A 59,523-nucleotide genomic window follows, 5' to 3' on the forward strand; every position below is an offset into this window, starting at 1 on the left:
CTCCTCTTTGCTTTCTTCGAGGTGCCGGTGACGGGAGCGTTCTGGGGCGGTGTTGTGTCATCTCGGTTAAAAAATTAAATTTAATTTAATAGGTTAAAATGAATAGGTTTGCTTTGGGGTCTGCGACTTGGGTCCCTGGCGCGGCATGGAGGAGGTGGGGGGAGGAACGGCCACACGAGGGGAAAATGCAGCCCAGGAGTAAATAGCTGCGAGTCCTGCGGCCTCTTCTGGCTTCCCCGTAAGACCTCTGGAGGCAGGACGGCAAAACCGGGAGCTCTCTTCCTGCCTTCTGGCACTTGTACGAGTCAAGCCACCTGCACTGATGTAGAAGGAGATTTAAAAATTATCCTCCTGGCCCTTGCCAAGCCTTGCCCTACCAACGGGTTGCCACGTTATCACATTATTTTTACCTCGCGCTCTGCACATCCCAGGCCGCATTGGTGAACAGGCGATGACTGTGTGGCTCAACAATTCCAATGGCCTCAGGCTTAAAAAGCTGGGGGGTGAAACTAGTTATGAAGTGGAAAATGAGGTGACTGGGGGCAGAGAGCTGATTAATAGTAGGGGGTTTCCACACTGGGTTTTGACCATCACCTGTACTGCTGACCTTGGTGTTGGTGCAGTGATACGGCAGGAAAACTCTCTTCATCTGTTACATTTATCACATTTCTACTAATTCGTTTTGCAGTAAGATGGCAGCTGAAAGTTAAAGCAGTAACCAGCTGGTGTTCAGGCAGGGTCTGGTACATTTTACTGGTAGGTGCTAAGAACTGCTCAACTTCAGCGCTAATTGAAACCCCTGTAACAGCTTTGGCAGAAATGATTCCTGAGCTGAGGAGACACTCACATTTGAAGTAAGGAAATACTGTTTCACTTTTCCACATTGTTTGTACTGGATGAACAAAGCTGCAAACACTTTACTTGCATGTATATCTGCACCTAAAAGTCTTCATGTTGATTAATGGCTTTTTATTATCAGAAGGCTTTTCAGATGGGAATTTAGAAAGTCTCTGAAGTGTTTTGAATTCTAGTCTGGATCCACCAACGTCTGGGACATAAGCTGAATCTGGTCTTGAAAACAAATAAAAAACCTCTATGACATTCTGGTATAAATTTTAGCTTCATCAGAATTACAGCTGGACATAGATGCCCCAAATAAATATATCCATATTTATTTTCGGTATAGCATTTGGTGTCAGAACTGTCTCTGATGTTGATCAAAATTTACAGATATAGTCAAAATTAGAAGTCTCATGTCTTCATTTAGCAGTTGGTTCAGTTGTTTTTTTTCCTTCACTGAGCTCTTAAGTACCTTGTAGTTCCCATTATCTTCACTGGAAGTTGTTTGATACTTAAGACTGAAAATGAAACTGCCCTTTAAGAAGTGTCTGTATGCATTTAAGAATGAAATTTTGAAAAATGTCAGCTTATTTGAACAAAGTTCCTGCCTCCTGTTTTCCAAGTTCCTAAAGAATACTGTACCTGAAAGTATCTGATTCCTAGCTTCTTCATATGCCAAAGGGAAAAAAGAACCACATTTGTATAACCATAAAAATTCTTTATCTGATATGAAAATGACTAATATCTGTGGGGCGGGGGGGAAATCAAAGAACTTAGTGGCTTGAGATGGCTGAGAATTACAAAAAAAGGCACGTGAAATGGCAGCTCCAGGAGCAAGGATTGAAAGTCAGTCTGTCAAAATACAGTTGATACTGTAACTCCTGAAGTACAGATGAACTGCTTATGTTTGGAAGAATGGGGGAGAAGGAATGATGCATTTAACAGTAAATGAGAATTCAGAATAAATTTGAAGTTGTAAAGTAGGGGTGAGTGAGAGACACTGTGATACAGTATCTTTCTCTAAAAAAGGGTAAGGTTTTGGCTGGAGAGAGGAAAAGCTGTAATTCTAATCTCTGGCCTTCAGAAATCATTTCATATGATGACACATGGGGAAGTTATGAGCCTAAGTGGAGGAGACGGGGATTAATAGAAGAAAGATAAGACAAAGAAATGACAAGAGAGAATGTGACACCACTGTGCTGAAGGGGGGGCAGTTAGAAAGAGGTATTTTACTGGAAGAATTAGCTGACCCAGGGGATTAGTAAGTATGGGATAAACTCTAATTACACAAAGTAAAATTGCATTTTAGAATTAGTAATAAAGTGGTTATAAAATCTGGCAGAGGAGTGTTTAGAAACGGAGGATGAAACTATCTGGATGTGCTTATTGATCGCTGGGTAATCACAGGCCTGTTACACTTTGCAGTGGCCTATAGTACAGAGATGCTGATCTTGTGGAGATCTGGCAGAGACCAGTGCTTTACCCGTATCATTGTAATGGACCCACCACTCCAAGGTCTGGCATTTGCAAAGGCAAAGCCAGCTGAGATTCCTCTGCCTCGGTTGTGTTGGCTTGTCTTTGAATCACAGAATCATAGCATGGTTTGGGTTGGAAGGGAGCTTTGAAAGTCTTCTAGCACAACCCCCCTGCAGTGAGCAGGGACATCTTTCACTAGGTCAGGTTGCTCAGAGCCCCTTCCAACCCAACCTGGAATGTTTCCAGGGATGAGGCATCTACCACTTCTCTGGGCAATGTGTGCCAGTGTTTCACCACCCTCACTGTGAAAAAATTCTTTCTTATATCTGGTCTAAATCTCCCTTCTTTTAGTTTAAAACCATTGCCTCTTGTCCTGTCACAACAGGTCCTGCTATCCCCATCTTGATTATCCTCATTTTTCTTATAAGCCTCCTTTAAGTACTGAAAGGCCCCCATAAGGTCTCCGTGGAGCCTTCTCTTCTCCAGGCTGAACAACCCCAACCCCAACTCTCTCAGCCTTCCTTCGCAGCAGAGGCGTTCCAGCCCTCGGATCATTTTTGTGGCCCTCCTCTGGATCTGCTCCAACAGGTCCATGTCTGTCTTGTGTAATGTGGTTGTGAAAAAAAAAAAAAAAAGGCAAATGCAACCAGGTGAGGCATTCCCTGGGAGAGTGGAAAGTCCTAAACACCTTTACACAAGGCTTTGGTGAGCCTGCGGGCTGCCTTTCAGATGCAGTTGGGGTCACCCATGTCTACGAAGGGTAGTGAGAAAAATAAACCCCAGCTCTTTTATATGGTGTGCACTGAAGCTGGAGCAGGTGCAGAGCGAGAGTGGTGAGCTTTTCTTAGGAGACTAAAAGAGCCCCTTATCTCCAAACTTGCAAAACGAGGTCTTTTAGGAGAAGCTTTTGATATCTATAAATATACTAAGGGGTAGATGTGAGAGAGAGAAAAAATTAGCTAAGCTGAAGGGCAATAATATACAAGCATGAACAGATGCAAACTGGTTATGATCATATTTATGCTGGTAATTAGAAGGCAGCTCATTAGTGGGGTGAGGTTCTAGAACAACAGGAATAGTGGAAACAAAACTGCCTGCACAGTTTTAGGGAAGGGCTGTGTTCATTTCTGGAAGGGAATATGTGATGTGGTTTTCTACAGTAAGAAGGAACAAGACTTACTGGTTCAGGACATCTATGCCAGTTGTAGATTTCCTATTTACAATGAGGTATTTTAGTTCAACCTGCAATGATGGACAGCTGGTCCAGGGAGGTGATTCTTCCCTTCTGCTCTGCTTTCGTGAGACCCCACCTGGAGTACGGTGTCCAACTCTGGAGCCCCCAGCACAAGAAGGGCATGGACCTGTTTGAGCAGGTCCAGAAGAGGGCCACAAAAATAATCTGAGGGCTGGAACACTTCTGCTGTGAGGACAGGCTGAAAGAGTTGGTGTGGTTCAGCCTGGAGAAGAGAAGGCCATGGAAAGACTTTCATGAGGTCTTCTAGTATCTGAAGGGAGCTTACAAGAAAGGCGGGGAGTGACTTTTTACAAGGGCTTGTAGTGACAGGGTGAGGGGTAATGGGTTCAGACTGGAAGAGGGGAGATTTAGGTTAGATGTAAGGAAGCAGTTCTCACTATGAGGGTGGCGAGACACTGGAACAGGTTGCCCAGGGAAATTGTGGATGGTCCAGCAGTGGAGAGGTTCAAGGCCAGGTTGGATGGGTCTGTGAGCAACCTGGTCTAGTGGGAGGTGTCTCCATCCATGGCAGGGGAGTTGGAACTAGATCAACTTTAAGGTCCCTTCCAACACAAACCTTCCTATGGCTCTCTGACTCTGTGAGGAAGTTACTTTTGCTCTGGCATAAGCTGTGTGGTAAATCAGATTCATTTTACTTTGTGCTATTAGAGTTTAGTCTGTTCATATGTATGTCCTCTTTGGATTTAAACTTTATAAATAAAGACTAAAACCGTTTTTTATGTCTATGAAATAAAACAGAATTTTGCTTGAATTGTTGTGTCCAGAGCAGAGTTAGCTGTAAACAAATCTATAGCTTTGTAGGATCTGTCCATGACTTAGTGCACTCTTTTGGCTTGAGAAGGACTGATAGCACTGCCTTGGAGAGAAACCTGACAGTGTTGTGAAGTGTGCCAAAGGTAACCTGGCAAGGAGCTAGGGCTAGAGATCAAGTCGATGTGCTGGACTGGGCTGTGGAAAAGGATGGCCTCTGTATTTCTGGAAAGCTGGAGGTGTGCTGCTTGTAGAATACCTGTTTTCCTTCCTATCACCGAGTGTTTTCAGTTATGCAGTACCAGGCATGAGTGTCCCTTTTCCTTGCTCTACTTAAACTTGCTTTCTGACCTAGAACAGCATTTCACAAACCACAGGAAAGGCAGACAGCTTACTGCCTGGAAAACTTACTGTTAGTGAATGAATCAACCTGTATATAAAATAACTCTCAGGTTCTGTTTGTGGCTAAAGGGTATAAAACGTGTCTTCCTTAGCTCAGAAGAGCAGGGATATACATAACACAGCAAGCCACTCTATCCAGCTGTGTTTACATTATTATATATACCTAGGGTAATGTGAATCTCAGGTCTCTTACAAGCAAGCTTTCAGCCAGGTGTCCTGGAAAGTGGGTACAACTAGGAGAACATCTTAAGCTTTCCCACCCTGCAAAGGCAGATGTAAGACAATGAGGCCGAGTGACTTCATTGCTCTTTCGCAAGTCTTGGTCTGTTAGGTTGGTGCCAGTTCAGGAAAGCCCCAAGTTTCCCTGTGAGCCGGTGAGAAGTTCCTTTAATAAGTATGGATCTCAGTGTCCTGATGAAGCTGATGGACCAATAACTGTTCTGGCTTTGTAGAGGTTTGTTGTTGTCGGGTAACAGAGCTGGCTGCTGGACTGCACACACTGGGATGACATTATAAACCTTTTTGTGAGCATTCATAAACGCCTGAATTTGGTTAAAGACACACTACCTACATTTTACTTTTTTATTTTTTTTCCATATCTTTTGCAGTGAGCACAAAATATTTGAAATGTCTAAACTGTTACTGAGTAAGAAAATAAAATAACTCCAACCTCCACAGCTTTTTCGACTTTGAGGAGTTCCATGTGTCTCTTGATGTCTGTGAGGACTTCGGGAGACTTGCGTGTTTTGTCTTCAGCCCTGGCATATTTCTGGATGGGATCTCCTTATGTTTTAGCAGAGTGGTTGTTTAGATGCTGTGGTACACCTACCCTTCCACTCTTACTGTGGACTGGCTGTAGCAAATAGTTAGGGATTGGGAACACTGCTTCACACATCACATCCCTGTAACACACTCTGTATGAGGTAAGGCACTGCTGCCCCAAGTTAATGAGGGCTGTGTGACCTGAGTTGTGTTTAAGAGCTTTTAATGACTTGAGAGTTTACAGCCACACTGGTACAAAAGAGGCAGGAGTAAAAATACTAGTCTATAGGCAGATGCTGCACAAGGCTGTAAGGATGGCAATAAGGCTGCTTTGGGAACATACAGCATGATGCACAAGTAAATTATTTACTTACTCTAAAGGTGAATGTTTATTTGATTATTTATCTGTTATCCATTAAAAGAGTGACTTCTGGCAGAGGGTGATATGGGTTTGCCCATCTAAAATATGTGTTTATATTTTTTCCCTTTCTCTTCTGTAGGATTTGTAGAGCACCTCAGACGACATCCCAAATGGATGATTAACCTCACAATGGCAGAGCTCACAGTGGAGAAGAGCAGCTGTATGGACTGGCAAAAGCGATGCCTTGCGTTGGAGTCCCAGCTCTTCAAATTCCGCTTGCAGGCAAGCAAGATCCGAGAGCTGTTAGCTGAGAAGGTGAGGCAGCAGTGGCTTCTTCGACTTCCTGCTAAATTGTGAAAGGAAAAAATCTCTAAATGCTGAGATATCCAATAAAACTGTTAACTTGCAGTGAGGATCTCTTCCTCAATTACAGTATGTCATTGCACTCTGCGTGAGATGTAGAGATGGGCCTGTCACAGTGCTGTGAAGTTGCATTAGAGAAAACAGAAATTTGGCCATCTTTATTGGAAAATCACCAGGTATTTGGAATGTACTGGGAAACACTGTACCAGGGAGATTCTGGGTATCTAAAGTGACTGAAGCAGCTGCAGAGCAAAGGTGGATATTTTGAATATGAACAGCAGGATCAAAGCTTGGCTGGCCATAGAAAAGGGTGCAAGAGTGCAAATCATGCTGTTGTAAGGCTAAAAGACTGAACAGGGGCACATGCCCTGGTAGTGTTAGAATAACATCGTATAACCAGTCAAAACATTCTGGGGTTGCTGAAGAGCAGGACTGAGATGCTTTGAGATCTGGATGTTAGAAGCTTGCATGGCATCTGTGGTTTTAGAGGCATGGCCTACTAATCTCTTTCAAGTGCACTAAGTGAACTTGTTTGCAATCCTAGGGGAGAGGAGTGGCAAAGATTTGAGGGTTTTGTTGTTTTGGGTTTTTTTTGTTTCTATCATGGTGTGGACTTCTGGTGTTTTTTCTTTACCTTGAGTTATTTTCCAATTTGAATTAAAGCTTTTTGACTAACATCTAGTTTGCATAAAATCCAGGTTTGTAGTAACTGTGAGGTTCTTTCTTTGTTTCAAATTGTGGCTTATGTTATCACAGTCCAGTCCAAGATTTCTCAGATAGTCAGTTACTATTGGAAAGTGAGAACAGCTTCTTTCAGTCAGTTTGCTGATGAAGTTGAAGTCTTTACAGCAGACTGCACCAAATGCTTTTAAGCTGTACCTGATGACATATATGTTCTAAACTCGCTTTGGCTCTCTTTTGTATTATGTAACTTCTATGTGTATGTTCTTGTTTGTTGGTTTTGGATGTAAAAGCATCCAAATGACATCTGCTTCACAGTGGAACAGTTTTCATCCTTGCTTTCACTGTAATTACATTTCCACTAATGCCATGTTCTGCTTGAGACTTTCATTCTACTCTTCACGTTTTAAGCAATTGTGCAATTCTGAGCACCCATTTCATCTTTCCAAGGTTGCTTCTTAGATGGACCTTAGTGATTACTTACCTTGGAAAACATTGAAAATGTTTGTGAAGTCCATTTAGATAAAGGTGCATTAAAAAAAAAAGATGTATAGATGTGGCACGTGTCTGGTGACAGCAGCCAGTGCTCATGTGCAATACACTGTTTGCTGCATTATAGAGCCAGTGGCCTCGTGCTCTACTAATTTCTGCTTTGAGAAACTTCCCGGCTACCTCCACACAAACCAAAGAAACCCATCTACCAAACTTTCTTTTGGAGAGCAGACTTGCAGAGATCTTTCTACTGTCTCTTTAGGGAGGTTTGTGGGCCATGGCAGGGAATGAATTTTTCATCTGCTTCAGGGAGCTCCTCGAGACAGGGGCCTGACTGCCATTAATCCAGCCTTTCAGTCAAAGCCACATTCCCTTTGTTAGGATGAAGGAGCAGCTTGGTTCAGTGATCAGGTTACTCTGTAACTACTTGTGCAGCGCTGTTGTAGTTTTACTTGAAGGGTCAGAGAGCTAGCAGGTTTGAAATTCCCTGCTCTCAATGTCATGTGGGAAGAGGAGAGCCTCAGGGACTGTGGGGCAGCTCTGGCAGGCTCTCCTGGTGCAGGTGGACTCGAGGCACCAGGGCAGGTGTTCAGCACGCCAGGCTCATGCTGAACACTGCTGCTGGGAAGTGTCCTGTGCCTCAGGTTCCTGACTGCTCTGCAGCGACTTGCATGGGGATCCTCCTTTGCTCCTCCCCAGTCGCCCCAGGGCTCCCCATCAGTCACAGCAACTGGGGCTCCAGTCCACACTGCATCCTTCTGCCCCTCCGATGGGCAGTGGTGCAGAACTGCAGGAGGTGCATGCTTTATGCACAGTGATGCCAGCTCAAGGAGTTTTTGTCATAGATTTCATAGCAACTGTGTTTTAATTCTTTTTTCTTATAGTCTATCTGAGAATGAAGAGATTCAGACTAATTTGAAAAAATACTGCATTTTCAGAAAAGCTTTTTGGGACGGTGAGGATCCTGAAAAGTGTGAAATGGGCACAGTTTGAAGCCATGTTGCCAACCTGTGGTGAACATTGCCCCTGAGATCCCCTGATATGGTTTGCAGCCACAGGAAAATTGTTTTTAAAAGGTTTGGCCAGTGAAAGTGAAGAATGATGTAAGCAGTGATGTGATACTGGCTCACCAGCTAGGTTGTTTCAGGGGTCTAGAAGCTGCTGATTGAAAGGCTTGCAAACCTGATCCCCCACATTTTAAATTAGTCTTCATAACCAGTGTTATGATTTTTAAGGCTGATTTTACTATTTTAACTCACAAAAAAATCCCCAACCACTCATGCCTGGCATTGGTAGTACAACGTGCACTAACAGTTTAAATACTTCAGATCTTAAAAATCCGCTTAGATTGAATAATCTAGATGGTGGTTCAGAACATGAGGAATTTAAAACCCAGTGGTTTAACTGCCAGTGCCCTAGTTCACATGGTGTGAACGTCCACATTGGTAGCCCGGTCTGAGCTATAGAGCCTGGCTGCAGGGCAGTGTGGTAGAAGGACCTCAGCCCCTGGCCTCCAGGACAAAACTCTGCCATCCTGCTGGACCTTCACAGTTCACAAGACCCCTGGGTCCTGCCTTGTTGTGGACATCAGCAGGGATCTGGTCTCTTTGGAAACCAGCTGTTGTTTCTACTCTGAATTTCTTGAACACACACAAAGAAAGGGATCCTCCTCTGTTGGTGAGTGACATAGCAAGCTGTTGCCTTGGCAGCAAGATGACCTGGTTAGGAGGGAGCTCTGGAAGAGAACAACAGGAGGAAAATAAGGCTGAGACATGCAGGAATTTTTCACTCAATTTTATTTAGCATGTTCTGAGCCATCAGAAGAGGGAAAACCTGGGTGAATGGTTGGTAGGAGGATCTTTTGCAGCTTTTAGAAGGGCCATCTGGGTAGCTTTTAACCTGATTGTGTCTTACTTCAATAAACAATGAACATTTGGAAAAAGCCTCTTTATCTCATGCAAGCACGGCTATACAACTGGGCCTGTTTCTCTCCATACAAGCTGTCTGAGCTAATGTTTGGGGGAAGGGTTACTTGAATTTGGCTTGGTCACTAAGTTTTTTATGTGACCTGGGTCAAGTTGCTTAGTAGAATTTGTCAAATTATAAAGCATTTTGAATGAAAGAACCCATGTAAATACCAAGAATTATTAATTCATTGAGGGATTTTAAAGAGCCTTACAAGCATGGATATATGAAATCTGAATGCAGTCAGGTGAGACCACTGACACTGGGGATGGGTGAAGCAATCATTTTGTGTACATGAGAAACACAGCAGTTATTTAACAGTTCATAATAGGACAACCCAGCAATGTTGTACAGGAAGCTAAGAAAAGTACAAGTTCATTTAAGGCTATGGAGGGAATTAGGGTGACAAGAGTAATTGATCTGACTGGAACTTAGCCAGGTCACCCTTGCTTGCAGAAGTTTCATAACTCTTTAGTGATCAGAAATGGTCCCAACATACAACCTCTTCCCTGATCAGGATCCAGGACTGCTAGCATTGCAAAGCAAACTGTCATGAGGCTGTGGTGACAAGGAGTTTTTCAGTGCTACCTGTCTGTGGTGATGACTATCCAGAGACTGATAAATGCATGGGTAGATCACTGTTCCTAATGGGTGTAGACTCGTGTCATAACCCAGAGCACTCTTGTTGGTGTTAGATAGCTGTGAGCTCAGTATCTAACAAGACTCTGAGACTGGATCTTTGATCAGAGCAGCTTTGGCTCTCTGTGCAATCTTCTGTGGCATCTCTCTGTTACTCTGCAAAAGAAGAGTCCTTGATTTGGATATTAAGCTCCACGGACTGTGATGTCCTTGATTGCTCTATGGAAAAAGCAAACCTGAGAGGTAGCATGCTAAATGTGGCACTTTCTGATCTTCATGGCTTTGTCATGGCATGGCTTTTGTAGCAATATGAGCATTGAAATGTCTACAGATGTGTCCCTTTCTGATGTGTTTGTCAATTGGTGTCAGTTTTCTCTTAAGATCAATGTGTATGTATGAAAAGGAGAGTTGTCATGTTGCCATCTGGAGGAAGGGAAATGGAAACAATGCTGTCATCTCCATTCTGGGTAATCAACCCAAGAGGATTAAGGCTCTTTTTCAGAAGTATTGGTTTGGTCCTCATAGTGACCAACCTGAACATTTGGCTTCAGTGCTTTATCAAGAGTCATAAAATGCACTGGAGAGAAAAGGAGCTCAGTTCCCCTTACAGTTTGCTTTTGGCTTTTATTCTTCTGAATCTGCTTCTGTGTTACTCCTTCATTAGTAAAACATTAGTAAATGCTGGAAACTCTGTGAAGCATTCGTCCAGTTTTGCAGGTTAGTGGATGAAACTTCATATTACTGCGCTTAAATCTGAGACCCATCAAAACAGGGCAGATGGTGAAAGATGACCTTGCAAGCACTGAATGAGATCCCTAGTTGCTACTAAAGAAAAAAAATTAAAAAGACTAGGCTCTCATGTTAAGTGGTTAGAGGAAGTCCAGGTGCATCTGCATTTCACTGAGAATGAAGTGATGTATATACCTTTAGAATAAAATTCTATTTAGTGTCCTTTGACTTCAATAGCAGCAATGGTCTGGTAAAGAACCACAGAATAGTCCATTTGCGAAGCTCTTTAAAATGGAAAGAAGCACAGGAAAATTAGTGTTGTTGTTAATCTTGTCAGTTACCAGCCTGTGTTGCTTTTGAAACAGAAGCAAAATATTCCTTGGTTATAATGTGGCATTGTAGAGAACCAGCTGTGAGCTTTCCAAGATGTATTCTTTTTTATTTACCATTGTGAATGAATCCTAGCTGCAGTAAAACCAGGCAAGAATGGTGTGCTGTAGACAGGCTTCCCACAGGGGCAGCCCGTGGTGTGTAAATTGGAGAGACGGGGTCAGGACTTTGGGACTATTCCTCTGACCCGTGTAATGAAGGATGAAGCTCACTAATGAGAAAACAGTTCCGGTAAATTCAAAGTAGGGCAGGAGACTGGAAAAGGTCAAAGGCTTTTTTTTTTTTTTTTACCCCCTTGGTCAAAGCCATAAAGTTAACCCAAAAGATGCCAAAGATCTGTAGACTTGCACAAGAAATGGATGATTCATGAGTAAAACAGGTGAATTTCCATCTGATATTAATTTATTTTTTTCTATCCCTCTCTCCCTTCCTTCTCTTCTGGCTCTGAAGATGCAGGAATTGGAACAGAGAGTGATTGAAGCAGAGCAAAGAGCTGAGGATGCAGAGAAACAGGTAAGAGATTCTCTGATGGTTACTCTGGTACAAGTCAGCAGTAATTTACTCTAATTCCCTGTAGTGTAGCATACACACAGTGCTCTACAGTGCTGTGCTCTGCTAGGGAAACACTGATTTACAGTGGTGAATGGATTTTTCTGGCCTACTTCCCACGCATTGAGCCTGAGCAATGAACAGGTGCCTAAATAGTTTCAAGCCTAGGTGAAAGCCATCACCTTCTATCTGTCTCTGAGCTCAACAGCCCTTACCCCCTCATCCATGATAGGCAGGCTTGGTCATGGAAAAGGACGGGGGTGTTGTACTTCAGGATGAAAGTGCAGAGATAGAGCTGCCTGGCAGGCCCACAGAAAACAAACACTTAAGAGTACTGGTGAGGACTTGTCTACAAGTAGGGAAGGTTCTGAAAAAGAAGTAAGGGTGTGTCTGCAAAACCTACCAGTTGTTTTGGACTTTCTTTTTAATAATGACTGCTCTGGCTTGGGATCCCACAGAGAAAAGCAGGAAGAGCTGGATCCATTGTGTATTACTGTAACCATCTAAAAAATAGGCATATTATCTAAGCTAGTCCTTCTGTGCTTCTTGGATAAAGGAGAAGGGAAGAGAGAGAGACTTCAGCTTGAGAACAAGCTGTAAAGAATAGTGGACCTTTGAGAAGCAGACTGTTGTACAGACTGTTGTAAGGAGTGCTATGAAACCAAAAGAACCCAGAAGGGCCAGATGGTCCGAGCTCCTGCATTGCTGCAGCCCGCTGCTGAAGGGAAGGTTTGTAATGAACCATCTCTCCAGCTGGATAAGAGTCGCAGGACTAAGCACTGAGCTGGAGATTAAAGTGCAGAACTAAAGCCATGCAAGATGGCCAAGAATGGCTGTCAAAGTTGACTTCAGTAGCAAAGGACTGAATAGTCAGTGTTGTAAGTACTGTGAAACATATTGCCTAGGAATCAAGAACTTGAAACGCCTGGTAAGGTATTCCCTATAGAATGTACTGTTTCACACCAACTTGATACTGACATGAAGTTTTTTTTCTGACCAGAGTAAATATAGGAAAGATGCTATGTCTGGTCACCGTGCTGTTGGTTTCTGTGCTAGATCAGCAATTGCCGACCAAGTTGTTCTTGAGAGTGATGTCGGTGAACCCACACCAAAGCAAGACAGACAAAAGTAACATTGTCACTGTGGCAGCACCAGCAGGAAAGAGTCATTCCTGCCAGGCAGTGAAGGAGCTTTTACACTAGCAGACACCACAATAAAGACAGGAGTGTCCATGATACAGTTAAGATGCAAATGACAGCAAGAGAGCAGATGAAGAACAAGTCATATCTAGGTCAGAGAATCGGCAAGAAAGGGTGAATTTGGTTGGGAAGGTGTAGGAGAAATGAGGGTTGCCTTCAATAATGTGCCACCAACAGTTTTGCAGCCTCGCATTGGCAGGTGCTAGAGACTGGCAACTCTCAAAGTTTGACTTTCCAGCAGCCTTATCCACATCTAGATATAAGCGTTCCTAGAGAAATACTTCATTGCTACCTGACAGCCTGAAGAAGTGACAGCACAGGAGTAGGACCATTCCCTTCCATTAATAAGTATATTCACCATGAATGAAAAGCAGCTGACAAATGAGAGGGCTCTGCCTCAAGTGCAAAATCCCCTGTTATCTTTCTCTCCAGGAGTCTAGGGGGCTGGATTTGTTAATTCAATGGGCTCCCTGTAGCTGCCAACCTCAATTAAGGAAATCACATGTTTGCAGTTCCCTCTCTGAGCCTCTAGTACAGAGTCAGCATTTGGGCATCAGACAGAAAGGAGGGGCCATTTCTTTTTACTATAATCACCCTAAACTCTAATGAAAACACAACCAACTCAGCAAGCTTAGCTTTCTGGCTTGGATATTGGGTGCCTACCTTTCTGGTTCAGCATGAGGAAGAGTCAGTTTGCTTCTCTGCCTAATGCAATCAGACAGGAGGACAAAACACAGCTTCTGTAAGTATGAAGTGTAGGCTGCTCAACAGAGCGTGAGTAACCTTTTCGCACAGACTCTGTACTCAGATCACTGCCTACATTCTGCCTTCATGGTTCCAAACTCATGCCAAATTAATGGTATCTGGAGTTGGTTTCTTTGCAGATTAGTCTCTCAGGGATGTGTTGGAACCAGATATTTTCCCATCATAAAATGCTGCAATTAGCAGATTTGAGTTAAGTTGATGGAAATCCATTAATCTTTAGAAATGAAGTCTTATAATCCATTGCAACAGAGTGAGTTTAGCAGTAAAACAGACTGGCAGATGGAGAGACTTCGGTTTAGAAGAAGGCAAAGAGATTTTGAAAATTTGCTAAAAACTTGAAAGGCTTCAGCAGAAGATAGATTTGTAGTGCACTGAAACTTTGTCTGTAGTGAAGGAGCATTACACTGGTGCTTCTCATGCTGAGATGAGGATGTGTTGGCACTGAGAGGACCTCAAAGATAGGCAAAGTTTTGGAAATATCTAGCATAGTAACTCCTGAGCAGGCCTGGAGAAAATATTTGTCAAGAAGCCAGACGCTGCCAAAACACTGACTAAGCTGTGGATAGGAGGAGGAAGGAACTCCATAGTATGTTTCCCTATAGAAATATTGATCTGAAGCAAGTGGCCAGGGTTTTGTGGTGTGGACCTTGGTAGTGAATGAGGTAAAAAGCTGATCGTGGTAGTGCAAAGGAGGAAAATGTGGTGCACCTTGCCCATATGTCTATGTAGACTATAGTGTCTGTATGGTCTCTTTGACTAATTGTGTGCAAATATTTCACAATCCATAATGTATTTATCTGTTCATGGCTCAGTTTGCACCTGTTACTGCTTGGGCTTTGCAAACGAATGGACAATGTTCTCTTCACAAACATGGATATAGCTAAGTATGACCTGAAGGGTTTTGGTTTCTATTTTTTTCCTTTCCTGACTTGAAAAATATGAAACCCACAGATATTTTAAATTAGGGTCTTAGCACTGAACAAACAGCTCTTTTGTTTACATTGCTTTTTTTTTTTTTTTTTAATCTCTCTCTGGTTGTCATTAAGGTCAGAGTAATGGAAGAGAAGATAAAATTAGCCAATGTGAAGACCAGTGAATCGGACAGCACTCTGCACAGGAAATACCAGGAGCTGATGGGCACAGTGCAAGGAAAAGAAGATCTGATCAACAGATTGGAGACACAGCTAGCAAAACAGGTAAAGATATTCTCTTCAGAGAGACCTGTAGCTTTCAGGAGTTGGAGGGACTCTGTAATGTATGTTTCAAAGGTACAGATTTTGCTCCCACTACATATTAGCCTCTCAGCTGCCTTCTGATCAGCTGTAAAATTATGCCCTGCTCAGTGCAAGGTCCTCTCTTTCTTTTCTCTGTTCAGACAAAACCATCCATTCAGCCTCAGTAGCCCTTGTCTCTTCACTATAGGAGATTGGCCAGTGTCCCTAAAGGACTTCCTTATGTCACCGTTGAGACACTAAACTGTAATGCTAGAGTCTGGTGACAGTGTTTCTCTGGCTTCCTAGCAAATAGACTGTTTGGCAAAATCATTGTGTAGCCCGTGTCTGACTTGGCATATGCTGCTGCTTAGAAAGGGACTTTTCTCAGTCTTCAGCAGTCCTTTAGCATAGTTCATCTCTTGTCAGATGTCCTCATTGTAAAAGAGCAGCTGTTTCCCAGTAGGGATAGTTCTTAGTTGCTTCCATTCTCATTTGGTGGAAGGAAGGAGCAACATCTACAGCAGGGCTTGTATTTTGGCTCTGATGAAGCAATTGCTCTGCAGTCTGTATTACATGAGGAATGAAGTATTCTGTCTTGCTAAGCAAATGACTTTTAAAAGGAAATAACTCGTTAGAACTTTACACAAAACATACTTTGCCCTTTGAGTTACACTTTGCATTTAACTACTTGTCACCTATTTCGGGGGCAAAATCAGTGAGTAAGGTCTCTGACCTTACTCAGACCAAGTGTCTGGTGGTCAGGCATCAAGTGTGGAGGTCAGCCATTAGGTCTTTGTAGTATTTGGGGTTTCAGGTCACTTCCCCAGGCCAGCTTGCTCAGGCACAATGGAGATGAAGTTTCTGCATTTTGGAGGAGAAGGGTGTTCAGAAGGAGCTACAGTAATGATCGAGCAGCTCTTGTAGTCAAAGATGGAAGAAATTTACCCAAAAAAGGCCAGGTGCAATTTGATTAAAATCAGCAAACACAAGTGGGAAAAATGTTGTTAATATAAAACTTTTTATTCTAGCAACAAGAGGCAAGATGAGATTGTAGAAATGAAAGCCAAAGCTTGACAATATCAGCCAAGAAACACTCTTTGTCAGAGTCAGTGGTTTAGTTTCAGAATGGTGTGGAACAGCAGCAGCACTGGAAGGTCACTAAGGATTCCTGTAAGGCATCCTACTTGTTTTCACTAGGATGGGGAGAGCTGTGTAGTTGAGAGCATCAGTGAGAGAATACTGAGGTCATGCCTGGACCACACAATAGCACAGGACACAAAGAATCTCTAACTGCTTCTGGATCTTAAAGCACAATAACTGTATCTGCGGGTGCCATGCCCGAGTGGATTGGTTCTGCTTAGGGGCATGGCTTACTAAGCCCTGTGACAGTCCTGTGGCCATGTCACTACTCTTCTTTAGGACCTTATATAAAATGTTGGCATTGTACTTCACTGTGTAGCAGAGAAATATGCTGAATCTCTTGCCTCTTTCTCCCTGATATGAGGCAAGACCAAGTCACTAGGGGTTGAAAGGTGCTACCCATGTGATGGATATTCAGAGGACTGAGACAGATATTTCAGACCAGTAGGCATGCCTAATATTCTGACTCCAGCAAAGGCTGGTACCTGATGATCAGGAACACATAGAGCCATATTCAAGAAGGAAAACTCCTGAAGCATCAGATTTAATTACTTGTATTTCATTATGCCCAACTACAAACGTTACTGCTGCCCATAATGTTGGCAAGGTCTATTTTAAAGTCACCCAACCCATCTGAGTAAGAGCTTTTCATGTGCAGTTGTTGCGATGAATAGCATGCAGTAATTAAAAGCAATGTGAAGACGTGGGGAATTTCCTACAGTCTGCTGTGAATTTGTGTGCTGTTCATTAAGTGAATTTACACTCTTCAGTGTGAAGAACTTAAAAAGGGAGTGAGGGGGAAGCACTGACATTTTTATTATTGCAATTACTGGTATTTGTTCACATCAGAAAAAAAAAATCTATCAGAGAAACCAGCACCTGCTACCAGAAGTTATTACCTTTGTCCATTTGATTAGGGAAACAGGGCTGAGTGAGCCATACAGAGTATATTCACCTCCCTCCCCTGCTACTGGAACTGATTTCTCCTTGTAGCTGTTTAAATCATTACATAGATAGGAGACCTTTCAGTGATGTTGCTTCAATGAAGCCACGCAGGAGATGAACAGAAAGCTTCAGGTGACCATCCAGCATCTTTCAAAGAAAATTCCCAGAAGAGGAAAAAACCACAGCTGAGAAAACACAGCTGCAAAAATGATGTTGTAGTAATACTGTCCAAGTAGACACTTAGGGAAGAATGTTCATTGTGCAAATCAACAGTATTCCCATAACACCTGTATGTGGACTAGAACCTATTCTTAATGGATATATAAACATACAACCACTTACCCCATCTTAGAACCTCCAGGCAGGTGTTAGTGTTTCAAGGTCAAGTTGGAGTTTTTTTTATCCTGTCTGCTCTCTCTCTCTTTTTTTTTTTTTTTTTAATTCCTCAGTGAGAATATTGTGTGTGTTAAATATGTTGTTGGTCTTAGTTTTGAGCTCAAACGCCTTTAAAGTCTCTACACCTGCACTTAGCGATTGAATATCTCTTGCTTGGTATTATTGCAGTGTTTTATAAATCTCTGTGTATATATATATACATATACAGGCACTGCTTAATTCTTACTAACTTCAGCCAACAACGTGTATGTAGGCTGGGGGAACACTACAAATGCTCAACAGCAAAATAGCAATATTGCAAAACCATCTAAAACAGGAAAAGTTGCAGACTGTACTCAAAAGAAACTGGCAAGTGGTCAGTCATCCCCTGAGCTGAATTTTGCTATTCCATGATAAACTCTTGAAGAACCCTCTGAATTTGACTCCAGGGGCTCTGTAAGACAATTAGAGCTTGATTTTTTTGGAGGCCAGCTAAATAATAATATCCAAAAAGCTATCTTAAATCTTAGGTCTGGAATGGGAGCTTCAGTGTTTCAGTCACTCCTGCTGCAGTAACTTACTGAGAACAAATGGTTGGTTGTACTCTCCTAACGCGGCTAATCTTTTTTTTTGGCACAGAAACAGTTGAGGGCTGAGGAAGCCAAAATTGTTCAAGAGAAAGCTGCCAAGATCAAAGAATGGGTAACATTTAAGCTAAGAGAGGTGAGTCCTTAGCTTGCTGCCAGTTTTCAAGGCCTATAAGTAGGTACAGTGGCTGCACTGCCAGTGGGCTCCTGTGTGTGTCCTCCTGTCTGAGGACAGCTGGTCTACCACAAAGGCTTTCTGCTTGTTTGGCCCTACACACATTCATTTGCAGAACTAGGGTTGTCCCTCTTACTGAAGCCTATCTACTGCTTTGGGCAAACTAGAAATGACTGTGAAGTCACTAACGCCTGAAAGCAGACTCTAAAGAAGATTTACTAGTCGTGGGTGGCTTTCCCCTAGCTTTCCTCTGCCTCTCTCCTTTTACTCTGGGTGCACTTTCTCTTTTTCTGACAAACCAACTGTGACACAAACACATATCCTTTGCTCTTCCTTAATTTGTCATCTCTCTTGCTGTTTTCTTACTGCCCAGCACTTTCTCATGTCTAACCTGTCCCTTCTATCCATCTTGTGGACGTATGCATCTATATGAGCCTAATTCAGTACCCTCTAGAAAGACTGAAGGGTAGCAATGGGTCAGCACGCAGTTTTAGATGCAGTAATAGTTTACAACTGGGAGTGGGCCTATCTGGTCTTTCCCTTTTATTCCAAGTTTTAAAGCCATAGATTTCCCAGTTTATGCCAGAAGGGCATTTGTGTGAGTTGGAATAAGCAGTCTTCGTTGGCATTAATTGTGTTACAATGTGGTTTTGCAATCTCAGTAGATTGCCTAGATAATTCGCCAAGCTGCTGTGCTTCTTCTCTTACATTTTCCTATATGAGGTAACTTTAGGGTACATCTAGGGTACTGAGGTGTGCAGCCCAAAGGAGGAAGCACAGGGATTGAGTTGGTGTGACCTGCTGTGAATCCAGGACCATTCATTCTCAGTGTGTCTTTATTGGCAGCGAAGTTCAAAGAAGTTTATGCCAGATGGTGATCCTAGGTACATACCATGCACAAGTGGACCACTGCCAACTGAAGGACTTTACATCTGTGTTGCAAACTAGTTGCTCTAGGCAGCACCACAGGTGCAACTTCAACTTTGATTCCATCAAGAGGGAAGCCTCTTTTGGTGCTTTGTTTAAGAATGTATACTGAGACTCTTCAGGCAGAGATGCAAATCACTCATGCACTAATTGGAAATGTAAATGCACCATTAATGTTAGTTGTTTTCCTTTTTTTTTAATTTGGTTTCCTGCTTCCAGGGGATCACCTTTTACCATATACAGGGCAAAAGGGAAAACAAGTTCTCCTGGGTGATAGTTTTTGATTGTCTCTTTCACGACAGTTATTAGAGAACAGGAGTAAATGATAAATAATATCAGGGAAAAAAATTAAAAGACCTCTTTGAGAAGTGTGAGTGGTAGATACAGAGGCCATTTGAGAAAGCACAAACAAGTTTTTGAAGTACAGCAAAGTGTTTAAGTGGGTTGTCCAGCAGAGCTGCTGAGTAGAGGTGACGGGTAAACTCACCTATCCTTTTTTCCTTTTCCTGTTAAGAAACTTGAATGTAATAAAGATGAAGACATGTTCTGTATAGTGGAACACATGTACACACAGTTTTGCATTATTTTTCAGTTTTTATTATTGTTGTTTCATAGCTTGAGCTAGAAAATTACCACCTGAAAAACTATAATCAGAGACTGACGGAGCAAATTGAAGCCCTTCAGGATACATTGCAAGGTAAATGAACTCACCTGGCATTGTAGCCTAGTAACCAGCAAAAAAAATAGAAGTCAGCATTTCTGGGTTGTATTCTTAACTGTGTCAAAAATTAGCCTTTGTGACAGTGGGCAAGCAGTAGAATTGCTCTGTTCCTCAGTGGGTCCATTATTAAGATGGGAATAACAATTAATTAATTAATTAATAACTCTTAATTAGCCTCTCACCAAATATTGAACATAGACCTTTTGTTTTCAGTCTGCTTTTGCCGTTAAAATAAGCCACTGAGTCTTGAATTAGAAGCAGTCATTGAAATGCACACCAGCACTCTCCATTCGCTTCAGTGCTGCAGGGGAAAGTCCCTGAGGTACTTCACTTTACTTCACCATGAGTTGTCCTCATAACCACAGAACCTTTGCTGGCATGTGAGTTGAGAACTGAGGACTGAATAGGCCAAGGCAGCAGCTGTCTGCTCTGCCTTTAGAAGCTGGGTTCCTCTCTGCTATCAGGATGGTGCTTGTGCAGGTCTTGTTGGTGGATAGATGGAGAACTTTGGTCTCCAGGGCTTGAAACCAGCACCTTTCATTGCAACATGTTTTGAAGAGAAAATTACCTCTTAAACATTTTCTCGCTTTTTAAATTTTTTTTTTTTTCTAAATGAGCTTGGCTTGATCACAGTAAGATGAGCTAGTTTTCAGAACTTCACGGGGCATGCAGACAGGGGGCATTTCTTTCCTGCAGAAGTCTTTCTGGCATTCCTATCACTCCACAGCAAGGGAATAGGGCAAAATTCCTTCTAAATCCCACCACATTTCTAGCTAAATGCTTTATGACTAGGTTTTTCTCATCCCCTCTGGCTCTGGCTGTTTACAAAGAGAGAATGGTTGGTAAGCTGCGTTAATAATCTGGTATTAAGTGTTCCCTGGATCCCCACTCTGGGCAGAAAACAGCTCTGCCCTCTCCTCTTATCCCCCACTAGCCCCACTGTGCCAGGCTGAATTCAGAGGCTTCTGCAGAGAGACAAATCTCTTCTTGCTTGCCATACTAATAGTAACAGCTTCCTCTGCTTCACCTCCTGTCAGGTCTAGGAAGCTGCAAAAATACCAATAATATTTAAAATGAATGACCTCTTTTCAGTCTACATTAATGCCTTACCTCAGGGGCAGGAGAAAGCCTGTGCCAGGATTAGTGGGTGCCAGCGCTGTGCATTAGGAATGGTTTTGTTAGCATTCAGTTCCTTGTGACTAAAGTGCCCAGGTCAGGCTCTCATGGTTGTGTCTTAACTGTATTTCCAAGAGCATGTTTCATGCTCTCCAGAAGCAACAGTGATTTATTCTGCTGTTTGCCCTTCCCTTTGTTACTTTCTGCCTTGAGTTTATTTCTACTTCCTTGCAAATCCCATTAGTGGTTAAGCAATGCCTGTAGAGTTTGATCTTCAGGCAGCTTTTTCAGTGACATCTGTACAGAGTCACACTCACCCATCTTTATGGAATTTCCAAAGCATCTTATCACTTGGTTCTTTTCATTCAGGCAATATATAAATGCCAAGATCAGTCAAAATCATAATGTGACATAACATCCTCTGCCACACGAAATTTTATCCACACTTTCTCATACTCTAAAGCTGCTGTTCAGCAGAACTTGTAGGACCAAGATAGCCTTTAAGTATGGTATTTATGGAAAGGCAGAAAGTAAAGAATTATGAAGTATAGGGACTAAACAGATGAAGAGCAATGGAGGCAATCTAGGATCTATTTTTTATGTCATCTAATATAGCAAATGAAGGGACAGAGAAAAAATAAACAAGAAGAAAGTTTTTACGGCAAAACCATGTAAGTAACTGTTATAAAACTTTGACTGCTTGGATCATACAGCACAAAAGGCTAGCAAGAAGCTCTCCCGAAATTCTTGAAAAGAGAGTAACCTCACTGACTGGTGTGACTGTTAAGAAGGTCTTGATGCTGGAAGTCTTGTCTAGCCCCTGGGAATGGGAGGAATTGTAGCAGCTTATTTGGTGACTTAAATCACTGTAGGTCCACTGAAATAATGCACTAAGTAGTGTTCTGGGCACTTTGTTTTTGACAAAGTATTGTATGCATAGGAGCACTTCCTTCTCATGGCTGTTTTAAGAGAAGAGACATAATTGTGGGTAGTTAAGAGTAAAAATTGCTTTACAGAGAGTGGCTATACTGAAAGGTTGCCTAGGCCATTCTCCTGTCTCCTGGTTGGCTGTGGATGTTTCAGGAAAGAACATAGAAAATATTGCAAGCAGAGCTGTCCTTCTCTCCATGTACCCTTCCAGCTTCTGCTGTCAGTGTTTTAGGAAGTTCACAGGCCAGAACTTCTGTCTAAACTGTTATTTGCACCACTGATAAATTACTTTTTCTGGCCTGTCTTTTGGACACTGCAGCATTGTATTTCTTTTTTTCTTTTCTGGGAAAAAAAACCCTTCCTTCAGTGAATTGCAGATGCACTGCCTGATAATTTCATTAGGCACCCCCTAATTCCACTTTTGTGAGAAATGACAATTAATCATTTCCTATTAATCTTTTTAGTACTACTCCCCATTAGAAATATGTAGCACTTCTGTTATAGCTGTGCCAAGCCATCTGCTTTCCATTCTGCATAGTCCAGGCCAGGGTGCTGTTGAAATACAACTGACATGAACAACTTAAACTATCAAGTAACATTTTTGACAGTTAAACATTTGAATGCCCTAACCATGTGCTTTCTTGCATTGTAGATATGACCAGCATTCCTCCCTTTGAATCTCTTTGGAGCTGTAATTCTCTGAAGCCCAGAGCATCACAGGCCTCTTTTGCTGAGAAGATGGACCAGAAATCTGTGCTCCTTGCACCTGGTCTTAGACAGATGTGTCAGACAGGACCTGCTAAACGTGTCCTCTCTACAGCAAACATAGTCCTTGCCAGTGACACCTTTATGGAGCATGGAAAAGATAAATCTCTGCTTTCCCAGAGCACACTGAAGCTCATGTGTGACCCGTCAAGCTGGAATCTCAACACAGAGAAAGATGTTTTCCCAGCTGTAAGTTCTGAACACAGGTTACAGTGCTGTGATCCCACATCACTGGACTCTTCAGCTGAGGCCACAAGAATCCTTGAGGCTTTGACTTTCCAGTCATCTCTGGAAGGAAAACGTAGCACTGTGAGCACCTTGCAACAAGTGGCTTTGGACAGCCCCCGTTTCTCTGGTGATCTAAGTGCCAGGTTCCATTCCCACCACCTGGACTCCTCTTCTTCAGGAGGAATAATGAGCATGCTTGAGGGCTGTCTCCAGACTGCTGAGCCACCCCTGGTTGTGTCAGCACCAGCTGTTACAGCACGTTCCTTCTGTCCAGGGAGGGAATGCCTTGGCAGTAGTATGACCTTTCCAAAAACACGAACTCCCAATACACCAAGAGACAGTATCCAGCTAGCCAAGAGACATTACAGCCAACCACAGCCAGGGGCTAATTCTTTCCATCGCATCATGAGCTTGGAGGCTAGCACCTTCCAGCCCATTACAGACTCTTCAGCCTGCTATGGGCAAGTGAAGGAGACAGACATTGATGAGGATGGGGCACTGGAGAAGATGGAGACAGAACGTGGCCCAGTGAGGGAAGAAGGTGGAATGTGTGAGGAAATCAACCACTTATCTGCAGGGCAGAGAGAAGCTCTGATTTGTGAGGCTGATGTACTTGACCCAGGAGGTAAACCTCCCACACCACCGCTGCACAGATTGCCATCATGGGTAAGAAGTGCAAGGACAACAATCTGAGAAGTGCTTCTTGTCTTTGAGTGGTGCCCAGTAGCTAGGCTACAAAAGCTCTTGGTCTCAAGCAATAGTTTCCTGTGGATGTCCATTAAATTTTTGAACCACCCAGTCTGACAGTACTCAAGAAACATAGGAATAAAAATTGAGGTCAAGAAGTGCTGCATTGTGGTTTATCCTTATGGGTCATAAAAGTTAATCCTTACCTCTGTTGTCACGTGTTTAAGATAGAAAAGTAAATTAAAAATGCAAGTGAGTGGACCAAATCAGATAGTTTCAGAGTCAGAAAAAGCTGTTAATACTAGAATAGATACATGCATTAGATCTCAGCATTCCCATCTCATGGTATACTTCTGATATCTGGAGAATTTCGTAAAAACCATTGGTAAAGTGAATATATATGTCCTATTGCTTACTTCATGTGAGAGAGAAGTTTGTTATCATCACTTTCAGTTGCTCGTTAGTTCAGATGGTTGCATGTTTGTTAACATGTCAGTCTAACTGATAAACTTGGTGGAAATCAGTGTAGTATCAAAAGAGAGAAGTCCATTATTTTCAATTTGCTTTTTTAAAGGCATAGGCAAACAAATGGTTTATTGAAGTCACAAAGTCAAACACTCATTATTAATCCTTATGTTTTACAATTTTTTTTTTCCTATGGAAACTTAACATTATTTGTTATCTTTGGCTGTCCTGTGTGATGTTAATTCATACCCCAGTATAATCACAGCTATTTTTTCAAAGGAATCTCTTCATTCAGTCCATAATATAAAACTGTGCTGGAGATGAAGCTGGGTAGTGTTGTGAAAGAAACTGCAGTTTTCAAGATATCTGTTTTATTTTCTGGAGAAGTTGCAAGGGTGTCATGAACAGTGTACTCGCTTGGAAGAAGGGTAATACATCTCAGAGGCTGGCTACTATTCCTTTCTGTGGTCTAGAGTTCCCATGTGAAGTTCTTCTGGTCCCTTAAGCTCAATTTTTTACAGGTGACAATCAGCTCCACACACCTTCTGAATGCCTAACTTGAATTTGACACGTGAGTTTTATTAGAGATGCACTGAGTGCTTCTCTGCTGCAACTGTAGTCAGTTGTTTTCATTACAAACAACGTTATATGATGCTAAATTCTCAAAAAGTCAGAAAAAAAGTTGCAATATCTTGAAATGGGTACTCCAAAGATATTGGATGCTTCAAAGAAGCTATATCTGAGTTCCTCATCTAGAAAATAGATAGCACCTATCAATCAATGGTCCTCCCGGGGTTTTTTGCAGAAGTTGTTATTAATGTTTATGAAGCACTGCAGTATTATGTTCAGGAACACCACATGAAAAATCCGTTATTTTGTCTTCAGACCAGAGTCAAGTAAATGTATTCAGGTAGGGCAAATTTAAGTATATCAAACACTAAAGCAAGAATAAAATACTAAATAGCAGCTTAATCATTAAGATATGTCTATCATGTGCCATGAATAAGAAGTGTCTGGGGGGAAAAAAATTCCTTAGAGAGTAAATCACAATGAATATATGTACAGAAAATACTAATTCTGTCTTTTCTCTTCTTGGTGTACTTGACCTTGCAGTCTTAGGTACTTCCATCTACATGTATTAATGTGTGCTATCTGCTAGTGACTGGTTGTGTGCTAAGGAGCAGCAAAAGGATTCCTAGCTCTGATTTTTGTCTGGTTTGGACTGGTAGATGTCTTAGTCGTAACATTGCATTTAGTTACAGCTTGGGGTTCCCCTCTTGGAATTTTTATCAATTTGTGAAGCACTTGGAGATCCTTTGAACTGAAAACTCCATATATTGTTATAATAGAGACGTAGGCTTATTGAGGTCATTCCAGGCATTTCTTTCATTCCCTTATCAGAGAATGGGAATTCTTTGCTGGTGGTGACTCAATAAATTGTTGTGTTCTAGGGCTCTTCTTGATTCATTTTAATGTATTGTTCACCAAGTGAAAGAAACAGGTTTTTCCAAGCTATGATAGAGTAATTTATTGGTAATTGCACATAGGTGTTGCAGTCTGTGGGTATCATCTCTGTAGCATTTGTAAGCCATGTCTGTTGTGACTGAGGGAACCTCACACAGATGCCCATTTCCACTAATGGTCATTGAGGCACATCTGGTAGAACAGAGTAATCTTGCTTAGAGGTCTCCTCCTTCCTGCCCAAAGGTGTGATTGTGATGTGATTCTGCAATGTGAGCATTTCTTCTTGCAGGAATCTTGTGATTTTTGTCTGACGATTGTTGTTCGTGGTATTGTTGTTCCAGGAAAGTCGAATCTATGCTGTGGCCAAGTCTGGCATGAGGTTGTCTGAAGTGGCCATGGTGAATGATACTTCCAGCTGCTGTAAGTTCTAGACGAGACCCACCTGGAGAGGGAGTTTAGAGTGACGGTGTGGGACCTGAGCTTCTGCTGTTCACATTCTTCATTTCCTTGCCTCTTCTCAAAGTAAATCTGATTTTGCAGATAGCCACGATAAAGAAAGGAAGGAAGGAGGACACATCTGGTCTTAGGGATGGTTAGTGCTGGGCTGTTTGAGACCCTATATTCAGTGACATCTTTAGGGACTCCATTATCTCCTTCATCACTTTTGCTGACACTGTTCTGCTTCTGCATGTCTGTGTCCTTCTTTTAGTCCTGTGATTCACCACGACCTTCCCTTGTTATGGCTTTTACCTGTTTGGACATGGCACACCAGATTGCCATTATACCATGGGGAGCACAGGGTGGGTAAGAGTTCTTACAGGCTAAATGGAGGGAGCATCACGTCTCTGGAAATCGTATGTACTTAATAATGTGTCCCCTGGACTTTCTGAGGCCAAACTGTCCAGGATAGCAGTCCTCCATTATTTGATGTTCCAAGAGGCTACATAAGTTCTTAAACATGTACATCTACCTCTCCATTAAAATCTCCTCCTCTTCACCAATTTGTATTCTTTGCTTTCTTTTCCCAGTTTCCAGTTTCTCTTGTTCAACTCCTGGGCCATTTACCTGTCTTATCTACAGAAATGTCACAGTGCCAGTCTACACTACGCTGAAGGGGGTAAGGAGTTGCCTCACTTTTCCTGTTATGAAAAGCATGGTCCAGGGCCGCTAGTCATTTGAGAGAATGGAATGAAGCTGTGCAGTGAAGGAAAGAAAATTGGAGATCGCCAGGAATTATGGGACACCAAAAGAATGCAGAAGGAGCAGCAGATGATACATGTATTTAGGAATACAGAACATTGCAGCAAGTTTTGGTCTAGGAAGCTGCAGCGTGCACTATGAGGCTGTGGAAACCCAGGGGTGATAGTGCCTAGAGAATGAAATGAAAGAGGGCTCTTGAGAGCATATGGGGAAGCACAGGGCTTTGGAACCAGTAGGAGGGTGTAACCAGAGGAGAACCAAACAGATTAGACTAGAGAGTCCAGCTTGGAAGTTCTCAGCTAGAAAGGGAGGAAATGAGGAACCCTGGGACAGTTGTGGGCAAGACCGAGTGAAAATGAAGAGCCTGCTTTGATTGCTGTTTCAAGCAGGGCTTGTCTTGAAGAAACTCTTCCTTCACATGCTGACCATACAGGTCTGTTTTCCAGAAAGCCACACAGATTAGCAACGTGCCTTTTTTAGATGAGTCTTCAGGCTCTGATGATGACTGTGGCTCCCATGCCAGCTTCAGGACTTCTACTGCTGGATCCGAGACCAGGAAAGCTAGCACGCCAGGCAGCCCTCGGGCAGTGAAGAGAGGTAAAGTGGGATATGGCTACTGAGTAGCATGAACTCTTGGGTGAGGCAAGATGTCCTGAATAGCATCATCAGTGGCAGGCAAATGCTCAGCTGTGGTGGTGCTATAAGGAGTTCTCCCAAAATGTGTACACACATCAAAAGCTTACTCAGCAGAAACTTAGCCCCTTGGATGTCTATTTAGTGCTGGTAGATTTCCATCCAGGCAATTGCTAAGCTAAGACTGTGGGAAGTATTGGTGTCCCAGTTTCATCACATATCCAGTGAAGCCACCCACACCTTTTCTGTGGCTTCTCCTTGTAAGGAAGCTAGTACCTACACATCATCAGCCAGTGACAGACACAAAAAATATTTTCTCTCATTTCTCAACCAGTAAGCAAATCTTTTCCATATTTAGGAGGCATCAGGTAATTTGGGTCCTGGGTAGGACAATTTTTCTTGACTGCTGGGAAGGTTAAACTAGATCCTTGAGTGGAATTTTCATTACAATTGGTAGTCAGTAAAATAGAATCCCATTTCATGTAGTCTTAACTTCTGTTGTGGTGCACTGGCTGATGTGCCTGTACATTGCCATGGACCAGTGGTGGAAGAAAGCAAAACCCCATTGCTGGTGAGGGAGCCTTTTCTTTAGTTTGAATGAGGTGAGCTTGTGGCTTTATAATAGATGTTTTGAGGCTTTAAAAAGCTTGCCTATGCTTTAGATAACAAGTCTGTTGATTTTTGTTTTTTTGCATTTTTTTAATCTCTGTTTACTCAGCACAAATTTGTTTCACTGTCAATATCCAAAACTCACTCTCACTATTTATCTTCCTAGCAAATAAAACCAAAAAAATGTCAGAAGCTTCGTTAGTGGGGTTTGAGTTTCCAAAGTCTGTTCTGATTTGTTATTGAACAAAAAAGCCTTCATGGTGAACTGAAAACTTTTTCAGAGTGTGCAGTATTCAGTGCATGCTTCTGTCTAGCCATGATTCTTGTTCTTTGTTTTGAGCAGGTGCATCTATGTCCTCACTGAGCTCTGAGAGTGACTATGCCATCCCTCCTGATGCCTACTCCCTGGATGGTGACTATTCAGAGCCAGAACATAAGCTACAGCGAACGTCTTCCTATTCCACTGATGGTGGAATCTGCACTGTAAGTCTTGCTGCCTCACAGATGTGAAGGGATGCAAACAGAGCCTTGGCCTTGAAAGAGAAAAAACTGTGATAGATTGAATTATCCCTTGCAGAGTGATGCTGTAACAAACCATGCTGTTGATCCAGCTGGTTTGTATCAAAAGACACTATCTGCTGCTTCAGAACGTGTAGTTTCTGTTCTGTTATTAGATAATATAAGCATCAAGGGCTCTTTTCTTTCCTGATGACCTTTACTGGTTTCCTGTAGTTGTACTCTAATGATTACTTTTGTGACAAAACAAGCTTGGAAACTTAGAGGAACAAAGGAGAAAGGGTAGAATATTTTGGCCTAACAAAAAAACCTTAAAAGAGGGAAGCATTAAATTCTATACTCTTAAACGTAAGAGATCAAGTAGATAAGGAACAGGAGTCTAATCATGGCTTAGAGCCATCCTTCACTTTTATTTGGAAAAGTCACTGATGTTGTAGGAAGACAAATAGTTTTCAGTGCATCAAACTATCAGTGAAATGATCTTCAGATGCCTTCTTTGTTAAAACACCACAGTGTAGTATTTGCAGCTACACACATAGTCTAGGACTCTCTCCAAGTTGAGCAGAGAGCACTGACCTTGGATGGCTGCTACTCCCATCATGCAGAGTAAAGCGGAGAATAATTGACACGCAGCAAATGCCAGAGCTTGATTTCATCTCTCTTTGCTTTGTATCTTGAGAGGTGCAAGATAATCTCCTCTCCCCTTTGCTCTTTTATCCTCCAGGAACCCATGGAGAAATCAGGTTACTTGCTGAAAATGGGCAGCCAGGTGAAGATGTGGAAAAGACGATGGTTTGTTCTAAGAAACAGACAAATCATGTACTACAAGTCTCCGGTGAGTCACACGGATACGTTTACTCCTGTGTGAAGGCACAGGGGAACGGTGTCTGCAGAACCAGACTGGTACCACTGGCAGAGTGGACAGTCATGGGCAAGCTTCCCCAAAAAATGTCCTGGTGAAGAGCTTTATGTTGGACCCAAGGGGTCAACAGTGGGCCTCTGCTTATTCAGGAAAGCTCCTTGTGGTGGCAGTTTTCAGGAGATGAAAGGTTGTTCACCAGGACAGAAGCTTGACACCTGCTGGTTAACTTTGTACAGAGGATGAAAAACAGAAGGCCCACCTTTGACCATGTTTAAGATGAAAATAAAGTAAAAAAAAATTACAGTACCAAGAGGATGCAAATATTTACTCATTGGTCAGTATACAGGGATCTGAGGAAAACTGCAACCTTCAGGGGGAAGAAAGCTGGATTCTTTAATTTTTCACCCTCCTTCATGGACATGAAAGTATTAGAAAACCAATGTAAAATTGAATATAAGCTTTCACACAAAATGCTATCTTACAATCATCAGTGAAACAATTGAGAGAACATGTCCGTACATTGAAACTTTTCTAAATTTTTTTTTTTATAACTTTCAACTGTTTCAAATGAAGTTATGTCATTTAAAAAATTCTAGCAGTATGCACTGACAGTTTGTATATACAATAAAATGCATTTATTGTTGGCCTTCATTATTCTGCTGTATTCTACATTGCAGAGAATGATACTTAGGAATATTCACTTCCATAACTTTTTTTCTTCTGGACACAGCAATTTCCTCCATACCTGCATAATTGCACATTATTTCTGTGTATAGGCACATCTTTGCTTACAAGTGAGGAATATTGAGAAGATTTATTTTCAGCTTTTTTATTTTTTCAGTTATTGTCATATTCTGGCAAGACAAAAACACCTTAAGGTGCAATGCTGTTTGGTGTTGTATTGCCTTCCCAGTGAGAAAGGGTTTGGGTCTAGTGTTTGTTTGTGGTTTTTTTTGTTTGTTTGGTTTGGTTTGGTTTTGGTTTGGTTTTGTTTTTTTTTTTTTTTCTTTCTAATGTCCTGTCTGAACTTTGTAAGAAAGTATTTTTTGCCATTTCTGTTATTATATTGTCTGCCACTGCTGAAGACACACTTGCTTCATCATTACAATGAGATCACACTGTCTCACACTCAACCTGGCAACCTTCAGCTGTCCTTTCCAGCTCATGAGCACAGACTCCAACCTGCACATGCATATTATGCTGTATTTAAGTACTCTAAGACACATCTGAGGTTTTTTCCCCTACTGAAAATGTTGATTACTTTTCTTTCCTCAGAGTGATGTTATCCGCAAACCAGAAGGGCAGATGGAGCTGAATTCCTCATGCCAAATTGTCAGAGGTGAAGGATCCCAAACATTCCAGGTAAGTGTTGCTTTTTCATCCTGCAGTTAACCACCCACCCACTCAGGGGCTGGGTGAGAGAGCACTTATTTCAGGCGGAACGACACTGTGGCTCTCAGCTGATGGGAGCTGACTTTATCTGGCTCCTGTGTTTCCTGGCACCAGCCAGGTAGGTAGTTTAGTAAATAATGGGAAAAGAGCTAAATTGTAACCCAAATACAACTTTTTGAAATGAAAAGAAATTCTTCTTTATTTTTGTTTTGTTTTACACTATAGCACTGTAATTTTTTTCAGTTAGAACTCAGGGCTTGAAATCTGTAGGGGAAAGTGTTTCTCAGAGCAATTAAAACCAGGTAGTACCTAGGATCTCCTCTTTCTGAAGGACTCCTCTCACAAGATCTCTACCCTGACTTTACATGTCTGGAGGATCTGAAGAAACATCCAAAGTGTCAGATTCCTATTAGAATTTGACTTCCAAGGTATTAGAAGTTAGCCCATCACTGGGTTCAGTTTAAAGACATTCTTGTTAGAGGACTTCATTATAAAAGCTGCCTTAAAGTTTCTCTCATACTCTGACTGAAAGGTACATGGTCTGACCTGTAAGATACTTTCTGCCCTTACAGAACTGAAGTTGCTAATGCTTAATACTATTAAATTCAAAGTATCTTTCCTCTCAGAGTCACAAGTCATTGAAGGGAAAATGCAAGGAGAAGGCAGCAAAAAAAAAAAACACATTTATGATCACCTTTAAAAAAAAATATTATCTGCAGGACTGAGAAAGAAGAAAGGGTGAGAGAGGAGACAAAGCCACGATATTCAATAGAAACAGCAAGAGAGCTCGTAAGAATTTGATTCATCTGACTTTCAGCTCTTTCATTTGAACTTTGAGGACTGCCATAGTTTTTCTTACCCCAAAGAAAACTCTCCTGAACCACCATAAAAAAAAATAAAAATCTGTATGGGATAATGAAACTCAGCAGCTGAAGGAAAGATTTGTAGGCGTGCAGATTTATATTTCCTCACTCCTTTTCCTTCCAGCTTATAACAGAAAAGAGAACCTACTTCCTGACAGCAGACTCTCCCAACATCCTGGAGGAATGGATTCATGTCCTACAGAGTATCCTGAGAGTGCAAGTGACCAGTCCTGTTGGAGTTCCTCACAGTGATGCTAAACCTACTGTGAAAGGTTGGCTCACCAAGGTAGAATGCTGTTTCTTACTTTATTCAGCTGAGCTCAGTATCGACAGTGTACCAGCTTCTTGGTTTGCACGGTAATTGCCAGCAAGAAATTAGTATTTTAATACTCCCTGTAAGAGCAGGGTAAGAAAAAGAAGTGTCAATAGACCTCTGTGTTTCAGAGAGGAACATTTATGTAGGTGATAATGAATGGGACAAACAAGGCTACTGAGAAATACTTTGTCAAATAGTAAATAATAAATATCTAGCTTATTTATGCTTTTCTTGAACAGAATTCATAGGATGTCATAGTAAAAAATAAAAAAAAAACAGCTGGAAATGCAGTTAAATGACACATTTAGTTGATCTTTACTATTTAAATATAAATATGTTCAGTTAATCTATACTATAGTTGATACAGGAGAGTCTCAAAGAAATGGCTTGTATGGTTCTAGGTTAACATTTATTTCCACCATAACAGATTGCATGTGCATTAGTGCAAAGTACAATGGCTGAAAATTCTCACACTTTATCCCATTTTCATAGATTACTTTTGCATAGCGAGTTACTATGAATTTTTTTTAATATAATTCTGGTCAACATCTAAAGGTGGCTAAAGACAACCTGCATCTGAAGCTTGTTCTTCTGCAACAGGAGACAATTCCCTAGACTACAGGTTGGCTGGGCTTTTCATGCTGAGATGAAATGATTTGGTTTTACCATCTTAAAAAGGTTATTTTTAGTATTGTATTTCAGGATACAGAAATAGTAGCTTGTTTATAAGTGAGTAAAATACTGCACAAAATGTTAGACCCATTTCCATAAGGACCTATGTCCCATCTACTTGGGTGGGACATACATAGCTGCTTTTGCAAGTGCTGCCCTGCAGATTTCGAGAGGAGGTCCTATTAGCATAGAACAAATAACATATGCAAGGTTTCAAGGGAGAGTTGAACTGAAATTTGAAATCCTAGAAAATCATTCCGGCAACACTGCTAATGCTAAAACCATGTATTTTTTTGTCCTACTTAAAGGTCAAGCATGGTCATTCCAAGCTGGTCTGGTGTGCACTGATTGGAAGAACTTTCTACTACTATAGAAACCATGAAGATAAGGTAATTCCTTTTTCCTTTTTGTTCCTGAACCCTTGTCTCCCATCTCTCATGAAGCTTTCTTTCCTTTTACTGCTTCCATGTCTCATGCTTGAAGCTCTGCTTTGATTATACTTCTTTTCTAACAGTATCTGCTCCCCAAAAAGGATCAATATTTTCTCTGTTTTCTCTGATTTTTTTTTTTTCCTTAAAAGTAAAAATGAAAAAATACTTAAAATGTGAGTGACTGCTCTTTCTTGGATCACTGTATATCTTGCTCTTCATTTCTCCATTTGGTCTTGTGAAGCCTTTAGAGCAGACATTTATACAGCAGCTGATACATTCTGCATACTGTCATTAAAATAAGTAGCAACAACAGTATGGGAAGTGGGAGGTCGTTTCAGCAGTGTAATCTGCTTCCACTTCTGGAAGCTTGGCCCAACAGTCCATTACTTTGTCTTGGTGATGTCAAAACCCAAGTTCTAAAATATCAAGGAATACTGTAACTCATACTTGGGATTGACCTCCAGAGTTAGCACAGGAGATACCTTCTGTTTGTCTGAATCTACCTAGTTATACAATTTTAAAATTACTTATTTTCCAGTAGCAAGCAGAAAGTCTGACCAGGATCAGAAAACTGTGGCTCCAGATACTGAGCAACTGACTATCAGAAAGCACATCCTGCCTTGCAGAACTGATGGCATAAACACAAGTGGCAAGTGTAATTGGAATATAACAGTACCTTATGGGAAAGACCATCTTTTTATTTCCATATTCTCATTGTGACCTGTAGATACTTTCTGGAGAAAAATTATGAACATAGTAACACAGCTTGTAAGTGCTTTAGTTGATGAAAGAGAAAGGTTCTACAGAAGATTGTATAATCACATTAGTTAATCACTGAATTGTAGTTTTATTCCTTACATTTTGCAGAACTGCTGACATTTTGACCTGGCTTTTCTTTCCCAGTGTTCCCTGTCCACAGTGGGAGATGAACTGCACTTACCAAACTTGCTTCCCCTCCTTATAGTGTCCCCTAGGGCACCTGCCTATGCGCGAATCCAGAGTGGAAGAAGTGGACCGATCCTGTGACTCTGATGAAGATTATGAAGCAACTGGTGGAGGACTTCTGTCATCCCACTGTACACTGGTGATTCACCCACAGGACCAAAGTCCCACGTACTTGCTCATTCGCACCAAACAGGAGAAGGTATAAGAGGCAGTCTCCTTGGTAGGACCAGTGGGGCGTACAAACTGGACCCATTTGTAGGAGACAAGTTCTGAACTGACCTGTACTGTTCTCATCCTTATGCCTAGAATACCTGGCTGTACCATCTGACTGTAGCAGCTGGTAGCAGGAATGCCACAGTGGGCACATCATATGAACAACTCATTGGGAAACTCTTGGATGCAGAGGGAGACCCTAGTAAGTAGAAACCACAAACTCTTTTCCATGGTAGCAAAACATAAGGAAGGGTAATTTCAATTCCCAGTTTTAATCCAGCAAAAGGTGAAGGAAGGGGATTCTCACTAGAACAGCATATGATATAGTGCTCCAGTAACATCTTCAGAGAGGATACAGGTATTGTAGTGAAACTAGACAAGTCTGTCGTATTGTCAAATCATTTATCAGAGCATCTGCAACATTAATTCAAATCAAAATAAAGAACCAGAGACTTAATTTGTCATTTTGTTGTTAGTCCTGATTTTATTTTCCTGGGAATCTTGACCATGCAAATGCTTAACACATGCATTTATACTTAATACTCTTTTCCTGCACACTCACACATTTTTAGACCTATGAGTGAACCTTGCTTACTCCTGAATAGTGACTTGCACGGACAAAGACGCCCACTGCCGGTGGCAGAGTTTGTGTCTCTTGTTGGAACACACAGCTGAGCAGTTTCTCACCATAATCCAGTTGATGAAAAGCTCTGACATAGAAGGGTTGAGGATAGTCATACTTCATCCTGCTCCTGGTCACTCTGTGTTTGTGGCAGGCTTTACTGAAATCAATGAAGTGGCACCAAAGATAAATGCAGCTTAGTGCAGTGCTGCTTCCTGGGCTGCTTTACCATTTCAGCAAGGCTCCTTTTCAACGTGAACATTGCTACCTTTCCTCTGTTTCTGACACTGTGTGTTTCTGACATCTGCTACCTCAGATTCTCCTCTGTGGAAACATCCTATGTTGTGCTACAGTAAAGATGGGTTGCAGACATCCCTCACCACTCTGCCATCCGAGGCTCTACAGACTGAAGCTCTGAAACTCTTCAAGGTATTTAAAGGGACATTGCAGTTATTTTGCTCAGTTGTTAAGGCAACAACATTATTTGGTCATGTTGTTTGTCACAACATTTGCTGTCACCATTGGTTGCTTTAAATAGGCCTGCTGGGTCATTTAATTACAATAGGACAGTGATATTAGGTGTCATTCATTCTCTGAAAATTTAAGATTTTCTTGTAAGGAATCTGGGTTTAAGAGCAATATTCCTCACAGGCGTTATGCCTCGTTAGGCTTATCTTCCTCTTTCCTCTCCAATAGTTGGATTGAGGGGAACAGAAATAATTTACCAGTAAACTCAGTTGTGTCAGTAAGACCTATGGTGAAGCCACTGGCGATTTGATTCTTGCACTCTAGAAGTATAAGATTAGCAGTAAGACTGGACAGTTTTAGCAAGGTAAAGCATAGATACGGAAAGCAGGAAGCACATTTTCCCCTCAGTTCTCTTGCTGATATGTAAGCTCCTCAGGCTGGTGGAGGTTGAGTGAATTTTCTAATTGCCACAACTAAAGAGGGAAGGATAGGAATTAAGTATTTCTTCTCCTCTCAAGGTTATTTAGAATAGGAGAGAAGAGTTGTTGTATTCATGGTATTCACTAACTTCCACCCCTTTACAGTCCTGTCAGCTGTTTATCAATGTCCCTGTGGAGGCACCCTCTATAGACTACCACGTGTCACTTGCCCAGACAGCCCTGCAGGTCTGCTTGACACATACAGAGCTGCAGAATGAAATCTACTGTCAGCTGGTTAAGCAGACGAGCTGCCGACAACCCCAGAACCACTCAGTCATTCAGGTCAGTTTCTCTTTTGTCCCTTCCACTCTGCAAATACTTTCTATTTAATATCATATTTTTAATGCTTAACAATGGAACTGGTTTTCATAACATTTTGCAAATGCTAAAAGTGTGCTAAAGGAAGGAGAAACTCGGCACTGGCATGCAAAGAAAAACACTGAGAATGTAACTACCTGTAAAATAAATTTTAACTTAACCATTGACCAGTTGCAAATGGTCTATTCAGACCATGCTCAGACTCAAAATTCATAGCCTATGTTTGATAGCTATAATTGTCACATGGTATTAATTTTGTTTTCCATTTTAATTAATCAACAGCATGCAAATCAAGAACATAACTAAGCACGAAATCTGGTTTTTGCACTATGATTATTGGATAAGTCAAATTAATAAGTTACAGCACGAATGTTCAAACTTGATTCCCAGCTAAGATGGGAAAACAAAATCTGGCTGAAGAACAATGGATCTAATTTGAAAAAAAATTTCCCAGTGCATTCTTTGTTATGATTTGCAGTTACAATAGGAGAAAAAAGTACTGATTTAACTCTTAAATGTTCACTCAGCTCTGGTTACATTTAGTCAAAATTTTCAAAAGTGGCCTATTGTTCAAAGCACCTCTTAGAGTCCAGCCTGAGGGACTGAAGCCTCTCCTCTTACCGTCACTTCCCTGTGAAGCATCTTGAACTACATGTCAAAAACTGGTCAATCCCAAAGCGGTAGTCACCATCCAACATTTTGGTTGCAGTTGGATTTTATTTCATGACAGGGAACAAGCAAACACAGAACAAGAATGATGTCCAGTTTTATGTTCACAGTGCTGGCAGCTCCTGGCTTTGTGTGCTCCTCTATTTCTGCCTCAACAACACTTTCTCTGGTACATCAAACAGCACTTCCAGCGACATGCAGACCCCAGGTACAGCCTGCAACAGCATTTTCTTCTGCTAGCTGATTGCCTTTTGCATCCTCAATGGATAAAGATGGAAGCAGTTTTGTAACTCACATCTGAAAAAATAAGTTGAGGGAGTAGCCAGAAGGTTCCCAGTGGTGCTGTCCCCCTGCAGTCATTCACGTTAATTTGTCACATTAAGCTAGTTCACAAAACTGAGTTATCTGTACTAGCAAAAGAACTTTTTTGAGATATAGCTAGAGCTATATAGGGAAGGGTTTTTTCTAATGCAGCAACTTTCTTTTGTTGATAGGAAGACAGACCAAAGTAATTATTTGGAATGAATGATAAAATTTTAGGTGGTTACATTCTGCTGACGAGTTAGCAGACATACTGACAGACCAAAAGTGAGGCAGAGAACATCACAGGGAGACAGGAAAAGTTAGGAAAAACTAACAAATTTAAATATATGCTAGTACTGTTTTCTGTTACATCTTCGGTGTCTTGCACTTTCCCTTATAAGAAAACAGCCCAAGATCTACTGTAACAGCAATAAGTTGTTCTTCAGAGTTCATGTTGTGCTCTTTGCATGTTTCCATGGTGATCTGGACTTCAGCATATCTCATTGTGTCCTTGAGGGGAGGTCACAGCTAGAGATGTCTAGTTGTCTGTTGCAACAATATACTGTTGCTAAGACATAGGTAAAAGAGTGGTTTAATTTCAAACACATATTCAAATACTCAGCCTGAGTCTGCTTTGGAACTCAAGCTAGAAGTCTTCTGGTATTGCAAAGGAAGTCTGTGTGCTCCTCCTGTCAAGTTTTTAAATTTTCTTGTATGCTGCCTCACATTTGCTATTTCACCTCAGAAGCAGACATAAAGATACTAGGCACTGCTTGACATTCAGGCTTTCTCTCATTGGCTAAGGCAACTTGTTAAGGATCTTCAGGCTAGTACTAGAAAATATCTTTTCAAATTTACACATCTGCAGCTCCCATACTTGCCCATTCAACTCGGTAGTGGAGCTGCTTTACTGTCAGGGACTATTGAATTTTGTAAGGATGTGCTGGGCTCTGTGAAACTGGTTTAATGCATCAGTCAAGCATTACTGTGCTGACGGTCTGCCAGGTTCTTAGCCCAGAAGTACTTTAATCAAGGAATGAACTTTAAGCAGAAATGAAGAAGAAATATATTTATACAATCCAACTATGAAACAATTATCAGGGCTAGAAAGTAACATACAGCAATGACAGCAAGCTGTGCTTATATTCATCTGTAGTTTAGATTTAGAGCAGTTACTAATGGGACTCAGCTTAGCTCCTTCTGCTTTAGGAATACTTATGTCTCTTTAGATGGAGCAGGTGCAGCTGTTTCTTGACTAATTCAATAGACATGCTTTCCTTTTTTCATATAGCAAACAAGACATTAGAATATTTGTGCTGCATGATGCCTCTGGGTCTAGATTTACACTATATCTTCATTCTAGGTATTCTTGTTCATGAAAGATGACCTTAGAGTATATATCTAATCTCTGAGAGGGAGAAAAGTGGGTCACAGTTCTAGGTTAGAAGACGCAGGGCTCAGGAGCATTTGGAAGCCAGGCACAACAGCTTCTCATCAAAGATTCACTGGTTGAAAATTGTTCAGATGCACTACTGGGGAGGTGAGCAATATGTCATTACACTGGAAAGCCAGAGCTCCTGACTTCTGTGTTGCTTGCAGGGATTTGACTGGAGATGCAATTGTGTGCTGAGAGCCTGAAGGAATCTTGAATGGAATTAGTTTCCCCTGCAAAGTGATAGCACGGTTACAAATCCACATAGATCCTTCAATTTCAGAAATTATTCAGTGTATGCATTCTTAACACTTTTTTTGCAAAAGGTGTAATTGACTGTTCCTGCTTGGCTTTAGAGACACTTATGTCCTCTTGGTGCTTGCTGTTCAATGGAGCACTCTCTTCAGTAGACAGTAAACTGATCATATTAGTAACTATTCCTGTACTGTACTGAATTATCAACAACTCGGAGCCTGCTTTGAATCCATCAAGTCTTGATTGGCAGATAAACTTTATACATGGAAACTTATATTTTTTATAACACTGAACATTGATAAATGTAACATATAATCCTGTAAGTGAGACTAATGTGTTTCAACTTATTATCAATACTTATCAGGACTTGACATGATAGTAATTAAATTCTGTTGACATCACGGCAAGTTTGAAGGTAAACTGGTCTTGGTTTAATTGATACTATGATGGTAACAGGGGACAGAAGAGGCTATTCCTATACCATGTCCAGTCCATCTTGGAGCAGGGAATGCTCTATGCTTCCCAGAGAGTCCATTGTCTACCTTAATTTTGCAGATCCTTGGAGCTCAGTTTGTGTTTGTGTTGTAGCTCTTCACTTGACCTGTTAGCCTGTTAAGATGAACTAGGGTATCTGCACAGGGATGTATCTTTGCCTGAGGGAGGAATACACTGGAAATGGAAAAGGAGACACATTTAAAGAATGTTTGTGGCTTATCTCCATCTCTTCACCCAGAAGTGAAACAGGCAAGTATGCCATCTACTGCCAGAGATCAGTAGACCGCACTGTGCAGACGGGTGAGCGGGAAGCCAGGCCCTCCCGGATGGAGATTGTGTCCATCCTGCTGAGAAACCCCTACCACCACTCACTCCCCTTCAGCATCCCCGTACACTTCATGAATGGAACCTACCAGGTGAGCTACCACAGCTGCCTTGCTTCTGGGCCCTAGAGGACTGCAACCTCAGTCTTCAGTTGCAGTGGGTGGGTGGCAGGCACCATGTTGTTTACATGTACCAGATACTGGGAGATAGACAGTTATTTCTTTCCTGAGAAAATTAAAGGAATCCAGCCCCAGCTTTTCGTCTCAGGAAGAAAAGGTAGCTGGGGAAAAGGGAGAGACAGCCTAAGTGTCTCAGTATGAGAAAGAATATAGTGTGAAGGGACACAATGTGCAAGTGCTGTTACTGGAGCTGGCAGTCAATCTTGAGACACCAATATGTAGGAAACCAGGCTTCATTAGTTGTAATGGACCCATTAATGTTACATTTCTTGAAAATTATCCTAAATTACCACCTCTTTCATTGCAGGTTGTAGGTTTTGATGGTTCCTCAACAGTGGATGAATTCATCCAGCGACTGAACCAGGAAACTGGAATGAGGAGGCCGTCCCACATGGGATTTTCCCTGTTCACTGATGATCCTTCTGGCAGGAATTTGGAACATTGTCTGCAGGGCAACATGAAGGTGTTTTTTTCCCTGCTGTTCTACATTCAGTACACAGCTTTGAAGAGCTGCTAAATGGCTAATATTTTTTTCTTAGTGCAGCCAGATCAAATACACTTGTGTATTGTCTGTCTAGATTAGTATTCAGAGATGAGATACTATTTCCTGCACTTAGGTCACAACAGCTCCATGCAACACTACAGGCCTGGGGAAGAGTGGCTGGAAAGCTGCCCAGTGGGAAAGGACTTGGGGGTGTTGATTGACAGTCCACTGAATATGAGCCAGCAGTGTGGCCAGGTGGCTAAGAAGGTCAACAACATCCTGGCTTGCATTAGAAATAGTGTGACCAGCAGGACTAGGGGAGTGATTGTACCTCTGTACTCAGCACAGGTGAGGATGCACCTGGAACACCAGGTTCAGTTTTGGACCCATCAGTACAAAAAGGACACCAAGGTGCTGGAGTGTGTCCAAAGAAGGGCCATGAAGCTGGTGAAGGGCCTAGAGAACAAGTCTTATGAGGAGCAGTTGAGGGAACTGGGGTTGTTTAGCCTGCAGAAGAGGAGGCTGAGGGGAGACCTTCTCACTCTCTACAACTACCTGAAAGGAGGTTGTAAGTGAGGTGGGGGTGCATCTCTTCTCCCATGTAACAAGCGATGGGACAAGAGGAAATGGCCTCAGGGTGCACCAGAGGAGGTTTAGACTGGACATTAGGGAATATTTCTTCCCCAAAGTGGTTGTGAAACCCTGGAACAAGCTGCCCAGGGAAGTGGTGGAGTCACCATCATTGGAGGGATATAAAAGACATGTAGATGTAGTGCTGAGGGACATGGTTTAGTGGTGGACTTGGCAGTGCTGGCTTAACAGTTGGACTTGATCTTAAAAGTCTTTTCCTACCTAAATTATTCTAATTAGCTCAATCTGGTCTGAGGTATTGGTTAAGACAAAGCATGTTCTGTTTTAGTAGGTGATAAATTGGTCAATTTTTTAAAAGTCTTTAACTCAGATTTTAGCTCATATGAAAATTTAATTTGTCTTGACTACAAAATTAAAACATGATGGAGCTAGCTAGCTTGATCAGATATCACAGCTGACATCAAATGTGACACTCCTAATTGAGACAAATCTATGTTAGGCTGTGAGTCTCTTGGCATGTCTATATAAATCCCATCTATTGGATTATGAAGTCTCTGCCTGCTAGCTCCAGATAACTCAGGCTTTCATTCCTAATGAGTGCACTTAGGGGAGAAAGCTCTGCTGAGTGTGCCTTCGTTTTAAAAAGGAGCCGAGTGCCTCCGGTCGAGGGGAAGGGAAGCAGGTAAGAGTGTTGACTTCTGTGTCTTTCCTATGGGGACTTTTACCCATGCTGCAGCTGGGTGACTGCTTTAAGTGAACAGGCTAGTGGCCATGATGAGACACATCAGATTTTGGTACAAATACTGTTGTACAGTGTTGATGGAGGAAAGTTGGTAGTGGTAACTTTGAAGACGCCCCAGTGCCTGTAAGGAGCATAAACATTCAGTTTTGCACAGTGTAAAATTTCACATTGGGCAATGGAGGGAGAAGATACCAATAACTTTAGATGGTTTGAAGAGGAGACTGGCACAAACATTGCCAAATTATATAATTTGCTTTCATGGCCTGATATAGATCAGCTAATCTGGAGCTTTGCTGGTAATTGAACCTCCATTTGGAGAGATGAGATATTAGAATAAATGAAGGAGCTTGAGACAATCAAAGGCATTGTTTTTACTGGTTATTAACTGATTTTTTATTTACCAAGGCAACCTCAATAGCTTCTTAAGAGAGGATTAGGATATCTGATTATGAATTTCATGTGGCTTCTTATGTTCACATTCCTTTCACTGAGATGTTATCAAAGGAGGAGTAGGGGCCTTTATTAGGCCATTTGTAAAAGGACTGGAATAATCAAGGGGAGCTGAATGGAACCAAGTAAATTAGCTGTGATACTACTAAAAATGTCTGAGTTACAAAGTTGGAATCTAGGCCCAAATGTTCCCGAAGTTTTGACGTTCACACCCAAGGGTTTGGTTTGGCCATGCATGTAGACAGCTGCTACTCAGAGGATATGTTTGTGCTTTACTTGCCTCAGGAGGGAACTTTTGAAGAAAACCTACCCGTCACTCCTATTGACCATGCTTTGATTCACATAAAGGAGCAGCCTGAGAGCATGAAACTGATTCCTCTGATGTGAAACATGAACTGGAAGGTGTGGTCCAACACAGCAGTGGGCTTTCAGGCCATTTGATCAGACTAAAGCTAGTCCAGAGGAAAACACTTTGAAAGTCCTATAGTATGGGCATAGAAAGTCTTAGGAACAGCTGCTCCACCGTGCAGATCTGCTCCTCCTGGGCTTTGCTACTTGCTAACATAGACATAGCCATAGAGCTGCCACCAGACCAGAATTCACTTACACATGTCCCCCTGTAGATCAGAGCGGGAGTTTTCAGCTGGAATGCTTTAATTTTTCCATTCTGTGTAATAGCAAAAGGAACAGTTTTGTCACTTTCAGCTGTGTATATGCTGATCCAGTCTGTTTCTTTATCTTCTGTGTTCCACAATACTTTTTTCACTTACTTTCCCCTCAAGCCTTGACTATACATTTCACTTTAGTTTGTCTCTCCTCTCTCTCTGTGATAATTTTTTTTTAATATCTGTGATGTCATTTCAAAATGGGAACAAGCCTTAAAAGAGCTGCATCCTGGGAAATATGAAGGTGGCACAAGAATTGTGAAGCTGACCTATAAGAACAGGTTCGTTCGTTGGCATCACTACTGCTGTTAAACATCTCTAGGCTGCGTGTATCTCCATAGACATCCAGTAATTTATAGTACCAAAACTATTTTAGCTAAGATGCATCCAAATCCTACATGAGATGTGATGACTTTGTGTGTGGTACAAGTATAAAAGGGAGTATATGGCCTAAAGGTAAAACCCAAACCACCCTGCAATAGCAGACTAGACTTAAAATGAGCTAAGAACTAGCAGTGGCATTATTAGATGTACTTGGCACAACTTGCCTAGATTCTAAAACATAATTAAACAATGCATGTTAGGTGAGGGGAAGAGAAACCTAGAGGAAAAATCAGTACTGAAAACCAATATGTTGAAATTTGCAATTAAGTGAAGCATCACAAAGATTAAAAAGATACGAGAACAATGCTCTAAACAGCATGAGCTGTGGAAGAGACATGTAGCACTGCCCAGACGTTACAAAGAAAGAAATGTTAAAACTTAGATGATGAGAGATTGTAGAGAAGGGAAATAAGAGACAAAGATATACAACAAAAACTGGAACAAGTTCAGAATTTATAGCACAGAGAGGAATTCTGAATTACAGTGAATGGAGAGCTGTGTATGAGAACAAAGAACAGCTTTCTGCATGTGAATTCTCTTTGCAGGCAAAACAAAGGCCACCCCAAAACCAAAAACAGACAAAGTTCTGTATTAAACGTATGAAGATTTTGTTGACTATAATGGTGAAACAAATTTCTGTCAAGTTTGTTAGTTGGTATAACAGAGGTGGATGCAGAAGTTATTGCTTTTGACCCAGAAGGCAATATTCATTTCAGGAGTGAAATTTTGCAGTATTATTTTGTTGGACTGGAATGTGCCTAGACTGGACAGCAAGGATGTTTGGATAAGGTCTTTCCAAGGCTGGGCTGTTCTATTGCCAAGGACTCTGATAAGACATTTGTAAGGTCAATATGATTCTAATGGTGCTACTCTTAAAGTGACATAAAAATAAACAAACTGGTGTACTGGAATGAGTATCTAATGTAATGTTGTGGAATATATATAGTCATGGATGCAGCTTTAAATTAATATTTGAATTAGATGGTGTTAGCTGCAAATAGGCATGCATGAGGAATAGTTGGGGGAAGCATTGCCCAAGCTGGTGTCTTCAATCTCCATTAGTCAATTTTTGACCTGGTATAGCAAGTTGCAAGTGTGGAGGGAATAAAAAACACTAGGGAGCTTTGGTTTACAAGACTGCTTCTTCAGTTTTTGAAATAAAGCCTGCTAACTGGGTCTCTTATTTCCTGCTGATTTAGTACCAGTATCAATGTAAGCAGTCAAAACAAAGCTGGCAAAAATAAAAAGTCTACAACGCTGCCATGTCAAAGTTTATACATGTAGAGCAGAGGTTATTCTGTGTTCTGTGATAAGCAGAGAAGGCCATATCTTAAATATTGCCTGCCTGTGCTTGAAGGGGATGGACAGACACTGATTTATCTGTGTTTAGTAAGGCCTCACTGTCTTGAAGTGGTTGGCTTACAGAATTCAAATAGTTTCTAAAGCTAGAAAGCATGTTTTGAGTCTCCTTGCCCAAATCCTGTTCATAAGGGAAGCACCTCAGCTTCCAAATCTCTTTCAAGTACCCCCACAATACACAAAGTTCACTTTGGAGGAGGAGGAAAAACAAAACCCACTTATTAATTTACTGACCTTGATTAAAGTCCCCATTTGTACTTTCAGTTCACGTATCTTTTTCCCTTTGCAATCCTCTCCACTTTCAGGCTCTATTTTCGGAGCCAGGCCAAAGGTGAGACAGACCGTGAGCGGCTGCTGCTGGCCTTCCAAGTCAGCAATGATATAGCCAATGGAAGGTTTCCTGTTAATAAGGAGTTAGCTCTGGAAATGGTGGCTCTGATGGCTCAGGTGAGTATGGCTATGGACAGAGATCCTTGTTTCTGTCCTCCAGGGACGTCAGTTGTACACTGAGTATCTTTGACTAAGCAGCTACCTTTAATGTAAAAAGTAGTTTTTCCTGTCAAATAGTCTGAGATGTACTGTGCCAAATCCATTGTGCCAGCATGCACGTTGTTACACACAGCGTGTTGTTACAGCAGCATGTTAGAACACCTTTTGTTATAGGGAAACTTGCTACAGGAGTGCCTCTGCCCTCCTTCTGGAGAAAAATACTGGAAAAAACAGTGAGGCTGGACTATGTGCAGAGCTGCTCCGATTAGTGCCTTAGCAGAGATATTGACACATCTCTACTAAAATTTACTACTTGAATTCTATTAATAGTAAAAACCTTCCATGTTGTACTGCCAATAGTCTCTTAGGAAGAGCATCTTGTAGGATCCCCCCCATTACACCTCCAGGGTTGCATTTAGGAATTTACTGCATAAAACACACAGTATGGGTGGTGGGTGTGATAAGCAGGATAATAGTTTGTTACTGTGCTGAAACTGACTTTTGCATTTGTTAAAGCAATGTAAACTAAGATGAAGAAGCTAGGAACAGTGTCCAAGCTACTTATTACAAATATGCTGTTATTTTAATTGGCCAATAGAAAATAAACTCCAAAAGGCTGGCAGCTACATGGAAGTGTCTCCTGACAAGTAGCTGGCCAAGATCTTGTTTCACTACTTAGATCCGTGAAGAATTCCTTGGGCAGTCACGTCCTCAGTAGTTGCTCTGTTGTATACATTTAGTGTAGTAAATACTGTAGACAAAATTCCCCAGCCTAAGGGTGTCTTTTTGCATGACTAGAAAGCACAGTAGTTATTGGTACAGAAATTCATGGAATGTTCTACTGCACTAAAACCCTCCATAATTCTGTTACACTACAACAATAACATTTTCTTAGGTGGAATATGGGGATTTGGATCGACCAGGATCTTCAAGTCCTGGGGGAATATCACAACCAAAAATGCAGCATCTTCTCCAACAAGTCTTAGATAAATTCTACCCCAAACGCTACAAGCAAAACACTACTCCTGAACAGCTCAGGTAAGTTGTTGGTTCTTCTATACTTTGCACTGAAAGCAAATCTTACTTGCAAAATTCCGTCTTTATATTTAAGAAATTTCAAGGAGCTCTGTCAAAATTATTTGATGTAGAAACTTGAACAAAACACAAGTGTCAGGAAAAGATTCCTTTAAAAGAAAATAGAAGATAACTTACACGCAAAGAGCCAAATCACCAACTAATTTTCCCCTAGACAAGAAGTTTAAGCCTTTCACTTCGAAGTTAGGCACCTCAGTTCCAACAAACTGTAATCTAAGCCTAAGATGAATTCTGTTTCTGAATTTTTGTTTTATCCTTCCCCCAAGTGTCAATTGAATCCAGACGCCTAACATTTGCAAGGAGCCACAAAGTTAGCACATATGGGCTGCTTCAGGCCATGCAGTAATTTTGGTGGGACATATTTTGGCAGGGAAATTCTCACACACAATGCAGAGGTCTCAAGTACAGAATTCAGATGCTGCCACGGATCTCAGCTCTAGCTGTTTTAAAGAGAGGGAATGGTCATCTTCCAGATCCAAAGCTATTTAGCAGTTAAGTGGTGGAATTAACACAGTTACCTTCTTTTGGAAGCAAATTCCATCTGCTTGTACCATGACAGCTGCCAAACCATCCCTAGAGAACCAAATCAAGAGTGAGTTAATATCTATTGCCACTCCATATAGAGCACACCACAGGCAAGTTAAGATGAAGGTGAGAATATAATTGAATGTGAAGACAAGCTAGGCAGGATTTCACTGTAGCAGCTGCCTGAGTGTTTGTAATTACAGTTTTTTAATATACACCAGTGAGCAACCCATATGTGACTGGGATTCCTGGGCGTTACAGTATAACTAGTAGTAAAATAATTGTGGAAGTAGAGAAGATGCTGAAATAAACAGAGATTGTACAACCCTCATAACTGACAGTGCTAACAACCCTGTCCTTAGTGCTGGGTAGAACAGCTCTTTTGGAATACGAGGTACATTTTTTAACTGTTATAGTTTTACTCACCTTTCTCTGGAAGACAGTAGTAACTAATGCTGTGTTGTGTCTTGGGTGCTGAAAGGCAACTGGCTGACAGGCTGGCGACGAAGTGGATGGTGCTGCAGGGGTGCTCTCCTCCAGAATGCATTCGCATTTATTTGACAGTGGCCCGGAAATGGCCTCTCTTTGGCACCAAAATATTTGCTGCAAAGGTAACCAGAGCACGCTTTTTTCCGCTCCCGAGGGGGAACTCTCTGAGCAGAGATATAACTCTGATCTCTGGTAACACGGGTTGAAAATGCTTCTGCTTCAGGAAGGGAAAAAAATTGAACAATGCTGTGTTCTGGGTACCACACAGGTTTAGAGAGAAAGAAGAGAAATATGTTGTAAACACTAGGGGTTGCTAGCAGCCAGTAAATAAATACTGAAGGCTCCCTGACTGCATCAGTTGATCATAATAGGGAGGACTACCTCTCCTTACTAACCTTGCCAAAGCTTTCTCAGGCAAGAATTTCCCTGGCCTTCAAGGCTGCAATGATAGTTTTAAAAAAATGCTGTTTACATGCCACTAGGGAGGTGGAAGGGAAGAGTCCCCCATAAATCACAGCTGGCAGCTGCTGCTGGCTAAAAGGAGAATGGGTATTTCAGTCCTGTTCTCTGCTTGACGTGGAGCTGGCTGCTTTCCTTGCCACACAAGAGAAGCAAGCACTGCTAATGTCCTGTTGCAGAAACAAAAACTGAAGCACATACTGGGTAAGCTGCCAGACCACAGGCATCAGCGGGAGAGCCAAGAACTGCTGGAGAGAGTGCTTCTCCCAGTAGCTTGTACCATCCCTCAGGCCATGCCACGCTAAAGCTCCTTGCCTGTTACTCTTGCCTGAAACACTGCCTTAGCACGTAGTGGCTGTCTGAGAAATCTTGATGGCATTAACCACCTTCCCCAGCCCAGCAGAAAACTCCTCTGTTGAAACCTTGAGATAGGTCTTGTTCATGGTTACATGTCTCTTCCTTTGAAGTCAAAGCTGCAATAGGTCTGGAACAAAGACTAAGAATGAAAGGGACTCCTTGAGTCATGATAAGTTTTCAAAAAGACAATGATTTCCACAGTCAGGAATAAAAGCAAAACAGGTTACTGGTGTTTGAGGTTACCAACATTGAATAATCAGAATACAGAATAGTTCCACACAGAGTTTAAATAATGTTGATATTTCTGATGATTAACATATTTTATAACTTTTCGATAGTTGCATGGCAAAGTGTATGGCATTAGCCATGTAATAGCAGATTCCCAGGAAAGAGTTGTGTTATTAGCCATAACAACATATAATTAATCTTTAACAGATGATCTTTAACACATTTGTCACAATCTGTTAAGAAAGAAACTTGAACTTGGTGCACTGGTATAATAGAAACCAACAGGCTTCACTGCTGGCCTGGCTGATGGGAGTCATATGGAGAACCAGAGCAGAGCAGAATTGCCATTTTGGTGCTCTGTCTTAGCATTTCCTTCAGTTTTAACTATGCTGATAGAATTCAAATAATCTTAATAATTAAGGCTTAGTTATCATTTCATCTCTTGTGCCACTGCTCCCAAAATTCTCTGGAAATCTGAAAATGTTATTCCAGATTTTGAGAAGTCCTCTTAAAAATCAAAGTAAGACCAGTAAGCCTATAGGGCTCTCATCTGCATTTTATCCTTAATATCTGTTGTGCGGTGGGCAAGAAGTATCCAAATTAATAATTTTCTTTCTTTCTTTCTTTCTAGCCTGTTTCGCCTTCCTCCCTGGAAGACTGTCCAGTCTGGATAGCTGTGAATGAAGATGGTATCAGCATACTGGATTATAACTCTATGGTATGGTGAGGAACACATTTAAGAAAAATAACTCGCCTCCCACAGAAAGATATTCCTCTGAGTCCACTTAAAGTCACTAGAAGTTTGTCTTTAACTTCAAATGGATCAAGAAGTTAATTTGTAGAAGTCAGTGCTATGTTTGAACATTACATAAACAAAGGAAAATTACAGCTACAGTGTAAGGTAGGGTTTCCTGAAACAGCTAACTGCCTCCTTGACAGGCAGCAGACATGCTCATACATCTTGCAAAACCCCAGTGGTGCGTGCTGTACTACCACTGTCTGGGGTATCACAAAGTTTGGACTATTGCTCTGAAGCAGTGAGGCGTTGAGCAAGCTAGGAGAAAACCAGAAATGCAGTTCTGGTCTGAGCCTTCTCTGCCAGCTCTTGCCTATAGAGCCAATTACCTGTACTGCCTATTGGTGCTGGAGCTCTGGGGTTCTTGCAGTAAGTAGCAAATACATTAGTTTAAGGTGGTCGTTTTTTCTTTTACAGAACTATGACTCTTTCAAACTCTCTGTTGTCTGCAGCACTTGAAGGTCTCTTACTCGTACTCCTCTGTGCTGACCTTTGGAGGCTGTCGAGATGATTTCATGATTGTAGTCGGTCAAATGAAAGAAAGGGGTTCTGGAAAAAACAGCACTGAAAAGCTCCTTTTCACAATGGCAATTCCAAAGGTAATTAAAAATTGAACAGTGAGTTTCTTTCCAGCTGGCAGCATCACAGCTGGGCTGTTTGTGCAAGCCCTGGGGACTGGTACTTGTGGCCACTGCCCTAGCTAGACACATTCAACAAATCCCTTGTAAGCTGGACCCTTCACTCAAGAGACTTAGTCTACCTAACTCTTCAAGACAGACCTTCATTTCAAAACCAAACAGTTCCATGTGAGAAAGCCATTTGCAGAAGTTATGCAGTCAATAGATTCAAAAACTCAAAGGGCACTCTCACCTCTAATTGACTTACAGTTAATCATTCTCTTCTTTCCCCTAGATTGTTGAAGCAACTCTGCTTATTGCCAGCTACATTAACTACCGTTCGACACCTTCCCTGCTGGCTCCTGCGCAGCCCTCCCGCAGCACAGCCCCCGCTGACAAGCGCTGGGAGAAGGAAAGTCGGCGCTTCTTCCCTTCCGTGCCCCGAAGCACTAAAGGGCCCACCCTGCTCTGAGGGCTCATTCAGAAATTCTTAATTACTTTGGTGATTGGTTGGGGGGTATTTTTGTTTGAGGGGTTTCTTTTTTTTGTTTTTTTTTGCACTGCTCTGTACGGAATTGCAGAGTGCAATGATTTTGCTGGTTACACACATTACTTTAATGCAGGCTCTGATTCTTTTTCCATAACAGACAAAGTTCCTTAGTGTGGGTAGAGGCAGTGTCCTTTCTCTTAAAAAAAAATATTTATTTTTGGGGACTGTGCAGGAGCTTCCTTTTCAAGCCACACTCCATCCAAAACACCACGCCTCAGGTCATTTGCCTGCACAGCGCTCCAGTCACAGTACATCTTGCTCTGTCCTTGCATGTATTCTTCTTCCATCTCCTGATCTTACAAGCACATATCCTTTGCACCTGCCTTTAGATCACCACACACCCTGTGTCTGGAACCAGTCCAACTCTTAAAACCTGTAGAAACGTCTTTTCCTCATCATAGCCCCTTTTGGTTGTTATTACTTCCAATAATTTTCTGCTTGCATCAATCCCTAACTTGTTCACTTTTTACCTGAATTAGACGGCAGCCTCTGCACGGCAGATTTGAGTGGTGTATAGGCTTGAATCTGACTGCAGCGGGCTGAGCACCCAGTCCTATTAAAAGGAAAAACAGGTGTTGAGGACTGTGGCATGAACCCTGCACAAGGATGCATCCTGTTGAATACTGCCTGTATTAGGAGCTGCATATCACTGCGTCATAAACTAGATACACACTGGAAAAGCTGTTACCAGAGTGTACAGACTAACGTGACATAGTCTGATCAGGGAGTTTAGGCTTAACTTTGGCTCTGTGCTCTGGTTATGAATAGACATTGTATCAAAGTTTTACATTCAGTGTTGCCATTCTCAGAACAACCACTGAGATAGTATTTTTGCAGAGACTATAATAGTTTTTATGCAACTGCTTAATACAACCAAGAGAACAACTTAATTTTTCCTAGAGCTATGATGACTCCTCCCCAAGACTGATGATAAAATTTAAAGACAAACTTTCCAAGTCCTTGCTCCAGCTGTGAAAGAAGACACTGTTGAGAAAGAAGAGGATCTAAACTGAGAAGAGTAATTCCGATAGAAGTCCAGGGTAATTTCAGATGTGAAATAGGGAGTGTAGAATAAAAGTTCAGTGATACACAAGAATATTTTCAACTTTAATGAAGGTGGAAACCAAGTGTCTTTGCATGTTGAGCACTCGGAACAAGTGAGACAGGAGCAGTGTCAGATGATGCCGTGGCTCCTACTGGACTGATGCAGTTTGGGAGTCGACACTGTTCTATGCAATAGACAAACATCAGATCCCTGCTGCAGGGCTGAATGTGTCACACGCTCCAACGTCAGAAGAGCCCTTTCCAAGACTCTTTCTGTTAACCACTGCTGTAGGTGTTTCAAGACATTTTTGAAACTGCACATAGTATCAGACAAAGGAAGACGAGACAAGCAAATTTTGTACTTTTTCTGTCTTTCAGCAACTGGAACATATCTTCCCAAACCAGCTCTGCCAGCTCCTTTCCAACTCCTGCTTCCTTCATGCTACCACAGCAAAGAGGAGGTAGTCAGCAAATGTGTACTCCAGTATTGTTCTTCTGACTTCCCTAGAGAATGTTGGGGTTTTTCAAATCTGTTTCAAAGGGATTTCATTATGGTTGAGAAGGTTAATGGATTTCAAACAAATAAAAGAAAAATAGTGATTCTTCTTGAAAAATCTAAACCTACCCGGAAAAGAATTCTGAAAAAAAAGCTAAGGAAGAATAATGGCACTTTTAGAAGTACCATGTGCAACTTCATAATAATTATACCTTCATGGGCAACCTTCCCAAATTAAAACTGTGAATCCAATTAGTGGAAAGAATTCAGCAAAGCAAACCAAAGCTATTTACAAATGAACAAACCAAGCATACCAGTGTTTTTACTCCCTAGGACTTGCCATGAACCTTGAATCATCCACCTAATGTACACAGTGGAGCTGATGCTTAAAGTTGTTTTTGTTTCACGCTTATGGTGGGTGCAAAGCCACAAATTAAAAAAGAAAAGCATGAGACAGATAAAAATCATTCTAAGCAATCCCTTATCAGCATCTTTGTAACAAAAAAAACCACCCCATGGTGGGTTGTGGAAACAATGTGACAAACATAAGAAAAGACTGTATGAACAGAGACCTTTTTGCACAAACCCACTTACTATGAATTTAAGGAGCATCCCTTGAAGTTACAGAAAAGGGTAGAAGCTTTCTGAGCCAAAACCATTTTGACAAGGTATTTAATCTTTTTTTTCTTAGATGCTTTTAAGTGACTATATATCCTGATAGAGTGGTCAGTAGTATTTATTTCCTCTCTCCTTCTCACATTGTGATCTTAGTGTAGCTGCCTCTGAATACAGAGAAAATTATTCCTCCTCACTCATCCACCTGTGCCTAAGAATTCCTTCTGTATCTGAATGTCTGGCACCTGGCTGCTTCTGTCCCACTGGTAAAACTGCTTCAGAATGAACTGAGCTGTCAGTGGTGCTGTCACAGGGATGTTCTAGGCATGGAAGTCCCCAGTTCACAGACTTGTTACCTCACAGGGGTAACGCTCATGTCCTTGGGGACGTACACCAGGGCAAACAGGAAGCAGAGATGTTGAATAAATGAGAGCTCTCTGGAAGCTCGTTATTTTCTGCCATAACTGCACTTTAAATTGAGAAGTATGGCACACAGAACTTTCTTTTTTTTCTTCCTTATTTCTTAAAAATAGTCACCATACTTGAGTTTTTCAGGGACCTCCCCACTCTGATGGATGCACATATACCTCCTATTTATAGCTTACCTGACTTCAACCAACCAACCCTGTGTAGATACCTGTATTTTGTATGATTCTTCGGTAGAAAAAAATTTTTATTTTAATCAATGCTTCTGGCAATGACTATTGTTGCAGCATAGAATGAGATGACAAAAGCCTTTTGTTTTCCTAACTGCTGTGTGTATGTAAAAGGCTGCCTGGGATATACTGTAAGATTTCTGTTTGTTCATAATAAAATGGAGTTATCATGAATTAAACTGTATTATTTTCAGAATGAAAGGAACTATTTTAAAAGCCAAAATAGCCTCAAGGTAAACAAAAATGGGTTAAGATTGTGTTTGGTATCCAGACACATACCTGATGCACACCTGCCCTATCTGATCCCTTGTTTCCCTCTGCTGATCTCCCAGCTGTAGTAGGTGTTCACTCCTTCAAGAGATGGCTAAAACAGTCTTCCAGGCTTCCTCCTGTGACACAGACACCTGGACCCTTCTTCAGTGCACATTTTCAGGACTCCATGGGATTTTTACAGAATAGTCAATGTTCCCAGCACACTTTTAAGCCCAAGACTCTATCCACTTTGCTGAGACATAATTTATTTTCTGACATGTTCTCCCCACAGCTCAGCAAATCTTCCTGCTCCTGCAGTGCCCCACAAGGGCCTTGACCATGTCTCTACCATGAAGAAACATGCCCTGGCCCAGCAATGGCCTGAGGCACACGCACCTGGAGTACACCTCATGGCTGCTGGTGCAGGGACCTCTGCTGTAGCCACTGACACACCCACACTCCCAGGGGCTGCTGCAGGAGTCCATTTCTGCCTCTGCCCCAACACCCACCCTTTCAGTTCTGCCTGGGCTTGCAACCAAACACAGTTCCCATCAGGGTGCAGCTTCACTAGAGAAGACCTATCACCTTACATCAGGGTAGCACAGGAACTGAAAATCTGGCCAACCCCAATGTTTAAAGCATATGTCAGAAATAAAGCCATAAAAAATGTAATAACCTAGACAATGTAACACAAAAGCCAACAGCACATCCCCAAGATGCTGCCTTTCACTTGGACAAGACTGCTTCATGGGACATGAGCTAACCTGTGTGTTTCAAACTTCGTGGCACCATGAAAAAAAAAATCACCTTGTTGCTACCACGCTGCACGAGGGTGTGTTGCCACGTTTTGATGACAGATGTTGTAGACAAGCACAGTACAGCACTATATGCAAATTGAACGTGACCCCAAGGATCCTGCCAACTTGCTGGTTTAGCTCTTGTTTTGACATTTCAGTTGTCTCAGTTACATTACTAAAGAGTCATGGAAAAAAACAAGGAAAAATACTAGTTAAAGGTTACACTAACTTTTAGCTCATCAACAAAGAACAACTTCCCAGCCTTAAGTTACTCCCAAGAGCACAGATCAATAAAACTTTATTCACATAGTCATTTACCATCATTTTTAAAAACATATTTTCCCTCATATTCTCAAAGCAATTGATGTGGCCCTTTTAATGCCACATCTTTTCCATGGCCTTGGTCACCATGTCCCTGCCCTATTCAGCAAGGGGTTCACATATTCCCAGTCTTCTTTTTGCTGCTTGAGTACTTCTAGAAGCTCTTCTTGTTGCCTTTGACATCCCTTAACAGATTCAGCTCCAGGTGGGCTTTGCCTTTCCCACCTTTATCTTGGACAGCATTGCTCTTTTCCTCCCAGATTACCTGTCCGTGCTTCCACTTTCTGAATGTTTCCTTTTTTGTTCCAGTTTTGCCAGGAGCAACTTGTTCATCCCTGAAGGCTTCATGGCATTTTTGCATGGCTTCCTGCTCCTTGGGATGGGCTGTTCTTCAGTTTATAGGAGGTGATCCTTGACTATTAAAGAAATTTCCTAGACCCCTTTTCCGTCTAGGGCCCTATCCCATGAGACTCTTTTAAGTAGACCCCTGAAGAGGTCAAAGTCTGCTCTCCTGTTTATTTCATTAAACATAGTTGAATGCAACATGTATTTTAGTTTTCTGTTATTTTCTTTCTGAAATTCTCCTATGGCCCAGGAAGTTCCCAGCCCAGCCCCACACATCAGCAGTTTGCTGCCTTGATATTTTTTCTCCTATTTTATTCCACTTGATTGTGGAGCTGTCTTCCTCTGCTCCAGGATTTCTTGACAACTTTTGTACACTTCTATCAAGCAGTCCAGACGCGGCTTGGAGCTCTAGAATTTAAGTCAAACAATGGAGAATCAGGCTTTGAGCTGGCTGTAAAAGAGCTGGAAAGCTTTCAGTTCCCACTAGTGAGATGGCTCAGGCAGAGAAAGGAACATGGGGACAGCTGACAAAGCTGGCTGTCAAAAGCGTGCAGGTGTAGGAAACACGGCCAGGTGTCTGCAGTTGGTTAGCTTCCTCACGGGGAGTCAGTGGAGAACAGATCTCCCTTTTACATGTTCCTTGGGAAATAACCCATCAAGCTCCAGGAGGTGCCTGATGTAAGCTGATGATACAGGCATGCAAAGCCATTCCATAAGCCACACCTGCTTTGTGATGAAAAACACCAGTCCCTAAAACTGTCAGGTCAAAACATGTGGCCCCATACTGCAGTTAGCCCAAATCTCTCACCACACCAGAAATCCTACCCTTTCTCAGCTCACGGCTGACTGTGGAAGAACAGCCACACCTCCCAGCCCATTAACCTACCTATTTGGCCACTCTCCCTCTATCGACCTACCAACCAGCAGATCTCCATACACTAACCCACCATCCTAGAAGACCTCCTCCCTCCAAAATCTACCTTCAGGACAGGGAATTTAGGAACTTGGCCCTTGGCCTCTTCTAATACTGTCAACAAAAGGACAATGGAGGGTTAACTGAAAACATCAGTTCATTGGTGGTCAAAGTGTAACGATGTTCCATTGGTTCTAACCTGGACCAGCTTAACACCAGCGAGGAGGTGAAAGTTTCCCAGTCCCCCAGTCCCTATGGTCCCATGACACTTGAGCTCCCAAAACAGCATTACTGTGTAAAGTCCATCAAATGCCTCTCCTTGCAAGTGTTGCTTAAGAGAACAATAGGTCAATTCAGTGCAGAAGTGCTCCTGGGCTCAGTGACATGGTCAGTTGTATTTTTGAAGGCATTCTGACATAACTCAGAGGAACCCAGTGAAGGAGACACAATAAAGTTACAAATTACTGCTCCTTCACAACTAAGTAACATACTAACTTGCATGTTAAAGTGAGAATTACTGACAGGTAAGGGACTGCAAACTGACACAGCTCTTTCTGTACCTCCTCTGCTGGTGGAGTCAACTCTACCAGTACCGAGATATTTCCATGAAAATAAAACTGTTCACAGTTAAACTAGGGGAAAAAAAAGAAAAACCTACAAAAATGCCAGACAAGTTCTTTGAAGCTGGAAAGGAGCTCCTGATGGCAGCTCCCTGGAATTCATTAGTTGTTGCTTTCCAGCAAATCCATTTTTTTCCTTTGACTACGTGTGAAATATTTAATTTGTATTATTGTTGGTAAACATCTTTACGATTGTAGGACTGTGTTTGCAGCAAGTATCAATGGGATATTCTATTTATACCCGTAAGTATTTAACTGAAGACTGTGTCCAGTCATCAACTGGATGCGGACTACAAAATGATGGTCACCACCAGCAGGTGAATTAAGAAGGAGGGAGAGGACTATAAACCTCAGCAGTCTAAGATGTGAGGTACCTCTGTGCTACCAACCACCACTCCAGGATTAGGGCATTGTTGTGACAGGCATGTACACGCAGAAAGAAAATCCATCCCCAAAATGGGATTCTGGAGAGTCAGAACAAGTTAACAAGAGAGGAGAAAGGGGACATGGGGTAATGGTGAAGCAAACAGGTTATTACACATTAAGCAAATTGCTCACAGCTTGTACTGTGATCTTTGTCAACGGGTGAGACAGGGGAAGTCATTCTAATGCCAAGAAGGTTTTTATGAGCGCTTCTGGCACAGAGCTGAGAGGCAGATCAGCTGCAGTACAGTGCCATAGTTATGGTGGCAACACTGAGCATCTGACTCCACAGAAAGCTGTAGGAGTCCTCAGCACCCTGCGTGAGCCAAAGCCTTCTAGTTAATGCAAGCTCCTGGCTGGGTTCACATTTACATAGCTCCCTGTTCTTTGAACGGAAGGCAGAGGAAACAAACATTGCTGGTACACAGTTCTGGGAGACTTCTAATCCCACCTGCCCTGGAGGCCCCACCAGGGAAAGGCAGCTGTAATCATCTACCTGCAGTGGAATAAAAACATGCTCAGACAGCTGGTGTGCACGCACAGAGCACAGACCTGGATTTCTCCACCGATCAGTCAAACTCACCTGAAAGAGTGGCACAACCTCAGATATTCCCTGAGGATCTCCAGGGTCCTGGAGGAGGATGCACAGGTAGTAGATAACTTTTTGCTGCAAGACAAACAGAAAGTGCATCGGTTTGAAAATGCTATCAAAGTGTCTGAAGTTATCACATAAAGAGGATCTGTTTCAACTTGCTGGGCTGAAGGCCAACCAACCCAGGCCACAGTCAAGCCCACCAATATACATTGATAGCCTTCCTCTCTTCACACAACAAAAATACAATTAACCTGTGGTTTTTTTCCTATTATCTTTTTAACCTGAAAAGAACATACACATGTTGGAAGGGTAAGGACTGCTTTTCTACAGGAGCTTTGCAGAAAAACCCAGCAACAGGAAAAATCATCTCTTGTGTTGTCTATCTTCTTATCTCTGTCTTGGCTACTTATGGAGTTGGGCATCAGGCTTTGTAAGCTTAGTACAAGACAAAGAACTAAACCCACCAGTTTAGTGTCAGTGTCGTTATCTAAAGGCCTGTTGTGGCTTTTTGAGGTTATTTGTTTGGCTTGAGTTCTTTAGAGGTGAGAAAGTAGATAAGAGAAAAAAAGGAATCTGAAAGCAAGCTCCTGATGTCAATACAGCTATGGGTGGTGCCGTGTTTAATTGCCCTGGGAAATCACGCTTGTGGCAATGTAGGGGATGTGAGTGTGCCCACGGGTGCAGAAGAAGACAGACTGTATATGATTGATTACCATATGGATGGCTTCATTGATAACCACATCCTTCACTTGACCCATCTCGATGAAGGTTGTGCTCTCCTTCCCAGAAGCGTAGGAGGAAGTCACCTGAATGCCAAGTGAGCCGATGACCAGCAGGGATTCCTGGTCAACCTTCACAAAGTGCAGGTATATAATCAGGCCAGTCAGGGTGATGACAATAGCAGCAGAAAGCACTATACTGTTCTGTAACACAAGCCAAGCAAAGACAGAGCTATGCTCTTACAACTGCTTTGAACACGGCTTTAGAGAAAGTAATACTGCACAGTAAACTATAATATCAAAGCAACAGTTACAAGGCAAGTTTACTTTGGTGGAGTCCTTTTATTCACTTGTCTGGCTGGTATATGTGTAATGAGATTGAAGTCAGGTTTCACAATATGGTTTCAAAGAATTGGGAGCTGAAACTGAAAACTGCTAGAAAATCCTATTGCCTTGCAAATTTAGTGCAGAAATCTCAACCAAAGTTACATAAATGACAGTGTATTATACAAATATCTGACAGAGGAGTGTCCTGAACTCTTCACTAGGGCTGAGGGTGGAGTCTCAGAGGGGAAGAAAAATCTTACTAGGAGAAAGCTCTGGCCTTGTGGTTTTTTTCTTAAGAACTGCAAGCCTAAACTTGCCCAAACCTTGCCTCTCTTCCTGCCTTAAGTACCAATTTCAAGATTTGCTTTCCCCTTCACTTTGTCTAAGTACCTCTTTTGAATGCTGCAATCGTAGGGTTGCTGTTATATAAAATAATATATGATTAAACTATAATCAACTGGAATTCAGCTGAAGACCTGGTAATAAATCCTAAAGGCCCGCAAGCTACAGCCTGTTTCTGGGCTATGTCTTAGAGAGCTCCAGGCTGCATACCCATGAATCAAAGATGTAACTGGCACTTCCTAAAGGACCAGAACTGCATGGCCCTACCACTCAAGCTGGGCTTGTCCTACCATGTGAGGTAAAGAAGCCATGGCCACATTCAAACAGAAGGGACACAGGACTTCTCTGAAAATGTCACCATGGAAGGAAAACCAGTCATGAATCACACACACTGAAATCCACAGAGAGAGACTTTCGGATCTGGTTTCGCGGCAGACAGGAAGGATTGCTGCCGCCTGCGCACAAGCCGCACGATGAGTACGTGTAGCACAAGGAGGACAGTGGATGGGGTGTATGCTTTTGCAACCAATAGAACCTGGACACGGCTGCCCTTACAGCTAGAGGAGCATGAACCATCTTTTCCCATCAGAAACCTGCCAGCTGACTCATGTCACAATCTCTGTCTTCAGGCCTTGGGAAAAGATTATTGAAAAAACTGAAGTGCAACAGGCACAGTCACATTGACCAGCTTCTTCCATCAGCTACTGAGTTCATTATGGATAGCTGGTCTGAGCCTACAAGCTGGTCCCTCCATGCCAGTGCCAGTCACAGATCAGAAACCTAAACAAATACATTTGGGTTTATCAGCAGCTTTTGAAATCTGTACTACCAAGGCCTTAGTGCCTCAGCTGCGAGACATGAGCAAGTAGATAACATTCATGGTGCAGTGCTCTCCAAGTCACTCGGGAAAATCCCTTTGGGGACTGACAATCACTCAGCTTCTTCAACGTATCCTGTATTCCAGATTCCCACAACTCCCCTCTCCAAGCAAGCCTGTTATCTGGACTCACAAGAAACCACTAAGGCATCACTCAACACCCAAACAAACATCGGCCCTACCTGGCAAGAGGCTACAAACCAATGGAGGCACCCGAGAAGCCACCGAGAAAGCGGGTGGGCCCCGACGCTGGCTAGCACATCTGCTCTCCTTCCCACCGCCTACTCATCACAATCTACCGCCTCGGCGTCGCCAGGCCGCGCAGGGGACCAGGCTCCTACCCACCGG

The 59,523-nt window shown here is 42.0% G+C and overlaps 2 protein-coding genes across 2 annotated transcripts; one reads left to right on the forward strand and one right to left on the reverse strand.

Annotated features, from left to right (window-relative positions):
• Positions 1–6,035: 6,035 nt before the first annotated feature.
• PLEKHH1 (pleckstrin homology domain containing, family H (with MyTH4 domain) member 1) lies at positions 6,036–49,755 on the forward strand. Its single transcript, XM_008949897.1, has 28 exons — positions 6,036–6,161; positions 11,556–11,618; positions 14,665–14,814; positions 17,932–18,015; positions 19,597–19,678; positions 22,401–23,407; positions 25,699–25,777; positions 26,386–26,474; positions 27,004–27,154; positions 28,143–28,282; positions 29,040–29,150; positions 30,453–30,539; positions 31,557–31,718; positions 32,729–32,809; positions 33,816–33,995; positions 34,103–34,211; positions 34,948–35,060; positions 35,684–35,860; positions 36,676–36,773; positions 39,289–39,466; positions 39,861–40,016; positions 42,666–42,766; positions 44,534–44,675; positions 45,613–45,755; positions 46,819–46,948; positions 48,502–48,588; positions 49,119–49,265; positions 49,579–49,755. Exons 1-28 carry the CDS (start codon positions 6,036–6,038, stop codon positions 49,753–49,755), a joined length of 4,350 nt encoding a protein of 1,449 aa, XP_008948145.1.
• A 4,894-nt stretch (positions 49,756–54,649) lies between these two features.
• On the reverse strand, positions 54,650–57,861 carry PIGH (phosphatidylinositol glycan anchor biosynthesis, class H; the record flags this gene model as incomplete). The annotated part of the gene is made up of 3 exons (XM_008949898.1): positions 54,650–54,767; positions 56,899–56,982; positions 57,624–57,861. Coding segments are annotated over 3 exons (424 nt in total), but the record flags the coding sequence as incomplete, so codon positions are not given.
• Between the last annotated feature and the right edge of the window lie 1,662 nt (positions 57,862–59,523).

The sequence above is a fragment of the Merops nubicus genome, unplaced genomic scaffold (assembly GCF_000691845.1).
Source record: "Merops nubicus isolate BGI_N331 unplaced genomic scaffold, ASM69184v1 scaffold13421, whole genome shotgun sequence".
NCBI classification, from domain to species: Eukaryota; Metazoa; Chordata; class Aves; order Coraciiformes; family Meropidae; genus Merops; species Merops nubicus.

Excerpts from the sequence above, each read along its gene's own strand:
- PLEKHH1 (XM_008949897.1), top strand. The coding sequence starts at position 6,036 with ATGGCAGAGCTCACAGTGGAGAAGAGCAGCTGTATGGACTGGCAAAAG. Across the intron at positions 29,151-30,452 it reads TCATGTACTACAAGTCTCCG|AGTGATGTTATCCGCAAACC; the intron begins GTGAGTCACACG and ends TTCTTTCCTCAG. Across the intron at positions 39,467-39,860 it reads TCATGAATGGAACCTACCAG|GTTGTAGGTTTTGATGGTTC; the intron begins GTGAGCTACCAC and ends CTTTCATTGCAG.